At 40.6% G+C, this 72089-nt stretch overlaps 1 long non-coding RNA gene and 2 other non-coding genes across 3 annotated transcripts; 1 reads left to right on the top strand and 2 right to left on the bottom strand.

Annotated features, from left to right (window-relative positions):
* Positions 1 to 47797: 47797 nt before the first annotated feature.
* LOC131349730 (uncharacterized) lies at positions 47798 to 48610 on the top strand. The gene is made up of 4 exons (XR_009204097.1): positions 47798 to 47838; positions 47962 to 48042; positions 48181 to 48279; positions 48381 to 48610. It is a non-coding gene; the product is annotated as an uncharacterized LOC131349730 (long non-coding RNA).
* A 6567-nt stretch (positions 48611 to 55177) lies between these two features.
* Positions 55178 to 55259, bottom strand: trnas-gcu (transfer RNA serine (anticodon GCU)). Its single transcript has one exon. It is a non-coding gene; the product is annotated as a tRNA-Ser (tRNA).
* Positions 55260 to 55558: 299 nt separating this feature from the next.
* On the bottom strand, positions 55559 to 55631 carry trnaf-gaa (transfer RNA phenylalanine (anticodon GAA)). The gene has a single exon. It is a non-coding gene; the product is annotated as a tRNA-Phe (tRNA).
* Between the last annotated feature and the right edge of the window lie 16458 nt (positions 55632 to 72089).

Genomic DNA, 72089 nt, shown 5'->3' with positions numbered 1-72089 from the left:
TTCTTTCGAAAGCGGTAGAGCTTTTTCCTTAAGTGCATAGACAGAAGGCATGGGAGCCTTACACCACTCAAATCCCACGCTACCCGAGGGCGCCGGTGGGGTTACGCGTGTGTGGTAAGAAGATGACCAAGTCATTCGGCCAGACAAGGAGGAAGCCTGGCACGGGCACTACAAATGATCTGCCGTGCGACTAACACGCCTTCCACTTCACCAGCTCTACAGGAGACATCTAACCATTCCCAAGGAAGGAGGAAGCTCGGCCTTGGCTTGCGGCCGGTCACTGACCTTGAATGGTCTCGGTTTATGGCCCCGTGGTCAACCGCCACCCCTGTAGCCGTGAGCGGAAGGAACGCTTCTGCTTAAAGAAGAATAAGAAATGTGTTTGAATCCACATTTTCTAAAGGTGACTATATTATTATTACTATTATTTTTTAAATTATTTTTTAACCAGTCTGCTCTGATAAAAATATTCAGCCTGATCTACCTAATAAAAATAATTATGTAGTTCAAGTAAGACTAGTCTTTGTATTTATTACTTAATTTTCTATATGTAAGAAATACTTCTTGCTCTTAATTTCTGCATTTCCTTAGTCATTGTTTTGGGTTTGCTCTACTTAACTTTGAAAGTTTTAAAAGTGTATTTTTTATTGAAACTTAAACCAAATTTTTTTTAAAGCTTCCATATTACTTAACTTTGAGTGGACCCTACTTTGTTTTTCTAAATGTACTAGTCACATTTGAAAGTTACATTTACTCCCATTTTCTGGTCAGGAACTAGGCATTTCCTATGCATTACAGGTAAAATATGAATTGTGTAATTATGCATTTTGAAATGCAACTTCACCCAGCACAAGAATAAAAGGAAGGAGATTTTTTATTATATGCACACACTCATGAACAGTCAGTTCTTCCAAAATGCACTTGGTCCTGAATTTACACAACATGAAATAAAGTAAATACCAGATTTAACAAAACAACAACAACCACAGAGTAGTGCGACATGCATTGGGAGAACCTGAGAAAATGCTGTTTAACATGAACAACTGTAAAACAGGGAGCTTACTGTGACTACCTTCACTGACATCTGTATGGCTTTTAGGTTTGCAAGCTGACCTTGAGACTATGTACCTTAGAGGAAATGTTTTGTTCACATCCTGATTTTAGCACAGGGTTCTCAATCGTGGAGATCAAGGACCCCTGCCCTGCCCACTACAGATGACATAAACCAGGAGTCTTCAGTGAATCAGAAGCATGAAGACACCATCTGAGTCTCACTTCCACCATGAGAGTGAAGTGGGGAAAGACAACGTGAACAGGTATACAGAGCACTGATTAAATACAGTATATATTTATGACCCAGGTTTAGGATCTAGATGATAATATGTGTGGATGGGAGTATTCTACCTAATCTGGGGCATGAAGAGCTAATTGTGAGTGTTAGAGGAGCTAAACACGCAGCGCTAGCATGAGCATGTGAACTGAGTGCGCCATAGATTGGAAGGAAAACGGAACATCCACCAAAATATCCCCTTCTCAAATTTCAGACTCATCACCTGTCAACTTACTTCACATCCAGTACAGTAGGTGGCGATAATGATCCTAAGGAGTTATTCGCCATTAAACAAGAAGAAGAAGAAGCAGCTCGACTCTCTGCTTGTCTGTCCATCAGTACCCAAAAATAAAAAAAGAAAAATATATATATTTAGCTGCACCCCGAAACTGGAATGCCCGCAAACCACACATCAAGATAATAATTGAACTAACAAGTCAACACCAACAGAAAGTTTCAGTCAGCAGGACCAAGCTAGCTATTGGCATTAGCGATTAGCATTAGCTGCTAGAGCTAACGCGATTGGCGCATAGAATATGTCATTTATTCATTAGCAATGTTACAAAAAGGCACCAAAGCGCGTGACATTAGACATCATTCTCACAAACTCCCGACTGGTTTTCATGACAAGTATCTAGACAACAATATCAAGTGTGGTGTCATTTCTTGTTAGCATATTAGCCACAGTTACGAGCATGTGAACATGCTATACACTCACCGGGCTTTCGGCAAGAAAAGTAGCCCAATATCTCGTACGGCTTCCAATAAGTTGTGGTTAATTCATTTTAATTCACAACCAATTATTTTTCCAATACCACTTATAAATTATTTGTACCAATCACAGGCTTAGTAATGGCACAGACCAAGCTAGCGATTAGCATTAGCGATTAGCTGCTAACGCGATTGGCGCATAAAATATGACATTTAGTCATTAGCAATGTTACAAAAAGGCACCAAAGCGCGTGACATTAGACATCATTCTCACAAACTCCCGACTGGTTTTCATGACAAGTATCTAGACAACAATTTTATAATATATATAATAATTATAATAATATTAATCCTCAATATTCTTAAATGGAGGCTTGTGCTCTAGTCATCTCTTAATTTTGGGCAAACAAAATTTACATTAGTCCACCCTCACAGGTTTTTTTTTATTAACATTTCACATGCTGAAAGTCTGAATTTGTCAAATGTCAGATTCATTCAATCACCGCAAAACAAAAGACTTGAAGAAACCAACTCGGGTAAAACAACAAATTCTGTGACCACATTAATAATCTGGGATTTTTCTTCAACTGCACTGTTTCCTATTTAAAATATAGAAAATAAACAATAGTTGATTCTGTACTCTTTCTAGGTGTCTATTTAAAGGTCAGATTTTCCTCATGTCTGATCTTTTTTACTGAAGCATGTGTTCAAGTGACACACTGATGCATTTGATCTAAAATGACTTGTAAGGTTTTGCATAAACTTGTGGTGTCCATGCAGCTCACATGCACACACTCATTTAAAGCAAAAAAGGCAACATGCTAAATGCTAGAAACTCAGAAAGCATAAATTTCAAAGATTTGACTTCAAGTTGTTGTCAAATAATATAATCTGTAAAACAAATTAATGTATTAAATAAAAAAAAAATGGCATTTGGACCCCACTATATATATTATGGCCTTAGCAAGGCTATAAAGTGTCCACCTTTTATATATTTCTTTTCTGTTTTGTACATCCCTTATTTTGAAGGCTAGTGTATTAATTTAAGTGTGTTCATTTTTGACAGAAATGGCCTCAATGTGTCTTAAAATGTCCTTGTTTTGTCTGTGCAGGCAACATTTATAACTGATTCCAGGTGTTTTGAGGAAATGCATCTCAAGCTCTGACATACTGCTGTGGCTAAAATTGATTTTTAAGACACTAATGTACATGGAAGTTGCTGGACAAAGCTCAGTCTGATGGTGTGCTTTTAGATCATTTGTGGCATATCTTGCTTCTTGTCATAGATAAATGTGAACTGTCTGAAAATGGAAAAATCGTGTTGGCAGTAGGACTAAAAGGCAACTGTAAGCAAACATTTTGATCAGTGGAGTTGAAATAAAGCTTATCTAACAGTTAGAACAGCTGTCCTGTGTTGTAATTATTTTATTGTTCATATTCTTATTATTAACATGAGTTAATCATAGTGGACTTTATACTGGACAATGGCAGCACACAGAGCGCTTACTCTAAATAAATTATGTTTATTATTATTTTTGTATGATATGGTGATGGAGTTCTAATTGAAACACTACAAACTAAAATATTTATGCTGTATTATTGGAGTACATGCCCACAAAATAAACAGCACACAGGTGATATTTCAGGAGTTTGGTGTCTGTAAACAGCTGTCTGTAGTTTTAACTCAGATCAGATCAAATCACTTTATTGTCACATCACCATCCACACATGTAGAAGTGAGTGAAATTCTTGAGTACAGCTCCAGACATTGCAGTAGAATATGTAATGTACAAATTTAAATACTTCTATATATAGTCTGTAATCAGCCTGTACAGTCTAAATTGCAATCTAAACATATACTTGGATAAACAGTATGGTAATGACATATGATACATTATTATAGAGTATACACAGTAGACATGGCACAGTATATTACAGTGTGATCATGTATAACAGTGCAGTGTGTGTTACAGTGTGATCATGTATAACAGTGCAGTGTGTGTTACAGTGTGATCATGTATAACAGTGCAGTGTTACAGTGTGATCATGTATAACAGTGCAGTGTGTGTTACAGTGTGATCATGTATAACAGTGCAGTGTGTTACAGTGTGATCATGTATAACAGTGCAGTGTGTGTTACAGTGTGATCATGTATAACAGTGCAGTGTGTGTTACAGTGTGATCATGTATAACAGTGCAGTGTGTGTTACAGTGTGATCATGTATAACAGTGCAGTGTGTGTTACAGTGTGATCATGTATAACAGTGCAGTGTGTTAGTGTGATCATGTATAACAGTGCAGTGTGTGTTACAGTGTGATCATGTATAACAGTGCAGTGTGTGTTACAGTGTGATCATGTATAACAGTGCAGTGTGTGTTACAGTGTGATCATGTATAACAGTGCAGTGTGTGTTACAGTGTGATCATGTATAACAGTGCAGTGTGTTACAGTGTGATCATGTATAACAGTGCAGTGTGTGTTACAGTGTGATCATGTATAACAGTGCAGTGTGTGTTACAGTGTGTCGGAACTCAGAGCCCCCTCCGAGTGGACATATCACAGGGTGGAATTTTGTTTGTATCTATTGCTCTTAGCTTTCCCAATAACCTCCACAATCTATAAAACTCAGCCGAAATAAAAGAGATCTCGGTCAACAGATGAGAAGAAGCAGGTTTCTTTATTTAGTCATGCAGTCAACAACATGCATATCTGAAGAGAGCAGCTGGTCTCTCCCACCCCGAAAAAGTCCCCTCTACTTATACCCCAGGCGCCCCGAGGCGCCTCCTTTTATCTAATTTAAATATTTCCAGCAATTTCCCATTATATTCAGTGTATGGCTACTTTAGTCCCTCCTTTCTTAGTTTACATACGTTTCCCAGTTCCCATTATTTTCACATTTGTCCCGATACCGCCCCTAAATTGATACCATCCTCCCCTTGATGATGTCAATTTTCCTCCTCTCCAGTTCCCCTTATTTTTAGGCTAAGTCACCAATTTTTAGAAAAAATTGGCGCTTACTTATAGGCGCCACTTCCTTATTGACTTCATTTGACTGTCACCTCTTAAAGGTGCTTCCTCGGCTCATCCCGACCCCGCGCGCCGCCCTCCACAACAATGTGTAAGTACCTTGCTCTCTTCCTCTATGTCATGATGACTTTTCCCTCTACCTTCTTGATCTAAGTTTTATTTACTAATTTTAAACTAAGCTGTGCCATTAAGCTGCCTCATATCCTTTTCTCTTTTCATCACTGTTGGTTGCTAATATTCCAATGCTATTGTCTCCTCTACCTGCCTATCACTGTCATGTCACAGTGACCTGGCCTACTTCCCACACTGTGTTCCTCCTGCCTTAGTACACGCTCTCTTTTGCTGACTACATAGTCACACAATATGCACTTCACTCATCTTCACTCATTTCCCATTATTTTTTCTAGCTCAGTCAGCCCGCCGCGCTATCTTCCGGAGAAGTCCCAGGGGTGCTCTGCGACGCTATCGCCAGTATCAGCTATCCTGTATGGCCATTGAACTTACTGGTTTCCTGGAGCACCTATCTGAATCCCCTATTCCTGAGTCTCCTTACCTCACTCACCATATCGTGAGAGATACCGTCTGTCTTGATCAGAGCACCCAATTTCACCCCACAACCTGTGATCAGTCTACTCAGACCTTCTACTGGCATTGGACACGCACCACCTCTCAAGGCGTCCAGACTGAGGATTTCCCTGTTGAGATTTCCTCTAATGATTCTTCCTCTGACTCCTCTTCATTTCCTAATTCCCCTGACATTCCCCAACTTTCTCCTGAATTTGTGCCTATGCCTTACAGTGTTCATGATATTCCTCAGTCTTCTCCTGACTATTCGTTTCAATGTTTCAATAAATCTCTCCTCTTTTCTGTTCCTTCAGTCCCAGTGTGGTTATTACGCTAGCATGCTGCCATTAATAATTCTGCATGTTCATTATAAAGACTATGAGGCTATATCTGATTATTATAGCTATTATTAATCAGAGTTAACTACTTACTACGTAATAAATGGCTAAATTATTCTTGATAGATACACACTACTCTTTAGGCAGAATATTGCTAAGTCAGAGCTTAGAGCATTGAGTACATTAGCACTTAAGCTACTTTTAAGGCTAGGTATATAATTCAAAGCTGGGTATATTATATTTTCTCCTACATCACTCTCCACTTTGAGACTCTTGAGTCTCACAATCAGCTTGTACATGTCTTAGTTCCACTACTCTGTGTTCTTATCCCCCATTGTATGTACATCATCTTGCGACATTACACACATGGTATTCATGCACAATGTCCTTTTAGATGAGGCACAATTTCTTCTGACCCAGGCACTTTGCGTGCCGTAGAGGGTACGATGGTGCCCCCGGGAGAGGTTCCCAGCACTTCACCAGGTAGCTCATCACTACACGTTCCAATGTGTCACGTGGACACTATCTATGTCGGGTAGACATCAAAACTGTCAAGTAGACATCAGAAACATCTATGACCATGAAAATTCTAAGTTCCACATTATTAGATTCTTTTCTGTATTTCTAACGCATCAAGTACGCTTTTATATCACTGTTCTAACATCCTCCACCTAGTTAACCCCTATTCTATTGTCCTTTTCCACATCATATTATTCTGTCTATTTTCTTACTATACCCGATGTATTCAATACATTCTTTTTTGTTTTTTTCCTATACACCCGATGTATTCAATACATTCTTTTTTTGTTTTGTTTTTTTCTATATAATCCATATAATCCATATACCCCACATCACTCCCCCTATTTACTCACTATGTTTCTTCTCAAGGTGAACCAGGAGTGGGCGAAAAACCCACGTTTGTGCGACAGCCTGTTTTGCCAGGATCACCACACACATACAGACATACGTTTATGACATTCTGCACACAGAGAACACACAATTCATCAGGTCCAGTCAGCACTTACGCTGTCACCGATCAGTTCCACCACCAATAATGGTGTTTGTATAACGCCGAAATCCACTTTGGCAAGGGCGCGCGTATGCGCGAGCGTGCCCGCAGTGCATCCCAAACGTCGGTGTGCATTTTCATGCCAGTACCTAGTCCTTTACAGGCCACCACTTCTGAGTCTTTATCCTTCCATGCATAAAAGAAGTGAGGCATGGGCTTGAGGTTGTCCAAGTGTCTGCGTTGTCCTTTGGAATGTGAGGTCCACAGAAAGTAGCCACAGAAATGCACAGTCACTACTTGTACCATAGTAGACTGGACAACATTACGCGTGACGAGGAATCCATGCGCCCGGGGACTCCCGTACACAGAAGCCAAAGATATGGGACGCCGAAGCAAATATGTGTCCACGATTAGAGACAGATTGCAGGGAAGCTCACAACGTGTCGAGTACTTCTCGACCAACCACTTATCTTCCTCATAGTAGAAGTCGGCCTGTGTGAGCAGCCGCTCAATGGGACGTGCCGCTTCCATGCTGAAGGTCCACTCCGGGTCCGTACAACATGCGTGGAAGACCTTCCACCGTGCCTGTGGATCCCGAGACTCATGCAGGGCTTCTAAGGCTGCCATCATATTACAGCAGGCCACACACTGGAGATTCTGCCATTCCAGATAGCCTTGCCCTCGTGAATCAAGTTTTAGTTGCCCGCACGGAAGAGATGTTTGGTTAGGGCGATGGTAGCGCCTGCACTGAAAGACTGCACCTGGGCTCTGTGATGCTGCCATGAATCCTGCACACAACATTTATATACACAACAAAGAGGAGAGACAACAGAGAGGAAAAGACGCACAAGAAACAACACATACCAACACCTTTAACTTTCTTTAACAGTAGTACGTCATATTGTCCAGCAGGGGACAGTCAGCCTCCTGCCTTTGTTTTCCATCTTCTCCATTGTCCTCTGCTGTGCCCATAAAGACGAGGTCGCTCATGTCCTGCATGTAGAGCTGCATATACTGTCCGAAAAGAAAGCGCACAATCTTGTCCAATAGGGCACGTAAACATGGTATTCCACAACAAGCGATGAGAGCAACTACCAATAACACTATTAAAATGGTTGTCTCGATGCGCGTGAGTCCGGCCAACCAATCAGAGGAAAACAGCCAGTCAAGCCAGTCTGGGTCTGAGGAAGCATTATTAGAGACCATTTCGTCCCGAGCCGCTTTCATCTGTGATAGCAGCGTGTCCAGTGGGTCTGCAGGGCCCGTATGCAACGGAATAATGGTACAACAATCAGATCCTATCATGTCACATACTCCCTGATCGGGTCCGCGCATCATGTCTATGGCGAAACGATTCTGTACAGTCATAAGGGTCGTTGCATGGAGCTGTTCTGATACCAATTTTAATGCCTCAATGGTATGATTAATAAACCGTTGCTGGTTATACCAAATGTAATTAACCCATGCCGTGTTCCGATGTACCTGTAATGCTGGAAGCAAGATGTTCCAAGCTGTAGACGAGCCTCTTCAAAGGGCTAAATGTTTGCTAGGAATTCCAACTGGTATCCCTTCCCAATTTATATAAATATTCGTGTCCGGACCCCATTTTGGGAGTATTGAGGAGTTTGTGACCTGTAAGTACTTTTTTCGATATGAGCCTGGAAGACCAGTACGGGTAAAAATGCTTCTAGCAACTGTATTTGTGAGTTCACGCTTGGGGCGGCGTAAATGTGCAGGTTCAAACATGGATGCGAGGTATGAGTCATTAAGGGCGATTACCGAGAGTCGTCCTTCCAGTACCACTGGGGCACATAGCCCATGCCATAATCTGGGTAGAATTTGTAGGACTTCCGTACCTCCACAATACCAAAAGATGTCCGCAACGGGTAATGTTCCCAGACGCAGGCTTGGGATCTTCAGTTGGACCACCATATCGGGTTCACAGCCGTACTCTGACACATTACAGGTTGGCATTACATTAACTATAGGGTGTGCTGCCTCCATTATTTTATCACACGATGCTTTTGGTAGATCCCCTACATATTCCGTACCTCTAGAACGGACACACAGTGGAAACAATTCAAGAGGATGAGAACGTATGCGTATACTATCAGTAGCCTGTGGCAACGGGATGAAAAGTGCAGGAGGAACTTAATTTACGCATCCAGTCTGCACCGTGAGTTCTGGCTACAGAGCCTAGCAGACATACTGCAGGGCACAAATAGCTTTCATTATATGGGGGGTTAGCACATTCTTGGATTCCCCTCGTGGGCATCACAAGCAGGGGGCTATGCAGGCGGTTATGGCACACCATACATGTGCTGTTGGTAACAGTCTTGCGTGCTGCATCATGTAGCCATTGGCGGTACAGGTTCTGTGGAGATTCAGCGCCGTTTGTACTGTTATACTGCGTGATTTTCGTGATGCTAACGTAATCTATTGCATCTTGCACGTTCTGGTGAAGTGTTCCTACAGTCAAATCACACAGTGACCCGGTGCTACAGTCTTTAGGAATCTTTACCCCAAAGTCAATCCCTGCCTGGCGGATTTCTGTGTAGGGGTGCCCCGTGGGCACAAACACACGAGCCTTGTAGTCGTCTAGCAGGACGGTTCTCTGAAGATTACGTTTAGAGGTAGCATTCCCAAAGATACTGTAATACCAGAGCGGGTGAATCACTCTGCAGTACGCCTCTTTTGGTTTTCCTGCTATAATTACACTGCTTGTTGGACTGCTTGCATTGTGACGACTATGGGGTGACTTAATACGTACCTCAGCTGTCACTGTATAATTTATCGCCGAATTATTCTCCGCCCACTCAATAGGATCCACATTTATTGGTGGATCGGGTCCCATGTACTCAAAGGAGTACATGACGAACACCCCTTCATTCTTCGGTATCATGTTTGCCTTTAAAGCATGTCCTATCAGTCCTATTGCACATTTCAGATGATCCTGAACCGCGGTCTGAGCCTTCTCTTTTGTAAGATCCAGTGTACGCTGTTGTCCTCGATACACTGTACGGCCTCCAATGGATGCCTCACCATACCCTACGTTTCTTCTGTACCGTGAATTAACCTGTTTTTCAGAGTGCTGTCGTGTCCCGTGGGTCAGTGTGGGGAGTGATTCATTAACTAGTTTTGTCTGAGTTACGTTTATCAGTGTCATATTTACCAACGTTGTAGTTGTGTGACCAACTGCCGCGAGCATCCAAACTATCCCCAGGTATACACTAATTAGTACTGCCACTATAGCGCAGTGGCGCAGTTTCAGCGTTTGTTCGCGGCCTGCTACCAGGACCTTCATTCTGACTCTTCTGTACTGTCCTGGGCTATATCTGCTAAATTCAGTGTTGTTAGATCTGATGCATCAAATGCTTGGGACGGTTTATGCCCTGATGGACCTGGTCTGGGCTCGCCTGAGAAATCTTCTATCGTTTCAGGCTCCCTTAAAAATTGGTGCACTATTGCTCCTCAGTAATCGGGCCTGACTCTATGGTCTGGAACTCCGCCTTCTGCTGTGCTTTCTTTCCTTTTCCCCGTGTATTGTATGCTGGTGCTTCTGGATGTTCTACGTCTTCTGGGTCAGTGTCTTCCTCCGAGTGAGCGAGCTGCACCAGTTTTGGGCGCGAGTCTTTCCACTTTGGTCCTTTCCCTGCCGCTCTACAACAATGATTCAAATGATACCAATGTTCTCTTCCTTCAACCTTGACCGCCATTGGCGTTGCCAACACTACCTTGAATGGTCCCTCTCTCCTTGGTTGGCTCCAATGCTTTCTTTTGAACACTTTGATATACATGTGGTCTCCTGGCTCCACCTGATGAAGCTCCTCCTTCTCTACTCTCACACCATGCGTGGCTTCGCAGACCTGTGAATACAGAGTTCTATGTATTTGGGTTAGGTGTCTTACATAGCTTGACATTTCGCCCTCTAGCTGTTCCAGCGACGGGCCCTTGTAAGGCCCCCAAATGAAGGCTACTGGCATTGGCCGTCCTGTAAGCATTTCATGTGGTGTGAAGTGAGTGTTTCTGTTGGTTTGAGAACACATTTTCATCAGTGCTAACGGTAATGCTTGTACCCAATTTAGCTTTGTGCTCGCACAGATCTTAGCTATTTTCTCTTTCAGTGCTCCATTAGCTCTTTCTACAATCCCCTGAGACCGTGGGTGATACACGCAACCTAGACGGTGTTTCAGGCATAGGGCCGCTGCCATAGCTTTCATTACTTCATTCACAAAGTGGGGACCATTGTCTGAGCTTAGCTGATCTGGAATGCCAAAGCGAGGGATCACGTCCCTACACAGGAACTTAACCACCGTCTTAGCATCATTTTTGGCCGTAGCCTGTGCCTCTACCCATCGGCTGAACCGATCTATCACTACCAGAATATACCTCTTTCCTTCCTTTCTTTCTGTAGTTCCCATATCCACAAAGTCTATCACTAGGTGTCTAAATGGTCCCATGGGTTCTGGTATGTGGCTGATGGGTGCCGTGAAATGTTTTCTGACATTGCGTACTGCACAAAGCTCACACGATCGCAGGAATTTGTCCACCATACTCGCTAAGTATGGAGACCACCAGTTCTCTCGAATTGTTTCAATAATTTTCCTGCGATCACAATGATCTATTCCGTGTGCTTCTTTGATCAGCATTGGAAGAAAACTTAGTGGGGCCACAAACACTCCATCACAACTTCTCCATGTCCTAGACTGGGGATCTAATACCGCTCCCCGTTTCTTCCATAATTCTCTCTCCTCTGCTGATGCAGACTCTTGGAAAGCCCTGACATCAGCCATTGTGACCTGCATCTGCCCTTCATCATCTGGCTCTCCTGTTTGCATCATCACCGTAACACTTGTTTCACCTACTGCTGCCTTTTTAGCCGCCTCGTCAGCTACTGCATTTCCTCTGCTGACCCATTCTCCATCTGACTTATGAGCTCTACATTTTACGATTGCCAATTCTTTAGGGAGCATCATTGCCCCTAACAGCTCTGAAATCGCCGGCCCATGTACAATGGCTGATCCATCTGCTCTCTGGAAACCTCTTTGTGCCCAGATTGGTCCAAACACGTGGCACACTCCATAAGCATAGGCCGAATCAATGTATATTGTACATGTTTTGCCTGCCCCCAGTTTGCAGGCTGCTGTTAGTGCTTTTATTTCTGCCAATTGGGCAGAGCAGGGTTGTGGCACTGCCACAGTCACTACTGTGTTAAATACTCCTTCTTGGTCATCATATTGGACTACTGAATAGCCAGCTTTGTTTCCTTCATTACTACGATAGCATGATCCATCCACAAAGAGGATACATTGAGCACCAGGCAGTGGTTGTGCTTCTAAGTCTGACCTAGCTTTTAGGTATTTTTCTGTCACTTCAGCGCACTCATGTGGGGCTCCGTCTTCTGGGAGCCCCAGCCTATCTGCAAGATTTATTGTGTGGCATTTCTCAATTGTTAGTTCAGGAGCTGACAGAATGACATCATAACCTGTTTTTCGAGCATTGGTTATCACAAATTTTTGACTAGTCAGCAGTGCATGCAAGGCATGGGATGTATACAGGGTCACTGGATGCCCCATTGTGATTGATGATGCCTTTTGATAGGCAAATGCCGCAGCTGCTAATCCTCGATAGCATGGTGGCATGCCCTTCTCCACACTATCGAGTGCCATGCTAAAGTATGCTACTGGTCTTTTCCCCATGCCTTCTTGTTCCTGTGCTAACACTGCTGAGGCAAACCCTTTTCTTTCAGACACATACAAATAGAATGGTTTACCATAGTCTGGACATGCCAATGCAGGTGCAGATGACAATGCAGTCTTTAGCATATCAAATGCCGCTTTTGCTTCCTCTGTCCATGTTAACGTGGCACTAGACTTTGTTTGGTCTGCTGCTTTCACAATATCCCTAAGTGGCTGCATTTTCATTGCAAAATCACAAATCCACGGTCTGCTAAAACCCGCCAATCCCAAGAAGGATAGCATCTGTTGGACAGTTTGAGGTCTGGGAGCTTTTCGGATTGCTTCTACGTGTTCTGGTGAGATTTTTCGTGTAGTGCCTTCGAGCACTCTACCTAAGTATTCTACCTTTTGCTGGCAGAATTGCAACTTTTCTTTACTTACTTTATGTCCGTTTAGGGCCAGAGTTTTTAAAACTTGCACTGAATCTTGTACGCATTGCTCTTTGGCTTGACTGCAGATCAGCAGATCATCCACATATTGCAATATTGTGCTGGACACATCCAAATTAGTCAAATCTCGGGCTAGAACTTGGTTGAAAACTGATGGGCTTTCACAATAGCCTTGTGGCAGTCTGGTGTATGTATACTGCTGTCCCCCATAGGTAAAAGCAAACAGGAACTGTGAATCTGGATGTAATGGAACACTAAAGAATGCTGAGCACAGATCAATTACTGTGTACCATTTTGTTCCTTCTGGAATGTTAGACAAAAGTGTGTGTGGATCTGGAACTACAGGATTTTCCGCTATCACCACTCGATTTACCGGTCGTAGATCATGGACTAGTCTCCATTTGTCTGAGTTTGGTTTTCTGACCGGAAAGATGGGGGTGTTGCACTGACTTTTTGTTAAGACCAAAACTCCTGCTTGCGTCAGTCCCTCAATCGTTGGTTTTATCCCTTCTATTGCTTCTTTTGACAAGGGATACTGTTTCTGATATGGCAATCGTGCTCCTGGTTTAAGTTGTATCTTAACTAAACCTGCCGACTTTACCAGTCCGACATCTGTTTGATGTTTGGTCCATAGCTGGTCAGGTATTTGTGCTAGTGCTTCCTCCCTTTCTTTCTCTGTGATCTCCTGCTCTTCAGCCCATTGGGGCAATTGTTTCATCTTGTTCTTCTCTATCCTCAAATTCTCAGCTCTGCTTATTAGTACAGTCTGTGGCCTTACCTCATCTATTGCTATCTGCTCTATTTTAAGGAACTTTCTATCTGAGGACACACTGACTCCCTGTCCTATCTGTTTCCACTGCATCCTCTGACTTGCCTCCCTCACCATTGATCCTAATTCTTTTGATTCAAAACCTTGCCCAATCAGCAGGGAGACATGAGGAGCAGCATCAGGAATCTGGTACCACTGCTCGAGTTGTAACGGCAGTTGAACTGATGCAGCTACCCCTTGCAGTCCTACAATTACGTTTATAGTCTTCAGAGTGTATTGTGTTTTTGCAATTCGTTCGTCCCACATGGCCTCGTATTCTTCATTTTGTCCTTCTTCATCATACATCATTGTGCAGTGCCATGGTTCTCGGCTTTCTTGACAGTCTGGTCTCATTTTGATCAGCCAGGATTTCCACTGTTTGTACAGATCCCTTATTCCACTGCACATGTCGTTTATTTCCAACCAATATACCTTGTCCATTGTACTTAGTTCAAGTTTCGTTTCCATCATGACATACTGCTGAACTAAATGCTCTGGGAGTTCTACCCATACTCCTCTTTCTCCGCAATGTATCTTAGCTCCTAACTTACAGAGCACATCTCTTCCAAGTAGATTTGCTGGAGTTTCTGGGGAGAACAGTAATGGTGCCTGCACTGTCACTCCTTGTATGTTCAGCTCTTGAGGCTCAGTAAAGCGTAAAGTCTGTGTTTTCCCTGAGAAGCCTACTGTTTTCACTGCTTTACTGGAGAGGGGGAGCTTTGAGCCTTCTTTGCCTATGCTTGTAAATGTTGCCCCTGTGTCAATTAAAAATGATGATCGAATTTGTCTACCCACTATCACTGAGACAGTGGGTTCTTGAGCGGGGTGCAGAGAGGTGGTGTACTGCACCAGCTCCCCCTCTAGCTTCTCTGGGCCTCCTCACATATTTCCCGGGGGTGGCCCCATGGGGCCTGCTCCCGAGTTCACTCCTTGGGGCTGTTGATTAGGCCCCATCCAGGGTCCCCTCCAATTTCCTGGACCTTGCCATCCTTGATTTTGCTGTGCACCTCCCCTCGGAGGCGCCATTTCCTGCTGATAGGCATATGGGCAGTCTCGTTTCAGGTGACTGGGATCTTGACATACCCAACATCCTCTTCCTCCTTGGTTCATTGGAGTTCTTCCTCTCAAAGGTTGCTGAAATGCTCCTCCTCCTCGACCACGTCCCCGTCCCTGAGCCCATCCTCGATTCTGGGGTGGGTATTGTTGAACTGGGGGGTACATTACCAGCGGTGGAGGTGCATAGTAAGCAGGCTGCAGTTGTTGCGAGGGAATCACTGGCATAGTTTGCGCCATGGCTGCTGGCTGTGGCACTGGAGGTGCAGGCTGAGCCGCTAGGGGTGCTGCTGGCTGTGGCACTGGAGGTGCAGGCTGAGCCGCTAGGGGTGCTGCTGGCTGTGCCACCAGCACCGCTGCCTGCTTTGCTACATTTTTCTCCTCCTTTTTCTTTTCCATGTTTTCCTGTTTGTTGCGGGCTAACTCACTTAGTTGAGCCTTGTGGAGCTGCATCACCAGGCTTTCAGCTGCTTTCCTTGCTTCTCTTTCTCTCCGCCTGTGCAGCTCCACATAATGTATTACATTAGCCTCGAAGGTGGGCCACGCCATTGCAGCCAGTCCCACTACTGTGTCCAGTTGGTCCTGGACTTCCACTGGAAGAGCCTTCTTTACCATCATACGAAACAGGGTTTGGCTTGCTGCTGTTTCATCCCATGCTCCTCCCATCTCTTCTCTCCATGCCTTCTGTAGTTTTAATACAAATTCTGCTACACTCTCATTCTCTTCCAATTTGATCTTTTCCACTCTTCCTGGATCAGCCCGTGTTGGGTATGCACTCCGCAGGCCTTCCAGATTTGGTTACGGTGAGTCCCAAATGGGCTTGGATCATATTTCTGCCCCTCTGCTTCTCTTCTTAGGTCCACATTGTGAAAAATTTCAATCATCTTGGCCTTCCCCAATGACTGAGACAATATTGCTTTGACATCTCCCAGTGCCAGTACCTGTCCCATCGTTCAAACCGTGTGATCCATTTTTGAGCTCCTTCACAAACACTTGGCAGTCTGCCAATTAATCCTGTCAGGTCCATGAATGACCATGGGACATAAGCCACATCGTTCCCTTTTATTATTACTGGCATCTGGGATGCCTCCACCTGCTGCTCTTCCTTGTTTTCTGGGGATCCTTCCCCTGCTCCTTGGTTCCGTGCAGACCTTAATTCCATAGTCAAAGGGAGTATTGCTTTCCTTGTCCTTCCTTTTTCTTCTCCTCTCACCTGGTCTTGCAGTTCTCTCAACGTCTGCCTGGCTTCCTCCACCTTTTGTTCCAGATTACAGCGTGCTTCTTTTATTTCTTTCTTGAGGTGGGCCAGTTCGCTTTCATTTTTCTTCATTTTTATCTGACTTATCGCAGACAACTCCCCTTGTGAGTGCTCTAATCCATGCACCCTCTGCATTATTTGGCCACGCAGGACTTTATCCTTTGACGCATCTATTTCCATCTTTTCCAGTTTCTTCCTTGTATCTTCCAGTTCTTCTTCTATGTGTGCTTGTGTCTGCCCCCTCAGCTCTTCCATTGTTAAGCGACTGTCTTTCATTCTTTCTTCCATTCTCTCCATCCGTTCACTTATTTCACGGAATCCGCCATCTCTTTTCCCTTTTGTTGTTGGCGTTAGTTTCACTTTCCCTATTATGTGATACTCTTCTTCTTCCATTTCCGTTTCGATTACTTCCTCCTCTCTGTACTCGCCCTGCTTTCCTTTTTGAGGTGTGGGGTAGAACCCCTCCTTCTGCATGATTTCCACTTCCTCGCCTCCTTCATCTGGGGCAGTATCACTTGTTGTTTCATCATCATTTTCCCATTCACCCGGGTTGTCCCTCTGTAGAGACTCGCTCTCTTCGCTATTCGCTCTCGATGGCGGGCCTCTTATCCAAGTATCTCTGGGTGCGGGCGTGCTTGTCTTGTCTTCCAATCCTAACCACTCCATTTTTCCTTTGTATTTTCCCTTTTCTAGATTCATCTGATACTCTCTCCACATGTCCGCTCCTGTCCCCGTTCTTCTATATGACGCTGGATCCCACGCCAGACTTTCCTTACTTCCTTCCAGACTTCCGTCCTTTTCGGATCCCTCTGGCCTAAAATGGGTCTGCTCCTGCTCTCGTTTCAAGCACTGCATGGCTGCTGCATTCTCTCCTCCTCTTTCATCTTCATTCTGTGTATATATTACTTTGCCTTCAAACTGTCCTTCCATTATCTCCAGTCTCACTGTCCGTGGTTGTCCTTCTTTTAATAGGACGGGATAGATTCCTGCTGTTCGTGCTGGGGGCACTTCTCTGTATGGGGGTGGTTTCTCCTGCTCCACAAGCTCCTCTGCTGGTGGGGCTGTAGCCCTTTCTCTCTTTTCATTTATAAGTGCTCTCTGCCGTTCCCCTTCCACCTGGAACCAATCCACAATTTCCTTCTTTCTGTCAGTCTTGTCCCTACTTTCTTTTTTTATTTCTCCCCAGCACTCTAGTCTTTCCTTCATCTTTTCACACCTTCCATTATTAAATGTGCCTTCTAATGGCCACTGCAACTCCCCACGTGTCCGGTCACTCCATTTTTTCATATACTTTTTAATTTCTTTCTCTACTTCTCTGTGCCTTAGTATAATCACCCCTACGGGTGTGGTTGGTGTCTCCTCTCTACTCATGACACACCCTTGTCTGGCCCTATGGGCTTCACTTCTATGACCCAAGTTACTATTTAGAGGTGTCCAGGTCACCCTCGCATAGATTTTTCTTACAGTCACGCTTGGCCTTACTGGGTTTTTTCTGGATTGTTCTTCAAATATATTTCTTTTATCAATCAAAAGTGCTGTTCCCAGACCTCTCTCCCACAGTACTACCCTGGGTTCAATTGTAATAATGACCTTTAGCCCCGAACAATAATTGCTCTGTATTGGTCTAGCTCCAAACACTTCTACCACGGGCTCTTCTTCCTCCCCGTATGGATCATTAATGAAATCATACACTGAAATCACTACCTCGGCCTCTCGGGGTTCAAGAGCTGCCAGTAACGCACGCAATATTGGGCCCAAAACACGAGGTCTCCAGAGTTTCTTAAGCTGTTCTACCCAATTTATTTCAGGAAACTGGTGACGCAATGCGGTCAACCTATCAAACGCCGTCAATGCCCACAGTTTATCACAAATCTGCTGTTCTGTCTGTCTCCTTTCAACCCCGTCTCTGTCTTTAAGTTCTTTCGTCCCAAAAATGTGTTCTCAGTCCCTTTGTTTCTATTGCCAAATCTGCCATACACCGCGCTCACTGCTATTCTCTCTACCCTTTTTAAAAACCCATTTTTTTTTTTGTTGTTTTTTTTTCCCCAACTCAACTCTTCTTCTGTGTAAAGGGCTTTCCCCTGTGTCTATGTGTGTGTGTGTGTGTGTGTGTGTGTGTCTATATCTGCGCTGCTTCTGTGAGTGTGTGTGTGCTGGGTTACTTACCCCTCCTCTCTTTCCTTTTTACAGCTCCTGCTTACAACAGTATTTATACTAGCAGATCTATATAACAGTACCGTTAATCACCTATCCCTCCATGCCACTACTCCAACTCACGCTTCTATTTTTCCTAACACAATTCCTAAACACACACACCTGCTGCCAGCAGCAATCCTTCCTTTCTTAACAACACATTCCCAACATCGGCACATCACCTCATTTCACACTAACATATCACATTAACACTTTAACACATTTCCTCGAGTCCAACTCTGCGTTCCTGAAAACTAACTATACTGTCCTCCGCAGTGACTCACCGACATCCCTACCATGCAGACCTGTTTTCCATATACAACAGCGGTATCTAGGGACAAATATTCCACCTGCGCAGGAATTTTCTCATACTCCACCTGCCTCAACCGGCAGGAATTTTTTTCTTCACTTGTGCCACCTGCTTTAGCCCACAGGAATTTTCTTGCACACACTTATTCACTTATAAAACCTTATCACTTCATAAGCCCAAAAAACAAAAAAACACCTCTCCGCTCGTTCTCATCTGTCTTCACCACCCTCTAATTCTTGGCGTGAGGCCAACTGCCTTCACCCTTCCCAGGGCCACTCTACTCAGGCTACAGATATAGATTAACACAGACTTTGAATATAACAGGTGTCTGCTTACCTTTCGTTTTGATGCCGGCAATCTGCAGCCCGTAGTAGTTGGGTCCTAGCTCAGGTTTTCAGACTCACGTCAGCCTTCCCACGCAAGCTCCCGGGTTTTGGCACCAATAAATATGTCGGAACTCAGAGCCCCCTCCGAGTGGACATATCACAGGGTGGAATTTTGTTTGTATCTATTGCTCTTAGCTTTCCCAATAACCTCCACAATCTATAAAACTCAGCCGAAATAAGAGAGATCTCGGTCAACAGATGAGAAGAAGCAGGTTTCTTTATTCAGTCATGCAGTCAACAACATGCATATCTGAAGAGAGCAGCTGGTCTCTCCCACCCCGAAAAAGTCCCCTCTACTTATACCCCAGGCGCCCCGAGGCGCCTCCTTTTCTCTAATTTAAATATTTCCAGCAATTTCCCATTATATTCAGTGTATGGCTACTTTAGTCCCTCCTTTCTTAGTTTACATACGTTTCCCAGTTCCCATTATTTTCACATTTGTCCCGATACCGCCCCTAAATTGATACCATCCTCCCCTTGATGATGTCAATTTTCCTCCTCTCCAGTTCCCCTTATTTTTAGGCTAAGTCACCAATTTTTAGAAAAAATTGGCGCTTACTTATAGGCGCCACTTCCTTATTGACTTCATTTGACTGTCACCTCTTAAAGGTGCTTCCTCGGCTCATCCCGACCCCGCGCGCCGCCCTCCACAACAATGTGTAAGTACCTTGCTCTCTTCCTCTATGTCATGATGACTTTTCCCTCTACCTTCTTGATCTAAGTTTTATTTACTAATTTTAAACTAAGCTGTGCCATTAAGCTGCCTCATATCCTTTTCTCTTTTCATCACTGTTGGTTGCTAATATTCCAATGCTATTGTCTCCTCTACCTGCCTATCACTGTCATGTCACAGTGACCTGGCCTACTTCCCACACTGTGTTCCTCCTGCCTTAGTACACGCTCTCTTTTGCTGACTACATAGTCACACAATATGCACTTCACTCATCTTCACTCATTTCCCATTATTTTTCCTAGCTCAGTCAGCCTGCCGCGCTATCTTCTGGAGAAGTCCCAGGGGTGCTCTGCGACGCTATCGCCAGTATCAGCTATCCTGTTTGGCCATTGAACTTACTGGTTTCCTGGAGCACCTATCTGAATCCCCTATTCCTGAGTCTCCTTACCTCGCTCACCATATCGTGAGAGATACCGTCTGTCTTGATCAGAGCACCCAATTTCACCCCACAACCTGTGATCAGTCTACTCAGACCTTCTACTGGCATTGGACACGCACCACCTCTCAAGGCGTCCAGACTGAGGATTTCCCTGTTGAGATTTCCTCTAATGATTCTTCCTCTGACTCCTCTTCATTTCCTAATTCCCCTGACATTCCCCAACTTTCTCCTGAATTTGTGCCTATGCCTTACAGTGTTCATGATATTCCTCAGTCTTCTCCTGACTATTCGCCCCCAACTTCTCCCACTGATTACTCTCCAACTTCTCCTCAGGATCCCGAGATTCCGTCTTCTACAACTGACCCTCCGGTCCCACTGATCCCATTGGATAGGCTGGCTGACTGAGTTGTAACTCCTAATGTTTCAATAAATCTCTCCTCTTTTCTGTTCCTTCAGTCCCAGTGTGGTTATTACGCTAGCATGCTGCCATTAATAATTCTGCATGTTCATTATAAGGACTATGAGGCTATATCTGATTATTATAGCTATTATTAATCAGAGTTAACTACTTACTACATAATAAATGGCTAAATTATTCTTGATAGATACACACTACTCTTTAGGCAGAATATTGTTAAGTCAGAGCTTAGAGCATTGAGTACATTAGCACTTAAGCTACTTTTAAGGCTAGGTATATAATTCAAAGCTGGGTATATTATATTTTCTCCGACAAGTGTTATCATGTATAACAGTGCAGTGTGTGTTACAGTGTGATCATGTATAACAGTGCAGTGTGTGTTACAGTGTGATCATGTATAACAGTGCAGTGTGTGTTACAGTGTGATCATGTATACTAGTGCAGTGTGTGTTACAGTGTGATCATGTATAACAGTGCAGTGTGTGTTACAGTGTGATCATGTATAACAGTGCAGTGTGTGTTAGTGTGATCATGTATAACAGTGCAGTGTGTGTTAGTGTGATCATGTATAACAGTGCAGTGTGTGTTACAGTGTGATCATGTATAACAGTGCAGTGTGTGTTACAGTGTGATCATGTATAACAGTGCAGTGTGTGTTACAGTGTGATCATGTATAACAGTGCAGTGTGTTACAGTGTGATCATGTATAACAGTGCAGTGTGTGTTACAGTGTGATCATGTATAACAGTGCACAGGTATAAATGTGATTCACAGGATGAATGTCATGTCATATGCACAGACAGTGTAAAATGCACAGTGTGTTCACAGCCTGTGCATATGATTGCAACAGAGCATAGAAATAGAAATCACATTCATTTAACTAACTTTATGTGTGTAATAATCGGGAGACTTCGCTGGAAGCGGGGACCAAACCCAGATCTCTGTGATAGTCGCGAACTCCCGCACACAGTGTAAGTGAATTCAGGGAAGAGATGCTAAAGAACTACGCAGAGACAGTGATTAAATAGCAGAACTCTTCAAAATTTAATGAGATGAACAGGGAGTATTTATACAGAAGAAAGGTATAATCTTCATTATTATCTATAGGTAAACAAAAGACGTCAGCAGAATCAGACGTGGTGGTTGACCTGTTCACTGGCAATTTTGCGAGTTTACTACGACAAGGCCTATCTAAGATACAGAAGACTGTCACTGAGTGTCTGTGTTCAGCACATGTTGTCCAAACAGAACAGAAAGAACTTCTAGGACAAAACAAAGAATATCACGGTAATAAGATGAGGTCATGAACAAATGGTGACACACCCTCAGCCAAGGGCCGCAGTCAGCCCAAGACAGACCGTGCCGAGATATAGAATATATCAATGCCCTCTTAGGTCCAAACAGGACCTGTGCACGTTCCTAGGGAGCATCAAAACAGTCTTACTGCCAACTGGGCCATCCCACAGCCCCAACCTCACACTAATTACCCTTTAAGGCCACACATGACAGAGGTTAGAGTGTGGTCCTGTCCAGCAGAAAGCAAGATGTACTTCATTGTACTGATTGGAACTGCTACATACGTATCGTGTTAACTAGGGCATCTACAGATTTATTTGACTGCAAACAAACAGTAGCATTTACATTTACAAGATTTATCAGATACTTTTATCCAGAGCAACTCACATTTACACAGCTGAGCAGTTAAGGGGTAAAGGGCTTTCAAGTGAGCAAAAGGGTGAAGCAAGTGAGCACAAGGCTGAAGGCAGGAAGTGATGAAGGAGTCTTCTTATAGGTTGCATGGAGTCAGCTGACCAGGCAGGGCGTGGCACCAAGTAGACTGGGGGAACCAATTAGGCTTCTTCCTAGACAGAAGACACAAACATCTCCCTAAACAAAAGAAAACACAGAAGTAATACCAAGAGTAGGGAGGAAACCAGAGTAAACCCACACTAGCACAGGGAGAACATGCAAACTCCACACAGAATGACCCCTGCCTGTTTAAACCCAGGATGTGAATCCAGGATCTTCTTGTTGTGAGGTAACAGTGCTAACCACTAGGCCACCGTACTGCCCCCAGCTTTCACCTTTGCTTTTTGCATTGGTAATTGAACCCTTAGCAATTGCCATTCATACTGAACAATTGGGAGAGCTGGTACAGTTCACAAAATCTCAGAATGATTTTGCTCGCTGGTCAGCTCTCCCCATTTCTCTGGCTGGTCGTTTAAACTCAGTAAAGATGAACATTTTGCCTAGATTTCTGTATTTATTTCAGTGTGTTCCAATTTTTATATCTAAAACTTTCTTTAAGACTTTAAAACAACACATCTCATCTTTTATTTGGAACAAATGACCAGCCGCGGGGAAATACTTTTAAAACCAAATTGCCATCTCAAAACTAATTTCCCAACTTTTCGAATCTTCCACAAAAAATCCCATCTAGATCAAATTCTTGAAGTACCTTTAGATAAAGGTTGTTTCCAACACATTAACATATATTTTGCACTTAAAAAAAAAAAAGTACTTGAGTACTTTGTACAGCGGGTCAAATTGACCCGAAGATAACAGGAGGGTTAAATGATTGGAGTTTGCCAAATACTTTGATTTAACTGTTTTTAGAGAAACAATAATCAGAAAGAAGACATTCTTAAAAAAGAGAGATTTGATTTGAAACCTGAACTGCTATCAGGGCCATGCTGAACACCTTCTGACCAATCCAAATCAAGTATAAATTTTAATGTCAATACTGCACATAATTATCAAATAAAAGTCTATCCAGCTGTTATGCAAAAGTCTGTAATAATGTTTCTCTTAAGCGTTTTAATTAAAATCCATATTGTGGTGTAATTTATACACATTGATTTGTCCATCATGACTTTTGGATGCTTTGTTATGTCCATTTTATGATGAAAAATGAATATAAACTGATATCTACTGGTTTCCTGTCAGGGTTGTGGACTGTTTTCTGGCCACTAGAGGCCCCCACTGCCTTTTTGTTGGTTTCCAGTCTCTGTCATTATGTCTAATAGGTGTCCCCTGTGCTTTGTTTAGGTTTGTGTATTTAAGTCACAGGGACCTTCAAAGATGATGAAAATACTCAGATCTGTGCCTCAGCAGAATCTTGCCTCTTAGGTCTACAAGCTATGGCGTGTTTTTGCTATGACTGTTAATGATGTTTTAGAAAAATCTCAAGTGTGATCAGTGGAAATCACATGTACCTAAGCTATAATTTTAGCACCACAGATAATTAACTTTCTTTAATTAACTTACCTACTTAAATGTGTTATTCCAAAACCTCATGAAAACCTGTTTATGAGTTCAATCCATTTTAGAGTATGAATGTTATAAAATGAGTGAAAAATCAAGGGGTCTGTTTACTTTCTGAATGCACTGTACCTTTTCATTATAATGGTAAGACAGTCATTGACAGCTGCAGAATGCTCAATAATCCTCCAACATCCAATCACCATTTAAAACTTGACACTCGAGGCCACAACACAATGATGGGCATCAAATTCCACCGAGTCTGAACAATGCATCAGGCAGAAAAGTCACTGTTTATTCCACATGCCATTTATGATACAGATGAGTTTAACAGGAAGCTAAAGAAATTAGTTCATTCATTCATTCATTCATTCATTCACTTTATACATAACAATTAAGTCACTTGTATATATGTAAATGTATTAGTGTACATGTCTGCTTTATTCATTGCACTAAAACAACCATTTGATGAAAAAATGGATATGATTTTATACATTTTTTTTATTATATTACTTTCATGCAAATGTCACAGTACTCTGAACACCTATAGTGCTAAAGGCAGCTACAAGCTATTCATCCATTCATCAACTAATGTTTAGCTTGATTTATCACCAGTCTTCTATCATGTCTTCTTTTACATTTAGTTCAATCTACAAGCAACAACAACAACACTCTATTCACCTTTAGAGTTTAAGATACTGGGAACTCTTTATATACAATTGTCCTGATGTGAAGGAAAACTCACACGAACCAGTGAGTTAAATGCTTAGCTAGCCAGGCTGCAAATATAAACATGCAAAATAATAAGACACAGACCGCACAACATTTCAGTCACAACCTTACAAGGAGCATATTCTCAGCAGCTACTAATGAACTAATAGAGGTGTAGATGACATTTATAGGTACTGATATTCATACCTCTGGAGGAAACAAGGCACTGCTCATCATCTGGCCGGTTGCAACCCCTAATAACACAGTGGGATGTTTGTACATAGCAGGGACTGGGAGGAGGAATGAAGAGAAACGTGAAACAGTTACAAAACATATAAGTTACACTCATACAGTATGTGAAAAACTATACTTTTTGTTATGGTGTTTTTTGGAGAATTTATTTAATTTCAGAATAAGGGAGTAACCTATCAAAAAAACAAGGAAACAAACAGTTTTGAATACTTTCTACAATATATCAATGTCCCATTTTATATACATATTACAGATGCAGCTCCACAATACATGTTTTTTCCCATTCAAGATCGGATGCTTCCCAGATGGGGAGAGTAAGCATGAGATTTGTGTGGAGTTCTTTTCACATTTCTCCTCTCTCTCTTCTGTCTTCACAGTAACCTTTGCACTCATTCACTCTAACACTAATTTAGGGACACAAATAGCAGAGACCATGGATATGACAAAGCAAGCCTATTATGTCAAACCATAATAAAACAACTCACCTTGAAGAAGCCTGTTTGAAGTTACATTACCCTCCATTAGAATTTAGCTTGCATTTAGAAGGATGTACTGTTATGGCTAGCTCAGCAGTGAGAGACCTGGGCGTAATATTAGACAGCAACTTGTCCTTTGAAAATCATATTTCCACTATTACTAAAACAGCCTTTAAAATGCAGCCTTTCAAATGCACATTATCATCTAGTCCTGCTAATATTACGAATGCTAATTCCTTTCCACCTGTTCCTTTTTTTACCCATCCCGAGGCATCTGGAGATTGTGCCAGCTCCAGTAGACAGAGGCCAACCCTGCGAGGATCCTGAGGCATCCAGAGATGGACCAACCTCAGCTGGATTCTGCTTCGTGAGGATTTGGGTATATCAAAGCAACGCTGCCAGCCCTATGTGGACTTTGAGGACGACAACAACCTCCTAATTAATACACACTAACATTCTACATCACACTGTAGACTGTACATAACTGCAGAAAGGACATTGTTCATATCACACTCTTCGGTGATTAGAATAATTTATAATCACACTCTCCGGTGTCACCCAAATGAGGATGGGTTCCCTTTAGAGTCTGGTTCCTCCCAAGGTTTCTTCCTCATACCATCTAAGGGAGTTTTTCCTTGCCACATGTCGCCATAGGCTTACTCACTAGGGATGATTTTGTCTAACATCTAGGACTTTTTACACTATGTTTTTTGTTTCTTATGTTCTGTAAATCTGCTTTGAGACAATGTTCATTGTTAAAAGTGCTATACAAAAAAAATGAATTGAACAAGCAATAAATTATAGAGCCATTATTTGAAATAATTATTCATCCCTTATTTGTGAATCAAGCATGTGACTTAAATACACAAACCTAAACAAAGCACAGGTGACACCTATTAGACATAATGACAGAGACTGGAAACCAACAAAAAGGCAGTGGGGGTCTCTAGTGGCCAGAAAACAGTCCACAACCCTGACAGGAAACCAGTAGATATCTTACCTGTATATTTCAGTCTAGTTGTGTTGATATTTATCATGATCAGAAAATGACAGATGATTTTCAAACTCTTTTGCTGTTTCATCATAAAATGGACATAATAAAGCGTCCAATAGTCATGATGTACAAACCCATGTGTATAAATCACACCAAAATATAGATTTTAATTAAAACGCTTAAGAGAAACATTATTATAGACTTCTGCATAACAGCTGGATAGACTTTTATTTGAGAATTATGTGCAGTATTGACATTAAAATTTATACTTTTTAAATGCAGTGATGTAAAGAAATACTGAATACATAGAACTACTGTAATGCTGAAACTTTCTGTAAGGAGAATGTTTAACATATACTGAAGGAGATTCCAATAACACTATGTAACTTTCATTCCTTTATTTCAGTCATTTTCTGTTTTTTTTTCTTTTGCTGAACCTGTTTATTGAACTTTTATAATAATGAAAAGAATAATGATACAAGAGAATAGAAACACGATAGATAGATAGATAGATAGATAGATAGACAGACAGACAGACAGACAGACAGACAGACAGACAGATAGATAGATAGATAGATAGACTTTATTGATCCCATGAGTGATATACTGTATATATATATAAACAGTAACAATCATTTTTGGAAAGTTCTAGCAACCACAGCTACCAGTGTTTTTCACCACAGATGGACCAGTTTGTTTTTAATAATGCATAATCTAAAATAAAAATAATGCATAATGTAAAACAAAATCTGTGTGAAAGAAAAAAAGAAGTGTTGTGGATAATTATTAAGAGTTGTAAGGAAATGCAAACTTGTTATCCAAACCCTGGTGTCTATCTGACCACAGCATCTCTCTGACAGCTTTTCCTCCATATTTAGAGCTGATGCTGCTTTGAACTCTGAAGTTTCTTCCTCATGGTGCATTAGTTCCTAAGTCTCATCTATGAACTAATCACTTGATCACCTTTGTGAATTAACTTGAACATGTACAATTAAAATCATATCTTGTGCTTCACTTGTTATCAGTTTATTTGACATTACAACAACACCAGATCATTAGTTATACAGATTTAACAGGTTTAGACTGTTGGCTAGAAAGTATTTGCTTGTGAGAGAAAAACAGTGTAATTACTTCTGAACACCAAGGTTCCAGCTGAGGGAGAATTTCTACAGTGTAATTATATGAGAAATAAATGAGAAATGCTTATGACGTGTTATAAAAAAAAAAGAAGACACTTGAGACACGAGTATTGAACAAATAAATAATTTATTAACTATTTAGAACTATTTACAAGCAATGATGAACTATAAACTTTTTACAGATAATATATTTTATACCACAACGAAATGCCCGAATCTAATTGAAATAAGGTGTGCATAATTTTAAAATATTTTAGTATGATTCCTTACTTAGCATTATTTTAGCAGCATTTATTATATGTTAAGATTAATATTAATTATTTCCATAATAAAAGTGCATTCACAGGGATGTGTATGCCAGACATAATCAGAGACTATGAATGAATTTAAAAACTGATTATCGTTTAATAAAGTGTTGTGACAATTTTTTATGAAATGCTTATTTAACATTAATGTTTAATAAATAAAACATTGCTATCATTGGCAAATCGCTGTGGTATAAATATCTTAATAATCTCTAAACTTGCTAGTGGGGGTGTTTAGGGGGTTTAGAAGGGGAAGAGAAGGGGAAGGTTTGGGGGGTGGGAGTACACTACATTTGTATAACTTAAAAAAATCTTAATCTTAAAAATGTAATATTTACATATTTACAGCAATGCATAATTTAACACCAAATTTAACACCAATAAACACCAAACACCAAAACAACAGAACAATAAAAAAACAACATTAATAATCTAAAAATTCTAAACATTTAACAAAATCAAAATACATATGAAAAATACAAAAACCAGCAGACATTTTATTTTAACTAGATGCCATGACTACTTCAATGATGCCACAGTTATATCATTAAAATGGTTTACATTTATAGATTATACTAGGGATAAGACTAATGCTGAAATCTAGGGGTGAAATACTTACCACACATACTTACCACAGATACATACCTTACATCATGAATACGAGGTGATGAATATGAGGTGAAGACTGAGCTTTTTAAAGTTACATCTCACTCACATAAAACCTTACAAACCTACTGGGGACTAGGACGTCCCTCCCGATGAAATCCACATCCCCATCAGGTTCCACACGCTGCCGTCTACTCAGAGGGGCTTCTTGATAGCCATCCTCTTCGTCCCGCCTCCTCCTTATGCCCCGGCGTCGGAAAGGAGTCATCATTGTGGCAGGAACATAGCCCCTATCATCCACAATGTTGTTGAGGCTGATTTCATAATAAGGCAGCAAATGATATCTTGTCAAGGGTAAGGTCCTGACAAGGGATGGGGTCCTGAGAGGGGATGGGCTCCTCACAGGGGGTGGGATCCTGACAGGGGATGGGCTCCTCACAGGGGGTGGGGTCCTGACAGGGGATGGGCTCCTCACAGGGGGTGGGGTCCTCACAGGGGGTGGGGTCCTGGGAGGGGATGGGGTCCTGGGAGGGGGTGGGGTCCTGGGAGGGGATGGGCTCCTCACAGGGGGTGGGGTCCTGGGAGGGGATGGATTTCTCACAGGGGATGGGCTCCTCACAGGGGGTGGGGTCCTGAGAGGGGATGGGCTCCTCACAGGGGATGGGGTCCTGACAGGGGATGGGCTCCTCACAGGGGATGGGGTCCTGACAGGGGATGGGGTCCATATAGGAGAGAGGCCTCTCATCGGTGGGGATGGACTTCTATCAATGGACGGGTTCCTTGTCGAAACCTCATATTCACCACCATCTCCAGCTTCATTCTGCTGAGCAGGCCGGCTGTCATCGTCCTCGTAATCGCTGAGCTCTCTGTTGTAGTTGAGCTCATCTTGCGGAAACACAAACGTCTCCCTCCGACTCCCTGTGTCAAAGAAGATGAACAGACAATGCAACACATCTATTAACATCTCATAAAAGAAAGCAGAAACCTTCATTTTAATAGCACTGTGTATGTTTTATAAAGCAGGAAAGCCTCACTATCAAAACAAGAAGTATTTACACAAGTTATATTACTGTAATCTTCCTGTAAAAGTGCATTAAAAACTCAGTATTTACATTTAAGCTGCATTTATAGGTGTTATACGGGGCTCTTCCAGTATCACGGCTTCACTGTTAGTCACACTGGGCATTTATTTCAATGCTTAAAAATATCGTGTCTCCTCTCAAAAATTCGCCCTTTATCATAAATTACACTACTCCTAACTATTTTATTCACGACAGCTAGAAACAAAGCCTTGCTGAACAGAACTGAAACAAACAGCTTGATATTTTTGCCTAAGCTGCACTCTACATTGCCACACTAGCTCCATTTATTTGTACCGATTGGTTTTGTTCAGCTAGCTGCCTTTCCTCACAGCCCCTTTCTCTCTCCGCTTTAACAACTCGACAAACACGGACAATGAAAAATCCTTAAAATAATATGTTACTTCATGTTATTATAAGCATTTTAACTCATTCTATTCACTCCATCAAAAAAACAAACTATGAACACTGAAAAACAATTACTTAGCTACATGCTAACTAGCCGTCTAGCTAATGTTTACTAACACTCCTCGACTTGACTTAGTAAACTTTAGCAAACGTTAAATAAACATTGGGACTTTTATGAAAAGCTGATGTTAACATATCTGAAAACATGAACACTGTTTTCTTCTTCCCTGCTCGTTTCACTGGAGTCTGCCGCTTTGTCCGCTAGCTTTAGCATACTGATCGTGTCCGTAAAACGATTAGCCAAATAAAGATTAGCCGAACAGAATTTCTCAAACCATCTAATCATATAAAACGATATTCCTGATTGCGGTTTTTTGTAATAACGCGGTGTTTAAAAGACTTTATACTTAAGTGAAAAAGAGGAAACTCAGTAACTCACCGTTCCAGGGGTCGTACAGTCCGCTCCATCCGGGCTCGGGATCCACATCCTGGTGCTGAGGCTCGGCTCCTCCCCCGAAGTTCATCATCGCTGCGCTGTAGAGTCGGTGTAGGAGTCAAATCCAGTAGTGGAGTAAAGAGAAATCCGAAAGGTGTGAAGCAAAAATGCCAAAAGATAATCCAAATCTTGCGACCTTCAGAACCGCAACACTTTAGGATTTAAAAGTAAACACTCCACAGAAACTAGATCACGTGACGCTGCAGCGTGACAAGCGCATGCGCAGACCTCCGTGATTCCCCTCACTCATACTGACGAATAGATATATAAATAAAAAAAGGTGTTTCTAAATGTCTGAGCTTTTTTTCTTGTTTTTATTTTTACACATGCACACATATTGTATGAGTTTTGAATAGTAAAGTATATATATATATATATATATATATATATATATATATATATATATATATATATATATATATATATATATATATATATATAAACTGATATATGCCATAACATTATGACCACTTGCCTAATATTGTGTTGGTCCCCCTTTTGCTGCCAAATTTGCCCTGCAGCCCTGCACCATAGAGGTGTGGTCTCCACTAGATCCCTATATGTATGTAGTTTTTATATATATAATGACAGATGAAGTGAATAATTATCTGAACTGATTATCTTATCATGGCACCTCTTTGTGGGTGGGATATATATTAGACAGTAAGTGAACATTTTGTCCTCAAAGTTGATGTGTTAGATGCAGAAAAATGGGCGAGTGTAGGCATTTGGGCAACTTGACAAGGGCCAAATTGTGACAGCTAAACGACTGGATCAGAGAATCTCCAAAACCGCAGCTCTTGTGGGGGTGTTCCAGGTCTGCAGTGGTCAGTATCTAAAGTGGTCCAAGGAAGGAACAGTGGGGAACAGACAGGGTCATGGGCAGCCAAGGCTCATTGATGCACATGAGGAACGAAGGCTGGCCCATCTGATCTGATCCCAAAGACAAGCTACTGTTGCTCACCTTGCTGAAGTTAATGCTGGTTCTGATAGAAAGGTGTCAGTGGATGACGGGTCAGGGCTGTTTCAGCAGGTGGTCACAATGAACCATAATTTGCTCCTTCCTAATTTTTTTTCCACATTTGTCACACTTAAATGATTCAGCTCATCAAGCAAATTATTTTTTATACAAGGATAACCCAAGTAAATACAAAATGCAGTTTTTAAATTATATCATTTCTTAAGGGAAAAAAGCTGTCCAAACCTGCCTGGTTTGCCTATGTAAAAAAGTAATTTCCCCCACACTAATAACTGGCTATGCCACCTTCAGCAGCAACAACTGCAATCGAGCATAAATGATAACTGGCAAGGAGTCTTTCACATCACTGTAGAGAAAATTTGGTCAACTCTTCTTTGGAGAATTGTTTTAAAGAAAACCAATCAGACCCTACTGTATGTCTACATGCAGCCATAAGCCAAGGATGCCATACTGCTCTCTGCATCACACACTCATGCAGAAACACTCTCATTACTCTGTACTTAAATACACAAACCTAAACAAAGCACAGGTGACACCTATTAGACATAATGACAGAGACTGAAAACCAACAAAAAGGCAGTGGGGGTCTCTAGTGGCCAGAAAAAGTCACAACCCTGACAGGAAACCAGTAGATATCTTACCTGTATATTTCAGTCTAGTTGTGTTGATATTTAACATGATCAGAAAATGACAGATGATTTTCAAAGTCTTTTGCTGTTTCATTATAAAATGGACATAATAAAGCCTCCAAAAGTCATGATGGACAAATCAATGTGTATAAATTACACCAAAATATGGATTTTAATTAAAACGCTTAAGAGAAACATTATTACAGACTTTTGCATAACAGCTGGATAGACTTTTATTTGATAATTATGTGCAGTATTGACATTAAAATTTATACTTGATTTGGATTGGTCAGAAGGTGTTCAGCATGGCCCTGATAGCAGTTCAGGTTTCAAATCAAATCTCTCTTTTTTAAGAATGACCTCTGTCTGATTATTGTTTCTCTAAAAACTCCAATCATTTAACCCTCCTGTTATCTTCGGGTCAATTTGATCCGCTGTAAAAAGTACTCAAGTACTTTTTTTTTTTTAAGTGCAAAATATATGTTAATGTGTTGGAATCAAACTTTATCTAAAGGTACTTCAAGAATTTGATCTAGATGGGATTTTTTGCGGAAGGTTCGAAAAGTTGGGAAATTAGTTTTGAGATAGCAATTTGGTTTTAAAAGTATTTCCCCGCAGATTCTGGCTGGTCATTTGTTCCAAATAAAAGATGAGATGTGTTGTTTTAAAGTCTTAAAGAAACTTTTAGATATAAAAATTGGAACACACTAAAATAAATACAGAAATCTAGGCAAAATGTTCATCTTTACTGAGTTTAAACGACCAGCCAGAGAAATGGGGAGAGCTGACCAGCGAGCAAAATCATTCTGAGATTTTGTGAACTGTACCAGCTCTCCCAATTGTTCAGTATGAATGGCAATTGCTAAGGGTTCAATTACCAATGCAAAAAGCAAAGGTGAAAGTGGGCAGCCCTGTCTTGTGCCACGTTTCAAGGGGAAATAAGAGGAAGATACTCCATTTGTCCAAACTGAGGAGACTGGGAAGGAATATAAAATTTTAATCCAGGAAATGAATGTGTTGCCAAAACCAAATTTCTGTAGCACATAAAAAAATGTAATCCCAATCCACATGATCTACATGATCATGTTTGTGTCAGTTTCTTCCTCCTCCCTGCTCCCCAAAACATGCAATCAGGTGAACTGGCTACATGCAATCATGTTCACTTCAAGAGAGAGAAAAGAGAGGTTTAAAATCATTTCTATAATCTACTATTTAAAACAGTCCAGGCTGGTGGAGGTGGTGCAACGGTGTGGGAAATGTTTCTATGGCAAATTGGGCCTGCTGGGCTGCTTAAATGCCACAGCCTCAGAAAGTTATTAGTGTATTAGTGCCGATCTTTAAGAATAAGGGTGACGTGCAGAGTTGCAGCAACTATAGGGGGATAAAGTTGATGAGCCATACAATGAAGCTATGGGAAAGAGTAGTGGAAGCTAGGTTAAGGAAGGTAGTGGAAATTTGTGAGCAGCAGTATGGCTTCATGCCCAGAAAGAGCACAACAGATGCAATTTTTGCTCTGAGAATGTTGATGGAGAAGTATAGGGATGGTCAGAGAGAGTTGCACTGTGTGTTTGTAGACTTGGAGAAAGCGTATGACAGGGTGCCAAGAGAAGAGCTGTGGTACTGTATGAGGAAGCCAGGAGTAGCAGAGAAGTATGTCAGAGTGGTGCAGGACATGTATGAGAGGAGCAGGACAGTGGTGAGGTGTGCTGTAGGGCAGACAGAGGATTTCAAAGTGGAGGTGGGACTGCATCAGGGATCGGCTCTGAGCCCCTTCCTGTTTGCTATGGTGATGGACCAGTTATCAGAGGAGGTCAGACGGGAGTCTCCTTGGACAATGATGTTTGCAGATGACATTGTGATCTCTAGTGAGAGCAGGGAGCAGGTGGAGGAAAACCTGGAGAGGTGGAGGTTTGCGCTGGAGAGAAGAGGAATGAAACTTGGTCGTAGTAAGACTGAGTACATGTGTGTGAATGAAAGGGAGGGAAGTGGAACAGTAAGATTACAGGGTGAAGAGGTGAAGAAGGTACAGGAGTTTAGGTACTTGGGGTCAACAGTCCAGAGTAATGGAGAGTGTGGGAAAGAGGTAAAGAAGCGAGTGCAGGCAGGTTGGAATGGGTGGAGAAAGGTGTCGGGAGTTCTGTGTGATAGAAAAATATCAGCGAGAATCAAGGGGAAGGTGTAGAGGACAGTGGTGAGACCGGCCATGCTGTACGGTTTAGAGACAGTATCACTGAGGAAGAGACAGGAGTCAGAGCTGGAGGTAGCAGAGCTGAAGATGTTGAGGTTCTCTTTGGGAGTGACACGGTTGGACAGGATTAGGAATGAGTACATCAGAGGGACAGCTCATGTTGGAGGTTTGGGGGACAAAGTTAGTGAGGACAGATTAAGATGGTTTGGACATGTTCAGAGGAGGGAGAGTGAGTATATTGGTAGGAGAACGTTGGACATGGAGCTGCCAGGCAGGAGGAAAAGAGGAAGGCCAAAGAGGAGGTATATGGATGTAATAAATGAGGATATGAAGCTAGTGGGTGCAAGTGTTGGGGATGCAGAAGATAGGGATAGGTGGAGAGAGATGATTGGCTGTGGCGACCCCTGAAGGGAAAAGCCTTTGGCTCTGTTGTGCATTAATCACTAAAGTTAAAAGTAAAAGGTAATGTAAGAATGGAGTATTTAAAACCTTTTATATTCTTATACACAAATGCCTGACAAGATTTCGTATCTTGCAGTGCCTTCTGCTGCCCTCTCCATACCACCTGAGTTCTTTCAGAGAGAACTTGCATCTACCAAGCAACAGGTGGAGGAGAAAAGACTGCAGAAACGTAAGAGGCCTGAAGCTCACCATCAGCTGAGAAGATCATCAGCGTCTCTCTTCCCTCTATTATGGACATGTACTCCACATGCTGCATCCGTAAAGCAAACAGCATTGTGGACGACCCCACACACCCCTCACACACACTCTTCACCCTTCTGCCATCCGGAAAGAGGTACTGAAGCATTCAGACCCACACAACCAGACTGTTGAACAACACACACACACACATATTTCTTGTTCACATGTACACGTCACTTTAATATTTGTATCTCTTTGCACTCACGGTCAAACACTATTCTTTTGCGTCAGCGTTATGTGTCTTGTTTGTCTGCACTGTCTTGTCTTGTCATCCTGTGCACTTATGTTGTATGTTTAGTTTCTAAAGAATGCACCTTGTAGTATAGTTGTATACTTGTAGTATAGGACCTCTGGTTCAGGAGGAACGTTGTTTCATTTCACCGTGTACTGCATCAGCTATATATGGTAATAAAGCTTCTTTGACTTTTGACCATGTCGGACGCCCGTGTAGGTTTTGTAAGATGGAACTAAAGCAGGGTCCGAACAGTCCACATATACACTACCAGTCAAAAGTTTGGACACTCCTTCTAATTCCATGGTCTTTCCTGATATTTATTTCTTTCTACATTGTAAAACAATGCTGAAGGTGGCCGAAATCCACAATAATGTCCTTTGAACAGTTGCTATTGAGACATGTCTGCTACTGATGCTCTGTAAAGCCTTCATAACGGCTCTAATCTGAGGTGCTGTTAATTGGTGATTTCTGAGGCTGGTAACTCTAAATGAACTTCTCCTCTGCAGCAGAGGTAAGTTTTGGTCTTGCTTTACTGGGATGGTCTTCATGTAAGCCAGTTTCATCATGGTGCTTGACGGGTTTTGCAAATGCACTTGACAATACTGTTCTTGCAAGAACTATTCCAGAACACCTGACCTTCGTGTCTTAAAATAACAACTGACTGTTTTTTGTTGTCGTTACATATGGATTACTTAAGTCTATGTGTGTTATTTCATAGTTTTGAAATCTCCAGTATTGTTCTAGGATGTAGAACGAAAACAAAAACGAAAGACTCGAACCCGAAGACTCGAAAGGTGAACTAATCTTTTCTGTTTACTGATCTTATGCGATGTTGTGCATGCGCGGTGAACACAATATGAACAAATCACTCCCCGAGACGACTCGATGTTCTCGAGTCATGGGAAAGATTCGTTCAAAATGAACGACACATCGCTAGTCTTAAGCAAGTGAGAAGATGGGCGATTCCACACAGCTACATGTAATCCATATCAATGTATACGTTAGTTAGATGCCCTTATTGTCCAAGGAATCAGGTATAATATGTCTAAAATGGTTGTTAAATGATCCCAGTTGTTTTGTGTAGGTGTGGAGGACATGGTGCTTTCTAGAGGAGCAAAGTGCTGGGGTTGTGCTTACAGAGACTGAGTGGATGCTGTGACCACAGGCACAGTTTAGGACACACACTGACCCAAACTCCCCATCCTGAGTCTTTGGAAGAGATCTGTATTTATTAGTTTTAAACTATGTGCAGCAAATTGTGGAAAAAATGTGTTTTAATTACATTTATAGCATCATTTTGCAATGCATTTAACCCTAAATCCTTCTGCAGCTTTTATGGTGGCATGCAACTCCATAATGATGTTGATCTGTCTCTAACACACAGACATAAATAAAGAGTCTAGAAATCATTTCTAATTTAAAGAGTTGTTTTGAGCTTGACTCTGACATGAAGCCATTGTTAATATGAATAAACAGCTCTCTCTCTCTCTCTCTCTCTCTCTGGCCTTAATATGAAACAGTAACACTCACCGCTTTAATAAAACTTTATTTTCTTTCTTTCTTTTTTTCAACATAGGACAGAACTAGCAGTAACAGCCCTTGACACAGAATTACAAAAACTTAAAAAAACTTATTATAAATGATAAAACTACTGCAATGGGCAGAAACAGAAGTGCAGAGTCAAATACTTTAAAAACATTATGCAAAAAAAACAAACCAACAACTGTATTTTATATATCAAACATGTAGATCTTGTATAAGCAAGAACACTGCTGTAATGGCAGCCCTGAACATTCAGACTAAAGCTTTTATCTTTCCTGGTTTCTGGAATGGCCATGTCCTGATTAGTGCATGTGTCCGTCTCTGATCCTGCAGCCCCTGACCCTGTATCTGATTGACCTGATCCTGTATCTGACTGATCTGAGCCTGTATCTGACCCTGTATCTAACTGACCTGAGCGTGTATCTGACGCTGTATCTGACTGACCTGAGCGTGTATCTGACGCTGTATCTGACTGACCTGAGCGTGTATCTGACGCTGTATCTGACTGACCTGAGCCTGTATCTGACCCTGTATCTGACTGACCTGAGCCTGTATCTGATCCTGTATCTGACTGACCTGAGCGTGTATCTGACGCTGTATCTGACTGACCTGAGCGTGTATCTGACGCTGTATCTGACTGACCTGAGCCTGTATCTGACCCTGTATCTGACTGACCTGACCCTATATCTGACTGATCTGAGCCTGTATCTGATTGACCGGACCCTATATCTGACTGATCTGAGCCTGTATCTGACTGACCTGAGCCTGTATCTGAGCCTGTATCTGATTGACCTGAGCCTGTATCTGACCCTGTATCTGATTGACCTGAGCCTGTATCTGACTGACCTGAGCCAGTATCTGACCCTGTATCTGACTGACCTGAGCCTGTATTTGACCCTGTATCTGGCTGACCTGAACCTGTGGACATGGTGATACAGGACTCTGATTAAGAGTCTGGGTTAATACAGAGATCAGAGTAAACACAAAGTGAATGACATTACTTTAAAGCTCTACATTTCATCATGATGAAACTGAACACATGAGCTTAGTGCTGTTAGCGCACTACTCTACTGTTTGAGCAACAATAATGTTATGCTATGATGCTAATGATTGTACAATGATACACTTGTCCAGTTCATTAAAATACTCTTTAGCATAATAACAGGAAGTTTGACACGATACTACAATAGACACACATTTAAGAAACGGATTAATTAAATCTTCTCACTTGATTAAGACAGGTTCAAACACTAACCGGCAGAGTAGCGCGTCAGTGACGTCACTTTGCTGTGATAGGGCAGTAGGTTGAGCAGTGGACCAATGGGGACTTTTATCCCGCCCCCTAATCTGCATAAAACTCTACGCGTGATTTTTGGAATAACAAACACTAGCATGCTGGAAAGAACAAACTAGCATCCTTGTGATTCACGTGTTTTATTTATTTTTACGAGTACGATATTTATGGTGCGGATCTGACGCTATATAAAACATTCAGGGCTGGATTAAACTCTTTCCGGTCTCGAGACCTATTGAAAAGGATTAGCCCTAGCCACGCCCCTGGTTACCATGGAAATGTTCTGACATTACAGAATCAGAACAGTGACGTGGGACTGCTGAAGGGTTGATCATTTCTACTTTGGAGACGGTTCACACTTTCAGACTGAGGTAAGAGAGATTTTTTGTGTCTTCAAACTGACAAGTGTTTAAAATTCTAATTTAATGATCTAAACGAAAACATTATCCATTTAGTCAAAGTAGCTCTTAAAGGAAAACAGGTTGGAGAGTCCTGTTCTATAAAGTTCTGCTGTTGTTGTGTAGATTTGTAGCAGTTCAGTGAAGATGATGGCAACAAAGGTGATGAGAAAACACGTTAAGGTTTTTGTTCTAGTTCTCCTTTTTTATTATCGTCCTTTTAACACGTAGTTTCTCCCTAATACTAATTTAGCTAACATTAGCTAGTTCAGGCTAGCTACACACGAGCTAGTAGCAGAGACTGCGCCTTGTGCACTAGAAATGTACAGATTTCTGCTTCCTAAAGATACTGTGACAGACACTAATGTTAGTGGATCGATCCCTGATTCTCGTCCGGCACCAAGACCGTGCTTCTGCTTCCCATGTAGGGTTTTAGTCCGGCATATGCCATGAGAAAGACGGTGTATTTCTGACAGAGGGGTTACTGACCGGACAGCGGCACGAGCACGAGACCGTGAGCTGCAAAAGTACGTGCCGTGTCCGGTGTGCACATGCATGACCTTTAGCAAGAGTTTGTCCAAAAAAGCTGGAGATTAATGATCTGATCAAATCTATTAGTTCAGAAAGCTCCTGTATTGATTGGGTGTACTTCTGTCATGTTGTTGTAGTTTGTACATTTAGACTTCACAACCTTTAGTTCTGATCAGTTTTAATAGCAGCGATTATTAGTTAATAATTACTTAATTGATTATTAGTCTCTAGTTAGGGGTTTATTCACTGCTATTCAGGTGTTATTTACCAGCTGTGACTGAGGGCATGTGACTGACGGCGTGTGACTGACGTCATGTGACTGAGGGCGTGTTAGGACATGTGACTGAGGGCGTGTGACTGACGTCATGTGACTGAGGGCGTGTTAGGACATGTGACTGAGGGCGTGTGACTGACGTCATGTGACTGAGGGCGTGTTAGGACATGTTTCTACTTTGGAGACGACCACAGAGATCTGGGTTTGGTCCCTGCTTCCAGCGAAGTCTCCCGATTATTACACACACAATGTTAGTTAAATGAATGTGATTTCTATTTCTATGCTCTGTTGCAATCATATGCACAGGCTGTGAACACACTGTGCATTGTACACTGTCTGTGCATATGACATGACATTCATCCTGTGAATCACATTTATACCTGTGCACTGTTATACATGATCACACTGTAACACACACTGCACTGTTATACATGATCACACTGTAACACACTGCACTGTTATACATGATCACACTGTAACACACACTGCACAGTTATACATGATCACACTAACACACACTGCACTGTTATACATGATCACACTAACACACACTGCACTGTTATACATGATCACACTGTGACACACACTGCACTGTTATACATGATCACACTGTAACACACTGCTCTGTTATACATGATCACACTGTAACACACACTGCACTGTTATACATGATCACACTGTAACACACACTGCACTGTTATACATGATCACACTGTAACACACTGCACTGTTATACATGATCACACTGTAACACACACTGCACAGTTATACATGATCACACTAACACACACTGCACTGTTATACATGATCACACACTAACACACTGCACTGTTATACATGATCACACTGTGACACACACTGCACTGTTATACATGATCACACTGTAACACACTGCTCTGTTATACATGATCACACTGTAACACACACTGCACTGTTATACATGATCACACTGTAACACACACTGCACTGTTATACATGATCACACTGTAACACACACTGCACTGTTATACATGATCACACTGTAACACACACTGCACTGTTATACATGATCACACTGTAACACACACTGCACTGTTATACATGATCACACTGTAACACACACTGCACTGTTATACATGATCACACTGTAACACACACTGCACTGTTATACATGATCACACTGTAACACACACTGCACTGTTATACATGATCACACTGTAACACACACTGCACTGTTATACATGATCACACTGTGACACACACTGCACTGTTATACATGATCACACTGTAACACACTGCACTGTTATACAGGATCACACTGTAACACACACTGCACTGTTATACATAATCACACTGTAACACACACTGCACTGTTATACATGATCACACACTAACACACTGCACTGTTATACATGATCACACACTAACACACTGCACTGTTATACATGATCACACTGTAACACACACTGCACTGTTATACATAATCACACTGTAACACACACTGCACTGTTATACATGATCACACTAACACACACTGCACTGTTATACATGATCACACTGTAACACACTGCACTGTTATACATGATCACACTGTAACACACACTGCACTGTTATACATGATCACACTGTAACATACACTGCACTGTTATACATGATCACACTGTGACACACACTGCACTGTTATACATGATCACACTGTAACACACACTGCACTGTTATACATGATCACACTGTAACACACTGCTCTGTTATACATGATCACACTGTAACACACTGCTCTGTTATACATGATCACACTGTAACACACTGCACTGTTATACATGATCACACTGTGACACACACTGCACTGTTATACATGATCACACTGTGACACACACTGCACTGTTATACATGATCACACTGTAACACACACTGCATTGTTATACATGATCACACTGTGACACACACTGCACTGTTATACATGATCACACTGTGACACACACTGCACTGTTATACATGATCACACTAACACACACTGCACTGTTATACATGATCACACTGTAACACACTGCACTGTTATACATGATCACACTAACACACACTGCACTGTTATACATGATCACACTGTAACACACTGCACCGTTATACATGATCACACTGTAACACACACTGCACTGTTATACATGATCACACTAACACACACTGCACTGTTATACATGATCACACTAACACACACTGCACTGTTATACATGATCACACGGTAACACACTGCACTGTTATACATGATCACACTGTAACACACACTGCACTGTTATACATGATCACACTGTAACACACTGCACTGTTATACATGATCACACTGTAACACACACTGCACTGTTATACATAATCACACTGTAACACACACTGCACTGTTATACATGATCACACTGTAACACACACTGCACTGTAATACATGATCACACTGTAACACACACTGCACTGTTATACATGATCACACTGTGACACACACTGCACTGTTATACATGATCACACTGTAACACACACTGCACTGTTATACATGATCACACTGTAACACACACTGCACTGTTATACATGATCACACTGTAACACACACTGCACTGTTATACATGATCACACTGTAACACACACTGCACTGTTATACATGATCACACTGTAACACACACTGCACTGTTATACATGATCACACTGTAATATACTGTGCCATGTCTACTGTGTATACTCTATAATAATGTATCATATGTCATTACCATACTGTTTATCCAAGTATATGTTTAGATTGCAATTTAGACTGTACAGGCTGATTACAGACTATATATAGAAGTATTTAAATTTGTACATTACATATTCTACTGCAATGTCTGGAGCTGTACTCAAGAATTTCACTCACTTCTACATGTGTGGATGGTGATGTGACAATAAAGTGATTTGATCTGATCTGAGTTAAAACTACAGACAGCTGTTTACAGACACCAAACTCCTGAAATATCACCTGTGTGCTGTTTATTTTGTGGGCATGTACTCCAATAATACAGCATAAATATTTTAGTTTGTAGTGTTTCAATTAGAACTCCATCACCATATCATACAAAAATAATAATAAACATAATTTATTTAGAGTAAGCGCTCTGTGTGCTGCCATTGTCCAGTATAAAGTCCACTATGATTAACTCATGTTAATAATAAGAATATGAACAATAAAATAATTACAACACAGGACAGCTGTTCTAACTGTTAGATAAGCTTTATTTCAACTCCACTGATCAAAATGTTTGCTTACAGTTGCCTTTTAGTCCTACTGCCAACACGATTTTTCCATTTTCAGACAGTTCACATTTATCTATGACAAGAAGCAAGATATGCCACAAATGATCTAAAAGCACACCATCAGACTGAGCTTTGTCCAGCAACTTCCATGTACATTAGTGTCTTAAAAATCAATTTTAGCCACAGCAGTATGTCAGAGCTTGAGATGCATTTCCTCAAATCACCTGGAATCAGTTATAAATGTTGCCTGCACAGACAAAACAAGGACATTTTAAGACACATTGAGGCCATTTCTGTCAAAAATGAACACACTTAAATTAATACACTAGCCTTCAAAATAAGGGATGTACAAAACAGAAAAGAAATATATAAAAGGTGGACACTTTATAGCCTTGCTAAGGCCATAATAAAATATACAGTGGGGTCCAAATGTCTGAGACCACTAGTAAAAATGCTTCTTTTTTGCATTTTTTTTCTAATTTAATACATTAATTTGTATTACAGATCATATTATTTGACAACAATTTGAAGTCAAATCTTTGAAATTTATGCAAGATGCCTTTCTGAGTTTCTAGCATTTAGCATGTTGCCTTTTTTGCTTTAAATGAGTGTGTGCATGTGAGCTGCATGGACACCACAAGTTTATGCAAAACCTTACAAGTCATTTTAGATCAAATGCATCAGTGTGTCACTTGAACACATGCTTCAGTAAAAAAGATCAGACATGAGGAAAATCTGACCTTTAAATAGACACCTAGAAAGAGTACAGAATCTTAAATTAACTATTATTTATTTTCTACATTTTAAATAGGAAAAAGTGCAGTTGAAGAAAAATCCCAGATTATTCATGTGGTCCCAGAATTTGTTGTTTTACCCGAGTTGGTTTCTTCAAGTCTTTTGTTTTGCGGTGATTGAATGAATCTGACATTTGACAAATTCAGACTTTCAGCATGTGAAATGTTAATAAAAACCTGTGAGGGTGGACTAATGCAAATTTTGTTTGTCCAAAATTAAGAGATGACTAGAGCACAAGCCTCCATTCAAGAATATTGAGGATTAATATTATTATAATTATTATATATATTATAAAATTGTCGTCTAGATACTTGTCATGAAAACCAGTCGGGAGTTTGTGAGAATGATGTCTAATGTCACGCGCTTTGGTGCCTTTTTGTAACATTGCTAATGAATAAATGGCATATTTTATACGCCAATCGCGTTAGCAGCTAATCGCTAATGCTAATCGCTAGCTTGGTCTGTGCCATTACTAAGCCTGTGATTGGTACAAATAATTGATAAGTGGTATTGGAAAAAGAATTGGTTGTGAATTAAAATGAATTAACCACAACTTATTGGAAGCCGTACGAGATATTGGGCTACTTTTCTTGCCGAAAGCCCGGTGAGTGTATAGCATGTTCAACTTTAGCTCGTAGCTGTGGCTAATATGCTAACAAGAAATGACACCACACTTGATATTGTTGTCTAGATACTTGTCATGAAAACCAGTCGGGAGTTTGTGAGAATGATGTCTAATGTCACGCGCTTTGATGCCTTTTTGTAACATTGCTAATGAATAAATGACATATTCTATGCGCCAATCGCGTTAGCTCTAGCAGCTAATGCTAATCGCTAATGCCAATCGCTAGCTTGGTCCTGCTGACTGAAACTTTCTGTTGGTGTTGACTTGTTAGTTCAATTATTATCTTGATGTGTGGTTTGCGGGCATTCCAGTTTCGGGGTGCAGCTAAATATATATTTTTCTTTTTTTACTTTTGGGTACTGATGGACAGACAAGCAGAGAGTCGAGCTGCTTCTTCTTCTTCTTGTTTAATGGTGAATAACTCCTTAGGATCATTATCGCCACCTACTGTACTGGATGTGAAGTAAGTTGACATAGGTGATGAGTCTGAAATTTGAGAAGGGGATATTTTGGTGGATGTTCCGTTTTCCTTCCAATCTATGGCGCACTCAGTTCACATGCTCATGCTAGCGCTGCGTGTTTAGCTCCTCTAACACTCACAATTAGCTCTTCATGCCCCAGATTAGGTAGAATACATATATATAGGTAGGTAGATAGGTAGAATATATATATATAGTGCTTAATTTGTAATTGAATAATTTCGAACAAAACCAGCAGTCTCTCACCGCTGTGACCGACACCAACCACACAACTTAAGTTTTCCCGAACATGACGTCACTAAACTGTGGTAGCTAATTATAAACATTAACTTCTTCTTTCGGCTTTACCCTTCAGGGGTCGCCACAGCCAATCATCTCTCTCCACCTATCCCTATCTTCTGCATCCTCAACACTTACACCCACTAGCTTCATATCCTCATTTATTACATCCATATACCTCCTCTTTGGCCTTCCTCTTTTCCTCCTGCCTGGCAGCTCCATGTCCAACATTCTCCTACCAATATACTCACTCTCCCTCCTCTGGACATGGCCCAACCATCTTTACCTGGCCTCTCTAACTTTGTCCCCAAATGTCCAACATGAGCTGTCCCTCTGATGTACTCATTCCTAATCCTGTCCAACTTTGTCACTCCCAAAGAGCATGAAGCCATACTGCTGCTCACAAATTTCCACTACCTTCCTTAACCTAGCTTCCACTACTCTTTCCCATAGATCCTTGTATGGCTCATCAACTTTATCCCCCTATAGTTGCTGCAACTCTGCACATCACCCTTATTCTTAAAGATCGGCACTAATACCCTTCTCCATTCCTCAGGCATCTTCTCACTCTCTAAAACCCTGTTAAACAACAGTAACAAAGTTAAAATTCCACTGCCGCCTCTCCTAGACACTTCCAGACCTCCACCGGGATGTCGTCAGGACCAACTGCCTTTCCACTTTTCATCCTCTTCAAAGCATTCCTGACTTCATCCTTTCTAATCTTATCTACTTTCTGTTACACAGAGTTCACCCCTTCAACTCTTTGTTCCCTCTCATTTTCCTCATTCATCAGCTCTTCAAAGTACTCCTTCCATCTCCTCCATACACTCTCCTCACTTGTGAGCACCTTTCCATCTCTATCCTTAATAACTCTAACTTGCTGCACATGCTCCCATCTCGGATCCTCTGCCTAGCTAACCTGTACAAGTCCTTCTCTCCATCTCTAGTGTCTAACCTAGTGTACAACTCGTCATATGCCTTCTGCTTGGCCTTAAACACCTCCCTCTTCACTTTGCGCTGTAACTCCTTGTATTCCTGTCTATTCTCTTCAGTCCTGTCCATGTCCCACTTCTTCTTGGCTAACCTCTTCCTCTGAATACTATCCTGAACTTCCTCATTCCACCACCAAGTCTCCTTATCTTCCTTCCTCCTTCCAGATGACACACCCAGCACCTTTCTTCCTGTCTCCCTGATCACTTCTGCTGTAGTTTCCCAGTCATCTGGCAGCACTACCTGACCACCCAGAGCCTGCCTCAACTTCTGTCTAAATTCCTCACAACATTCCTCCTTTTTCAGCTTCCACCACTTGGTTTTCTTCTCTGTCTCTATCTTTGACCTCTTCTTACAGACCTTCAAAGTCGTCCTACACACCACCATCCTATGCTGTCTGGCTACACTCTCTCCCACTACCACTTTACAGTCACTAATCTCTTTCAGATTGCCTCTTCTACATAGGATGTAGTCTACCTGTGTGCTCCTACCTCCACTCTTGTAAGTCACTCTATGCTCCTCCCTCTTCTGAAAATAAGTGTTAACCACAGCCATGTCCATCCTCCTAGCAAAGTCCACTACCATCTGTCCTCCAAGGTTCCTTTCCTTAACTCCAAACTTGCCCATCACCTCCTCATCACCTGTGTTCCCCTCACCAACATGTCCATTAAAATCTGCTCCTATCACCACTCTCTCACCCGTGGGAATAGTCTCTATCACCTCATCTAATTCACTCCAGAATCTCTCTTTCTCCTCTAACTCACAACCTACCTGTGGGGCATAACCACTAACAACATTCAGCATCACCCCTTCAATCTCTAACTTCAGACTCATCACCCTGTCTGACACTCTCTTCACCTCCAGAACATTCCTCACAAACTCCTCCTTCAGGATCACACCTACCCCATTTCTCTTACTATCCATACCATAAAATCCTGCTCCTATACTACGAGCCTTGCTACCCTTCCACCTGGTCTCCTGTACACACAGTATATCCACCTTCCTTCTGTCCATCATATCAGCCAGATCTCTACCTTTCCCTGTCATAGTGCCAACATTCAGAGTTCCTATTCTCAGTCCTACACTCTTACCTTTCCTCTTCTCTCTCTGTCTGCACACTCTCCTCCCTCCTCTACTTCTTCGACCAACAGTAGCCCAATTTCCACCAGCACCCTGTAGGTCAATGGCGCTGATGGCGGTCGTTGTTAACCTGGTTTTACACTAAATCATACTTTGCCTTGTGATTCTCCAGCTAGAGCGCTAACAGACTTTAGCCAATTTTTACCGATTTAAATGACACTGTAATAGTTGGACTAATCATATCTACAGCTTATCATATTCTCAAGCTCTAGAGAACCTGTCTATTTGTTGTAATTATTACAAAATTAATTGGTAAATATAATATAAATATAATGTTTAGCCTAATGTTAGTTAAGCTGCTAGCGAACTTGGCTGTTGGTTTAAATGACACTAAAATCCTGAACCAAGTTGATGAGCTTGAACAAGGAGAATTTCATTTATTTCTACAATATAATATTCATTATTAAAAAGTGAAAAATTAAAAAGTGACTTAACAACCCTGACTACTGGTTTTACACTAAATCATGTTTAGACTACTGATTAATCAGCTCTCCTAAAGAGCTTGGTTACAGGTGTATGTTATCTACCTATAGAACTTCACTAATCATTTTATTTACACAATATCATAGTGAGTATAAAGCTAGTTAGCTTGATGAACTCAGTTTTAATAATTACACAGTATAATATTTGTATAGATTTGGGTGGTGGACAGGGGCAGGAGGTTTTAGAGAGTTACATCTCTTCTTTCTTAGCTGCCATCTTTCAGAAAGAGGGGTGACTGACATCGGCCTGAAGGTGCCCGCTCTCCGTGAGGCATTCGCTGTGAGTAAAACCTTTCTTCAGCTGCTGTTATTGCGCAGGTAAAGTCCACTCTTCTTTAATGTATATTGTGTGCTGTCTTATATTCAGACTCTGCTTGCCAGCATCCACAACCAGGACTTCTTGTTCGTGGTGGGAAAAAGGATTGTCATGCGACTGGCAGCAGCTAACAACCAGGTGACTTCAGAATGATGAAAGACTGTTTGATTTTTGTGATGAAAATCCTTTCAGTTACTCAGTCATAGCCAAAGTTAGTTACAGAGATTTTTTTGTTTGTTTGAACAGGATGTAGTTGGTGTGCTGTTGGCCTACGAGGCCCTGATTCGATTCCTGAGGACGTCTTCTAATCAGGAATCGATTAAAGCAGAGCTCAGCTCCTGTGTAAGCTAATAAACGCCTGTGTGAAATGGCAGATGTTTAAACATAACCAATTTTGCTAATAAAGAAAACAGGAGTCCAATATGTAAAGCTAATTTATTTTTGTAATTTTTCTGCTCTGTGCAGGATCACCACTACAACTTCCTGGATGTTTTTTATGAGCTGATTCTCTTCGGCTGCTTTATAAATGGCTCAAAACCTCAGCCAGTAAGTGTCTTATCAGGAGATTTCTAGGCAATGTTTGAGTTTCAGAACATGGTCTATTTGATCCCCTTTTCCTTTTTTCCATATTTTTAAAACCTGATAAGACATGGCATTAATGAAGCTTGTCTTTCTTTCCAAAAGTTTAAGGGAGGATTCTTGGAGCGCCTGCTTGCGCTCTTCAGCATGTGGGACGTGGACGTGTGGGAGCCTGCAGCAGAGCTGTACTTCACAGTGCTTATTGTAAGTGTTGAATATCTTCTGATGCCACGATACACAAATTCTCGGGATTGTATCTTAAACTCAGTGACACTATGTTGGATGTGTGTGTCATTTGTCAATAGGATTACCTTACAGAGCTTGTTGAAGTACTGTTCACTCAGCCTCTGGAGCTGACCAGTGACCCAGCAGCCTTAGCCACCACAGTTCAGCGACTCCTCAAGCTGCACGTCCAGCTGATGATGGACATTTTGGAGGAGCTCTGAGCAATGTCTTTCCCCTTACCCACTTCATCTTTTCTTCCACTTCATTTCATGTTCTTTTCTCTCACTTCTTTTTCCTACATTGCTCAGACTCCACATTAATTAATTAAGTATGAATTAATTTTATTTCTATTTTTGATTAAATTAATATATTAAAAATCTCTTCTCCTTTTTTACAGGTTTGTACAGTGAACCCCAGGACCTGAAGAAGGGCTTAGCCCTTAAGATCATTCTTCCCTTATTAATCTATCCCTTTTTAATCAGTCCCTCTGTTCCTATCCCTCTCCCCCTATTCCCATAAGTTATTATTATAGATAATATATAGATAAATAGAATTGTTTATGAATAAACTTATTTGTATAATGATTATATACTTTACCATTTTATGATATTACCTTCATCTCGATTTATCACTTCAATGTGGAGATCCTTTCTTTTCTGCCATTGTGTTTCTGTCTTTCTGTTATATACGTAATGTCATATACACATATGCTATAATGTTATTTGTTATTTTTCCACGTTTTAGTAAACCATTTAAAAGTTGTGAAATTCTTTAAAAATGATCTGTATATGATTGAAACATTCTGTTTGTGTTTAAAGGAAAATTTTATACATATACTGATGACTAAAAATAATCAGAATGAGGCTCTAATAGGAACAAATATAAATATTTATTTAAGTAATCATAGTAATGTAAATAATAGGATAAAGCCTTCAACCCTCCCTCTGCTTAGTGCCAAGCTGTTCCCCACCCCTTCTACATGAGGTATCATGCTGACCAGAGTAGGGGTCAGTCTACTGATCATGATTTTTGACTCAGTGGTAAACACAAGTCTCTTTCTGTTCCCATCCTTTCCTGTCTTCTCCACAGCCATGTAAGTTAAATGCTCTATCTCTCTCTCACTCTCCCTCATTGCCAAAGCAGAAAAATATATACTACAAAGTATAATTCATCACCTGCTACATTAATCACACAAAATACATTGAAATGTGAATTAAATTAAATTAAATTATAGGTTTGTGTGATTTTGTGTTCAAAATGTTTGACATTGATTTTCACAGATCTAATTGGTACTGCAGCCGCACCCTCATTGCCTGACACCCCAACTTCCTGGCCTGCCCTTTAGATACACCTCTACTGTTTAGTTTGTGTAATACTTTATAATCTGTGTAATACTCTGTAATCTGTACAGATTGATTAGTTGGCATGTCATGCTAAGGAGGAGTCTTCATCTTACAGTGCAGTCCAAACCCTGAATAAATAAAACCAGGGGCAACAATCACTTCTGTATTATGTGGAAGAAACTCTTACTCAGATCATAAAAAGGAAATGTTTGTGACATGTAATCCATGTAAGTATCCATGTTTAACGTAATGGATATTCTCCAGCCAGCAGTTACTGCTCATTGAAATTAAAACAGAATCCGGAGTGGGTGGAATAATCAACCCATTTGCTCATATTTCTTAAACCACATCCATAACCAAACCAATAATTCCATCTAAAACTCTATCTATCCATCTATCTATCCATCTATCTATCCATCTATCCATCCATCTATCCATCCATCTATCCATCCATCTATCTATCCATCTATCTATCTTATTCCTTAGAATTCACCTCATCTAAAGGCAAAAGAAAAGTAATTCCCAAATGAATTGTGTATCTGTAAAAAGGTATAAGTCTTTCCTTTCCCTTTCTATACATCTTATACTAAATTAACTCAAAAGCTCTCAGATAAACACTTTTTCACTTTCTGCAATTTTCATTACAGCAGGTCTGAGGTCTTGAGGAACCATCCCACCCCCGTACCACAGTGTTGCTGTAATTATAAAAAATCTAATAATGTTTTCTATTACATTTTCTTCACTTTCAAGGGCATTTGCTCACAGCAAATGTATCCCCAAATCAAACTTAAATATAGTGCTTGGCTTCAACAGCTTTACTTTTGGCAGCAGAACGTCCAGCTGAACGATGATGGTCCATTTAACAAGCATACCTGAATGCAACATGTCTTCTAGTCTTTCAGCAGGAACTGAATTGTTAACTTTAGTAGTTGTGAATGTTGCAACCTTAAAATATACAAGCCTGACATTAAAATAAATAATGAGTTCATTAAAATAAAAGTAAAAAATGATCAGGCAGTTACAGAACCATATGTGTTTAACCCTCAGACAGATATAATGGACTCATTACATTGAGAAGGATACCAAAGAGCTGTACCACTCCCTCACTCATGCTGTTTAGGAGCCAAGGGAAGCACCAATTCTGTTTTTGGTGCTAGCCATGGACCTGATGCAGCAAACCCTTTTTGCTTTAGAAAGAGCTGAGTCCGGACTAAAATATGTTGTAGAGCTCCAAATCATGTCCCTGGTCTCCAGGGTGACACTATATGAGCTGACACAAAGTCATACTTGCAAGACCCAAAGGTTAAGGATGAAGTCCTGTTAGAGAAAGTGACTGAACACAGTAAAACACACAAGCATGATACACTGATGGACAAGGTGGACCAAGGCATCAAAGCTATATCTATCTATATCTATCTCTCATCTATCTCTCTCTCTCTCTCTCATTATATATATATATATGATATGCTATGGTGCTATGTGGTAAGGTGCTATGTGGTATAGAAGTGTACTATAGTGTTATATAGTATAGTGTAGTATAGTGTGGTAAAGTATAGCGTAGAATATTATATCGTAATATAGTGCAGTATCTATTTTATTTTATTTTATTCATATTTTATATTTATAAACAAGATCTGCTATGAACCCTCTGGTTTTGGTAGAAGTAAATGTTGCTGAGACAAAAGTGTTCAGCAATGATAGATTAAAATGCTTAAAAAACGATTAAAAAAGTTTTCATCATTATTATTTAAGTATAGTTTAGTGTTATATTGTATTGTAGTGTAGCAGTGAAGTATAGTATACTTTAATACAGTATAATAGTGGGTGTAGTATGGAATAGTGTAGTATGGTATTTTGACATAGTGTTCTAGTATATTTCTGAAATATTTATTATGCGTTAAAAGTCATTGTATATTTCTTTTATTGCTAAATTGATCTTAATTCATTTTATTTCGGCTTTGCGTATATGTTTGATTGGGGGACTACAGTAATGCTGATAAAGAAACCGCCTGCTGTAACACAAAAATTCCCTTATGGGATCAATAAAGTCTGTCCGTCCGTCTATCCATCCATCCATCTATACTCACACGAGTATCTGTCTGTCTATCCATCTATCCTCACTAGTATCTGTCCGTCTATCCGTCTATCCTCACTAGTATATTTTTATTTTATTTTTATTAGATTATAAGATTTATTAGATGATTATAGTAGTAGATTTAAATGTTCTTGGAAATAAATAAACATACACAAAGTTGATTTTGAAAATTTAATGAAAATACAAATGAGGTAAAATAAAATCAGGTCTAATATTATTTACAATAATGTCAGTGTAAGTGATTATTATTTACAATAATGTCAGTGAATAATGAAGTGAATTACAATAAAGGTTTAATATTAATAATAAGAATAAGAATAATACGAATAAGAATTAAAAATATAATAATAACAATAATATAACAATATAACAATAAGAAGAGGAATAAAAAAATAACAATAATAGTAATAATAAAAAGAAGAAGAAGAAGAATGATGGGGTTTATAAATTCTTCCTCTTATTCTTCTTCTTTCTCTTCTTGTTTCCATCTCTAAAAGTCCTCTTGAGGACAGAAGTCAGAAATTCATTTTATTTCCTGTGTTCACTGTGATGTGATGTAATGATCCATTTAAATATGAATCAATATCAGAAACATAATCATACACTATCTTTAACATGTAATATTTAGCATGCAGAATATTGTTATTGTTGTGTGTTTGCTTTTTGTTGTGTTTCGGACCTGAAGTGGAGCCGGAACTCTGATTTCTGAGACACTTGTGTCAACAGCTGTGTCCTTACGGACAGCTGTCTCCACGGCTTCCAGAGTTTCCTCTGGGGCAGCTGTCTCAGTAGCTTCCACCCTGTCATCTGAGGCCGTTGTCTCCACTGCTTCCACATGTCCCTCTGAGACCGGTGTCTCCACTACTTCCACAGTTTCCACCGAGGAAGCTGTCTCCACAGCTTCCACAGTTCCCTCTGAGGCAGCTGTCTTCACAGCTTCCTCAGAGTCCTCTGGGCCAGCTGTTTGAACAGCTTCCACATTGTCTACTGGGGCAGGGGACTCGGCGGGACGGACATTCTGTGAGGCAGCAGTGTTGACAATGTCCTCTGAAGCAGATGCCTCGGCGGTTTGGACAGTGTCCTTTGCACAAGGTGTCTCAACAGCCGGGGTGCTCCTTTCAAACCAGGGAGGCAGCACTGGTTGGAGCAGTTTTGGTGGTACATTGTGCAGTGTTGCACAATGCTCGGTGCTCTCTGCAGGCACTTTCTGTGGATGGTGTGGCCAATCTTCTTGATAAATTTTCTATTGCCCTGGTGTTGGAAACTGGGGCGTGCCTCCACTTTGGGCTCCTCTGCCTTGCGTGCCTCCACCTTGGGCTCCTCGGCCCTGTGTACCTCCACCTTGGGTTCCTCGGCCCTGTGTACCTCCACCTTGGGTTCCTCGGCCCTGCGCACCTCCACCTTGCGCTCCTCCCAAGACCTGAAGTACTCGATGGTGCTGTAACACAACAGAGAAGCTGCACTTAGAATCTAAACCCTGCTGTTAAAAGTTATGTCCTCAGCAGCGGAATTACCACCAGATGTTGACTGAAATACCCTCATAAGACCAAACATATCTCTGTTTCGACAATATAAAGAGTTCAATGCAATTAGTTTAAAAAGGAATGTAAAAAATCCTGATATTTGAACCCTGGCTGGTAAAAAGACACTAATTTACATGTGACTTACACTTGCCGGTCGTTCAGGAGTTTTCCGTTCAGCCGTTCGATGGCCAGCGCCGCCGCCTCCGCTGACTCGTACTGAACGTACCCAAAACCTTTTGATTCCACAACCTTCAGGAGAAACACAGCGTGTCAACACACAACAACACACTAATCATGAAACACAGATATTCAGCTATTCATATATATATATTCATATATAACAGCTCAAAGCTCGAACCTTGCATGACACGATCCTCCCGAACACAGAGAAAGTGTCAAACAGGGAGGTGCAGTCAATGGACCAATCAAGGTTCCTGATGAATATGTTCCCTCCCTTGATGGGCTTGGCGGTGGGTTCCCAGTTTGACCACATGACACGCATGGGTCTCTCCAGGAGGAGTTCAAAATTGAACATGTCAATGGCTCTCTCAGCTGAAGGAACAGAAATAAACCATTCATTTTTAATTAAAGTCTATTATAGTCTATATATAACTCATCCAAATATCTTTTCATATCTTTTTAGTACCATTTAAAACATGACCATATCCATATAGTAAAACTATAAAATACTACAGAAGTTACACATGTAGCCTTAAATCTGCTGCAAAAACAGGTAAGAAACAGTGTAGAAAAAAGAAAAGGTTTGTTTTACCGTCATCTCGATAGCGAAAGTTGACGTATGCGTATCCGAGAGGAGAGCCGGTCTTCCTGTCCCTGCAAATGTGGACAGATTGGACGTCTAATCTATTAGAAAGTATCACCTCTGATTCTTCAGGGTGAAGATCTTTCACAAACAGTGCAGCCATTGTATAAAAATGGCCGTTAAAAGTGGTGAAATGCTGCTAAACGCTGTAAAATGCTGCTAAATGGTGTAAAATCGCTGCTACACAAGGGTCACTGTTTCTCTGTCAATAGCTAAAGGTGGTCTGAGGATGGTTGCTATGTACGTCATCAGGTGATGTTCAGAACAGAATTCGGAATTCTACATGATGCCAATTGGTCACATGACCTCATGACATCATGTAAGCAGTTAACATTAAACAGTTAAGTTCCAAACCCCAATAATGAATCCAATTCAAAATGGCTTTTAATATTAATATAGAAACACTGTATAGGCCTGGACAGGAAAGAGGCTGAGCTGCAATTAATCCCCAAAAAAAATTCACTGACTACATTTTCAATGCATAGATATTAACCTAACGTAAACACTACTCTTTCAAGCTGCATTTAAACTTTTGCATTTAATATACATATATATATATATATATATATATAGAGAGAGAGAGAGAGAGAGAGAGATTTATTTTTTTAAATTCATGATTGGCATGGATATGGAACAGGATAATACATGAGACCATTCAGCAACGAATCTTTATAATCTTTATAATTGCGCTACCACCGTTTTGTCACAGCGGCGAGAGACTGCTGGTTTTGTTCCGGAAATTATTCATTTACTAATTAAGCACTGAGCGGGAACATGCACTAGGAGAATATTAAGAACAAAAGGCCACCCTGGCAGCGGTGGGATTTGAACCCACACCTCCAAAGAGTTGAAATGTGGATTGGCGGTCCATATCCTCCACCTCCTGTTGAAGTGGCTTGTTCATATGAACTTACAGCATGTGTGTCCAACCAGCATGGGAATGCAGCCCAAGGTTGTGAAACACTTATGCCAAGTTCACACTGCACGATTTTCAAAGTAGTCGGATCACTGTTGTTTTCACGCTGCACGACTGTCCGGGGGAGCATTCAGTTGCTGCTGTGTGGCGCATAGCGGTAAAGGGGAAACACACGCACGACGAGGGTGGGACTCGAACCCACGCGCGCAGAGCACAATGGATTAGCAGTCCATCGCCTTAACCTCTCGGCCACCTCGTCAGGTGGCAGCGCTTCCAAGGAGCCTTGTCAAAAGCAGGGGTTTTCTAATGGCATGCAGGCTAGGAGGCTACCTTTCAATGATTTGTAGGCAGGTATTGAGGCATGCGGTCACGTAAACTGAAGGGTGCAGGCTAAGCATTCAACAAGAACCTAAGAGTTCTGTAGCATACTAGTTTTTTGCTCTCGCCTCAGACCAGGGGGCTTTCAGATCTTTATCCTGCGCCATTTCCATGTTTTGCTGTTTTCAAGTCTGAGGCATAAGTTGCAGAACTGTGCTGGGGGACTACACTGCCTCCAGCTGCCGAAACCCGGGATTGAACCAGGGACCTTTAGATCTTCAGTCTAACGCTCTCCCAACTGAGCTATTTCGGCACCTCTGCCAGGGCTCTCCTGTATGTGTGAGTGAGCAGGTTTTTGTCGGCACGACTGCACACCACGTCCAGACCGGAGAGGCAAACTTCTTTTGAAAGCGGTAGAAAGCGGTACCCTTTTCCTTAAGGGCATAGACAGAAGGCATGGGAGCCTTACACCACTCAAATCCCACGCTACCCGAGGGCGCCGGTGGGGTTACGCGTGCGTGGTAAGAAGATGACCAAGTCATTCGGCCAGACAAGGAGGAAGCCTGGCACGGGCACTACAAATGGTCTGCCGTGTGACTAACACGCCTTCCACTTCACCAGCTCTACAGGAGACATCTAACCATTCCCAAGGAAGGAGGGAGCTCGGCCTTGGCTCACGGCAGGTCACTGACCTTGAATGGTCTCGGCTTAAGGCCCCGTGGTCAACCGCCACCCCTGTAGCCATGGGCGGAAGGAACGCTTCTGCTTAAAGAAGAATAAGAAATGTGTTTGAATCCACATTTTCTAAAGGTGGCTATATTATTATTACTATTATTTTTTAAATTATTTTTTAACCAGTCTGCTCTGATGAAAATATTCAGCCTGATCTACCTAATAAAAATAATTATGTAGTTCAAGTAAGACTAGTCTTTGTATTTATTACTTAATTTTCTATATGTAAGAAATACTTCTTGCTCTAAATTTCTGCATTTCCTTAGTCATTGTTTGGGGATTGCTCTACTAAACTTTGAAAGTTTTAAAAGTGTATTTTTATTGAAACTTAAACCTAATTTTTTTTAAGCTTCCATATTACTTAACTTTGAGTGGACCCTACTTTGTTTTTCTAAATGTACTAGTCACATTTGAAAGTTACATTTACTCCCATTTTCTGGTCAGGAACTAGGCATTTCCTATGCATTACAGGTAAAATATGAATTGTGTAATTATGCATTTTGAAATGCAACTTCACCCAGCACAAGAATAAAAGGAAGGAGATTTTTTATTATATGCACACACTCATGAACAGTCAGTTCTTCCAAAATGCACTTGGTCCTGAATTTACACAACATGAAATAAAGTAAATACCAGATTTAACAAAACAACAACCACAGAGTAGTGCGACATGCATTGGGAGAACCTGAGAAAATGCTGTTTAACATGAACAACTGTAAAACAGGGAGCTTACTGTGACTACCTTCACTGCCATCTGTATGGCTTTTAGGTTTGCAAGCTGACCTTGAGACTATGTACCTTAGAGGAAATGTTTTGTTCACATCCTGATTTTAGCACAGGGTTCTCAATCGTGGAGATCAAGGACCCCTGCCCTGTCCACTACAGATGACATAAACCAGGAGTCTTCAGTGAATCAGAAGCATGAAGACACCATCTGAGTCTCACTTCCACCATGAGAGTGAAGTGGGGAAAGACAACGTGAACAGGTATACAGAGCACTGATTAAATACAGTATATATTTATGACTCAGGTTTAGGATCTAGATGATAATATGTGTGGATGGGAGTATTCTACCTAATCTGGGGCATGAAGAGCTAATTGTGAGTGTTAGAGGAGCTAAACACGCAGCGCTAGCATGAGCATGTGAACTGAGTGCGCCATAGATTGGAAGGAAAACGGAACATCCACCAAAATATCCCCTTCTCAAATTTCAGACTCATCACCTATGTCAACTTACTTCACATCCAGTACAGTAGGTGGCGATAATGATCCTAAGGAGTTATTCGCCATTAAACAAGAAGAAGAAGAAGCAGCTCGACTCTCTGCTTGTCTGTCCATCAGTACCCAAAAGTAAAAAAAGAAAAATATATATATTTAGCTGCACCCCGAAACTGGAATGCCCGCAAACCACACATCAAGATAACAACTGAACTAACAAGTCAACACCAACAGAAAGTTTCGGTCAGCAGGACCAAGCTAGCGATTGGCATTAGCGATTAGCATTAGCTGCTAGAGCTAACGCGATTGGCGCATAGAATATGTCATTTATTCATTAGCAATGTTACAAAAAGGCATCAAAGCGCGTGACATTAGACATCATTCTCACAAACTCCCGACTGGTTTTCATGACAAGTATCTAGACAACAATATCAAGTGTGGTGTCATTTCTTGTTAGCATATTAGCCACAGCTACGAGCTAAAGGTGAACATGCTATACACTCACCGGGCTTTCGGCAAGAAAAGTAGCCCAATATCTCGTACGGCTTCCAATAAGTTGTGGTTAATTCATTTTAATTCACAACCAATTATTTTTCCAATACCACTTATCAATTATTTGTGCCAATCACAGGCTTAGTAATGGCACAGACCAAGCTAGCGATTAGCATTAGCGATTAGCTGCTAACGCGATTGGCGCATAAAATATGCTATTTATTCATTAGCAATGTTACAAAAAGGCACCAAAGCGCGTGACATTAGACATCATTCTCACAAACTCCCGACTGGTTTTCATGACAAGTATCTAGACGACAATTTTATAATATATATAATATTTATAATAATATTAATCCTCAATATTCTTGAATGGAGGCTTGTGCTCTAGTCATCTCTTAATTTTGCAAATTTATCAAAATTTACATTAGTCCACCCTCACAGGTTTTTTTTAACATTTCACATGCTGAAAGTCTGAATTTGTCAAATGTCAGATTCATTCAATCACCGCAAAACAAAAGACTTGAAGAAACCAACTCGGGTAAAACAACAAATTCTGGGACCACATGAATAATCTGGGATTTTTCTTCAACTGCATTTTTTCCTATTTAAAATATAGAAAGTAAACAGTAGTTAATTTAAGATTCTGTACTCTTTCTAGGTGTCTATTTAAAGGTCAGATTTTCCTCATGTCTGATCTTTTTTACTGAAGCATGTGTTCAAGTGACACACTGATGCATTTGATCTAAAATGACTTGTAAGGTTTTGCATAAACTTGTGGTGTCCATGCAGCTCACATGCACACACTCATTTAAAGCAAAAAAGGCAACATGCTAAATGCTAGAAACTCAGAAAGCATGAATTTCAAAGATTTGACTTCAAATTGTTGTCAAATAATATAATCTGTAAAACAAATTAATGTATTAAATTAGAAAAAAAATGCAAAAAAGAAGCATTTTTACTAGTGGTCTCAGACATTTGGACCCCACTATATATTTTATTATGGCCTTAGCAAGGCTATAAAGTGTCCACCTTTTATATATTTCTTTTCTGTTTTGTACATCCCTTATTTTGAAGGCTAGTGTATTAATTTAAGTGTGTTCATTTTTGACAGAAATGGCCTCAATGTGTCTTAAAATGTCCTTGTTTTGTCTGTGCAGGCAACATTTATAACTGATTCCAGGTGTTTTGAGGAAATGCATCTCAAGCTCTGACATACTGCTGTGGCTAAAATTGATTTTTAAGACACTAATGTACATGGAAGTTGCTGGACAAAGCTCAGTCTGATGGTGTGCTTTTAGATCATTTGTGGCATATCTTGCTTCTTGTCATAGATAAATGTGAACTGTCTGAAAATGGAAAAATCGTGTTGGCAGTAGGACTAAAAGGCAACTGTAAGCAAACATTTTGATCAGTGGAGTTGAAATAAAGCTTATCTAACAGTTAGAACAGCTGTCCTGTGTTGTAATTATTTTATTGCTCATATTCTTATTATTAACATGAGTTAATCATAGTGGACTTTATACTGGACAATGGCAGCACACAGAGCGCTTACTCTAAATAAATTATGTTCATTATTATTTTTGTATGATATGGTGATGGAGTTCTAATTGAAACACTACAAACTAAAATATTTATGCTGTATTATTGGAGTACATGCCCACAAAATAAACAGCACACAGGTGATATTTCAGGAGTTTGGTGTCTGTAAACAGCTGTCTGTAGTTTTAACTCAGATCAAATCAAATCACTTTATTGTCACATCACCATCCACACATGTAGAAGTGAGTGAAATTCTTGAGTACAGCTCCAGACATTGTAGTAGAATATGTAATGTACAAATTTAAATACTTCTATATATAGTCTGTAATCAGCCTGTACAGTCTAAATTGCAATCTAAACATATACTTGGATAAACAGTATGGTAATGACATATGATACATTATTATAGAGTATACACAGTAGACATGGCACAGTATATTACAGTGTGATCATGTATAACAGTGCAGTGTGTGTTACAGTGTGATCATGTATAACAGTGCAGTGTGTTACAGTGTGATCATGTATAACAGTGCAGTGTGTTAGTGTGATCATGTATAACAGTGCAGTGTGTGTTAGTGTGATCATGTATAACAGTGCAGTGTGTGTTAGTGTGATCATGTATAACAGTGCAGTGTGTGTTACAGTGTGATCATGTATAACAGTGCAGTGTGTTACAGTGTGATCATGTATAACAGTGCAGTGTGTGTTACAGTGTGATCATGTATAACAGTGCAGCGTGTGTTAGTGTGATCATGTATAACAGTGCAGTGTGTTACAGTGTGATCATGTATAACAGTGCAGTGTGTTACAGTGTGATCATGTATAACAGTGCAGTGTGTGTTAGTGTGATCATGTATAACAGTGCAGTGTGTATTACAGTGTGATCATGTATAACAGTGCAGTGTGTGTTAGTGTGATCATGTATAACAGTGCAGTGTGTGTTAGTGTGATCATGTATAACAGTGCAGTGTTACAGTGTGATCATGTATAACAGTGCAGTGTGTGTTACAGTGTGATCATGTATAACAGTGCAGTGTGTTACAGTGTGATCATGTATAACAGTGCAGTGTGTGTTACAGTGTGATCATGTATAACAGTGCAGTGTGTGTTACAGTGTGATCATGTATAACAGTGCAGTGTGTGTTACAGTGTGATCATGTATAACAGTGCAGTGTGTGTTACAGTGTGATCATGTATAACAGTGCAGTGTGTGTTACAGTGTGATCATGTATAACAGTGCAGTGTGTGTTACAGTGTGATCATGTATAACAGTGCAGCGTGTGTTAGTGTGATCATGTATAACAGTGCAGTGTGTTACAGTGTGATCATGTATAACAGTGCAGTGTGTTACAGTGTGATCATGTATAACAGTGCAGTGTGTGTTAGTGTGATCATGTATAACAGTGCAGTGTGTGTTACAGTGTGATCATGTATAACAGTGCAGTGTGTGTTAGTGTGATCATGTATAACAGTGCAGTGTGTGTTAGTGTGATCATGTATAACAGTGCAGTGTTACAGTGTGATCATGTATAACAGTGCAGTGTGTGTTACAGTGTGATCATGTATAACAGTGCAGTGTGTTACAGTGTGATCATGTATAACAGTGCAGTGTGTGTTACAGTGTGATCATGTATAACAGTGCAGTGTGTGTTACAGTGTGATCATGTATAACAGTGCAGTGTGTGTTACAGTGTGATCATGTATAACAGTGCAGTGTGTGTTACAGTGTGATCATGTATAACAGTGCAGCGTGTGTTAGTGTGATCATGTATAACAGTGCAGTGTGTGTTACAGTGTGATCATGTATAACAGTGCAGTGTGTGTTAGTGTGATCATGTATAACAGTGCAGTGTGTGTTAGTGTGATCATGTATAACAGTGCAGTGTTACAGTGTGATCATGTATAACAGTGCAGTGTGTGTTAGTGTGATCATGTATAACAGTGCAGTGTGTGTTACAGTGTGATCATGTATAACAGTGCAGTGTGTTAGTGTGATCATGTATAACAGTGCAGTGTGTGTTACAGTGTGATCATGTATAACAGTGCAGTGTGTGTTAGTGTGATCATGTATAACAGTGCAGTGTGTGTTACAGTGTGATCATGTATAACAGTGCAGTGTGTGTTACAGTGTGATCATGTATAACAGTGCAGTGTGTGTTACAGTGTGATCATGTATAACAGTGCAGCGTGTGTTAGTGTGATCATGTATAACAGTGCAGTGTGTTACAGTGTGATCATGTATAACAGTGCAGTGTGTGTTAGTGTGATCATGTATAACAGTGCAGTGTGTTACAGTGTGATCATGTATAACAGTGCAGCGTGTGTTAGTGTGATCATGTATAACAGTGCAGTGTGTTACAGTGTGATCATGTATAACAGTGCAGTGTGTGTTAGTGTGATCATGTATAACAGTGCAGTGTGTGTTACAGTGTGATCATGTATAACAGTGCAGTGTGTGTTAGTGTGATCATGTATAACAGTGCAGTGTGTGTTAGTGTGATCATGTATAACAGTGCAGTGTTACAGTGTGATCATGTATAACAGTGCAGTGTGTGTTACAGTGTGATCATGTATAACAGTGCAGTGTGTGTTACAGTGTGATCATGTATAACAGTGCAGTGTGTGTTACAGTGTGATCATGTATAACAGTGCAGCGTGTGTTAGTGTGATCATGTATAACAGTGCAGTGTGTGTTACAGTGTGATCATGTATAACAGTGCAGTGTGTGTTAGTGTGATCATGTATAACAGTGCAGTGTGTGTTAGTGTGATCATGTATAACAGTGCAGTGTTACAGTGTGATCATGTATAACAGTGCAGTGTGTGTTAGTGTGATCATGTATAACAGTGCAGTGTGTGTTACAGTGTGATCATGTATAACAGTGCAGTGTGTTAGTGTGATCATGTATAACAGTGCAGTGTGTGTTACAGTGTGATCATGTATAACAGTGCAGTGTGTGTTAGTGTGATCATGTATAACAGTGCAGTGTGTGTTACAGTGTGATCATGTATAACAGTGCAGTGTGTGTTACAGTGTGATCATGTATAACAGTGCAGTGTGTGTTACAGTGTGATCATGTATAACAGTGCAGCGTGTGTTAGTGTGATCATGTATAACAGTGCAGTGTGTTACAGTGTGATCATGTATAACAGTGCAGTGTGTGTTAGTGTGATCATGTATAACAGTGCAGTGTGTTACAGTGTGATCATGTATAACAGTGCAGCGTGTGTTAGTGTGATCATGTATAACAGTGCAGTGTGTTACAGTGTGATCATGTATAACAGTGCAGTGTGTGTTAGTGTGATCATGTATAACAGTGCAGTGTGTGTTACAGTGTGATCATGTATAACAGTGCAGTGTGTGTTAGTGTGATCATGTATAACAGTGCAGTGTGTGTTAGTGTGATCATGTATAACAGTGCAGTGTTACAGTGTGATCATGTATAACAGTGCAGTGTGTGTTACAGTGTGATCATGTATAACAGTGCAGTGTGTTACAGTGTGATCATGTATAACAGTGCAGTGTGTGTTACAGTGTGATCATGTATAACAGTGCAGTGTGTGTTACAGTGTGATCATGTATAACAGTGCAGTGTGTGTTACAGTGTGATCATGTATAACAGTGCAGTGTGTGTTACAGTGTGATCATGTATAACAGTGCAGCGTGTGTTAGTGTGATCATGTATAACAGTGCAGTGTGTTACAGTGTGATCATGTATAACAGTGCAGTGTGTGTTAGTGTGATCATGTATAACAGTGCAGTGTGTGTTACAGTGTGATCATGTATAACAGTGCAGCGTGTGTTAGTGTGATCATGTATAACAGTGCAGTGTGTGTTAGTGTGATCATGTATAACAGTGCAGTGTGTTACAGTGTGATCATGTATAACAGTGCAGTGTGTGTTAGTGTGATCATGTATAACAGTGCAGTGTGTGTTAGTGTGATCATGTATAACAGTGCAGTGTGTGTTAGTGTGATCATGTATAACAGTGCAGTGTGTGTTACAGTGTGATCATGTATAACAGTGCAGTGTGTGTTACAGTGTGATCATGTATAACAGTGCAGTGTGTGTTACAGTGTGATCATGTATAACAGTGCAGTGTGTGTTACAGTGTGATCATGTATAACAGTGCAGTGTGTGTTACAGTGTGATCATGTATAACAGTGCAGCGTGTGTTAGTGTGATCATGTATAACAGTGCAGTGTGTTACAGTGTGATCATGTATAACAGTGCAGTGTGTGTTACAGTGTGATCATGTATAACAGTGCAGCGTGTGTTAGTGTGATCATGTATAACAGTGCAGTGTGTTACAGTGTGATCATGTATAACAGTGCAGTGTGTTACAGTGTGATCATGTATAACAGTGCAGTGTGTGTTAGTGTGATCATGTATAACAGTGCAGTGTGTGTCACAGTGTGATCATGTATAACAGTGCAGTGTGTGTTAGTGTGATCATGTATAACAGTGCAGTGTGTGTTAGTGTGATCATGTATAACAGTGCAGTGTGTTACAGTGTGATCATGTATAACAGTGCAGTGTGTGTTAGTGTGATCATGTATAACAGTGCAGTGTGTGTTACAGTGTGATCATGTATAACAGTGCAGTGTGTGTTAGTGTGATCATGTATAACAGTGCAGTGTGTGTTAGTGTGATCATGTATAACAGTGCAGTGTTACAGTGTGATCATGTATAACAGTGCAGTGTGTTACAGTGTGATCATGTATAACAGTGCAGTGTGTGTTACAGTGTGATCATGTATAACAGTGCAGTGTGTGTTACAGTGTGATCATGTATAACAGTGCAGTGTGTGTTACAGTGTGATCATGTATAACAGTGCAGTGTGTGTTACAGTGTGATCATGTATAACAGTGCAGCGTGTGTTAGTGTGATCATGTATAACAGTGCAGTGTGTTACAGTGTGATCATGTATAACAGTGCAGTGTGTGTTAGTGTGATCATGTATAACAGTGCAGTGTGTGTTACAGTGTGATCATGTATAACAGTGCAGCGTGTGTTAGTGTGATCATGTATAACAGTGCAGTGTGTGTTAGTGTGATCATGTATAACAGTGCAGTGTGTTACAGTGTGATCATGTATAACAGTGCAGTGTGTGTTAGTGTGATCATGTATAACAGTGCAGTGTGTGTTAGTGTGATCATGTATAACAGTGCAGTGTGTGTTAGTGTGATCATGTATAACAGTGCAGTGTGTGTTACAGTGTGATCATGTATAACAGTGCAGTGTGTGTTAGTGTGATCATGTATAACAGTGCAGTGTGTGTTAGTGTGATCATGTATAACAGTGCAGTGTGTGTTACAGTGTGATCATGTATAACAGTGCAGTGTGTGTTAGTGTGATCATGTATAACAGTGCAGTGTGTGTTAGTGTGATCATGTATAACAGTGCAGTGTTACAGTGTGATCATGTATAACAGTGCAGTGTGTGTTAGTGTGATCATGTATAACAGTGCAGTGTGTGTTACAGTGTGATCATGTATAACAGTGCAGTGTGTGTTAGTGTGATCATGTATAACAGTGCAGTGTGTGTTACAGTGTGATCATGTATAACAGTGCAGTGTGTGTTACAGTGTGATCATGTATAACAGTGCAGTGTGTGTTACAGTGTGATCATGTATAACAGTGCAGTGTGTCACAGTGTGATCATGTATAACAGTGCAGTGTGTTACAGTGTGATCATGTATAACAGTGCAGTGTGTGTTACAGTGTGATCATGTATAACAGTGCAGTGTGTGTTAGTGTGATAATGTATAACAGTGCAGTGTGTGTTACAGTGTGATCATGTATAACAGTGCAGTGTGTGTTACAGTGTGATCATGTATAACAGTGCAGTGTGTGTTACAGTGTGATCATGTATAACAGTGCAGTGTTACAGTGTGATCATGTATAACAGTGCAGTGTGTGTTAGTGTGATCATGTATAACAGTGCAGTGTGTGTTACAGTGTGATCATGTATAACAGTGCAGTGTGTTACAGTGTGATCATGTATAACAGTGCAGTGTGTCACAGTGTGATCATGTATAACAGTGCAGTGTGTTACAGTGTGATCATGTATAACAGTGCAGTGTGTGTTACAGTGTGATCATGTATAACAGTGCAGTGTGTGTTAGTGTGATAATGTATAACAGTGCAGTGTGTGTTACAGTGTGATCATGTATAACAGTGCAGTGTGTGTTACAGTGTGATCATGTATAACAGTGCAGTGTGTGTTAGTGTGATCATGTATAACAGTGCAGTGTTACAGTGTGATCATGTATAACAGTGCAGTGTGTGTTAGTGTGATCATGTATAACAGTGCAGTGTGTGTTACAGTGTGATCATGTATAACAGTGCAGTGTGTTACAGTGTGATCATGTATAACAGTGCAGTGTGTGTTACAGTGTGATCATGTATAACAGTGCAGTGTGTGTTACAGTGTGATCATGTATAACAGTGCAGTGTGTGTTACAGTGTGATCATGTATAACAGTGCAGTGTGTCACAGTGTGATCATGTATAACAGTGCAGTGTGTTACAGTGTGATCATGTATAACAGTGCAGTGTGTGTTACAGTGTGATCATGTATAACAGTGCAGTGTGTGTTAGTGTGATAATGTATAACAGTGCAGTGTGTGTTACAGTGTGATCATGTATAACAGTGCAGTGTGTGTTACAGTGTGATCATGTATAACAGTGCAGTGTGTGTTACAGTGTGATCATGTATAACAGTGCAGTGTTACAGTGTGATCATGTATAACAGTGCAGTGTGTGTTAGTGTGATCATGTATAACAGTGCAGTGTGTGTTACAGTGTGATCATGTATAACAGTGCAGTGTGTTACAGTGTGATCATGTATAACAGTGCAGTGTGTCACAGTGTGATCATGTATAACAGTGCAGTGTGTTACAGTGTGATCATGTATAACAGTGCAGTGTGTGTTAGTGTGATCATGTATAACAGTGCAGTGTGTGTTAGTGTGATAATGTATAACAGTGCAGTGTGTGTTACAGTGTGATCATGTATAACAGTGCAGTGTGTGTTACAGTGTGATCATGTATAACAGTGCAGTGTGTGTTAGTGTGATCATGTATAACAGTGCAGTGTTACAGTGTGATCATGTATAACAGTGCAGTGTGTGTTAGTGTGATCATGTATAACAGTGCAGTGTGTGTTACAGTGTGATCATGTATAACAGTGCAGTGTTACAGTGTGATCATGTATAACAGTGCAGTGTGTGTTAGTGTGATCATGTATAACAGTGCAGTGTGTGTTACAGTGTGATCATGTATAACAGTGCAGTGTGTGTTACAGTGTGATCATGTATAACAGTGCAGTGTGTGTTACAGTGTGATCATGTATAACAGTGCAGTGTGTGTTAGTGTGATCATGTATAACAGTGCAGTGTGTGTTACAGTGTGATCATGTATAACAGTGCAGTGTGTGTTACAGTGTGATCATGTATAACAGTGCAGTGTGTTACAGTGTGATCATGTATAACAGTGCAGTGTGTTACAGTGTGATCATGTATAACAGTGCAGTGTGTGTTAGTGTGATCATGTATAACAGTGCAGTGTGTGTTACAGTGTGATCATGTATAACAGTGCAGTGTGTGTTACAGTGTGATCATGTATAACAGTGCAGTGTGTGTTACAGTGTGATCATGTATAACAGTGCAGTGTGTGTTAGTGTGATCATGTATAACAGTGCAGTGTGTGTTACAGTGTGATCATGTATAACAGTGCAGTGTGTGTTACAGTGTGATCATGTATAACAGTGCAGTGTGTTAGTTTGATCATGTATAACAGTGCAGTGTGTGTTACAGTGTGATCATGTATAACAGTGCACAGGTAGAAATGTGATTCACAGGATGAATATCATGTCATATGCACAGACAGTGTACAATGCACAGTGTGTTCACAGCCTGTAGATAGAAAATAGAACTACTGTAATGCTGAAACTTTCTGTAAGGAGAATGTTTAACATATACTGAAGGAGATTCCAATAACACTATGTAACTTTCATTCCTTTATTTCATTCATTTTCTGTTTTTTTTCCTTTTGCGGAACCTGTTTATTGAACTTTTATAATAATAAAAGAATAATGATACAAGAGAATAGAAACACGATAGATAGATAGATAGATAGATAGATAGATAGATAGATAGATAGATAGATAGATAGATAGATAGATAGATAGATAGATAGATAGATAGACTTTATTGATCCCATGAGTGATATACTGTGTATATATATATATAAACAGTAACAATCATTTTTGGAAAGTTCTAGCAACCACAGCTACCAGTGTTTTTCACCACAGATGGACCAGTTTGTTTTTAATAATGCATAATCTAAAATAAAAATAACGCATAATGTAAAACAAAATCTGTGTGAAAGAAAAAAAGAAGTGTTGTGGATAATTATTAAGAGTTGTAAGGAAATGCAAACTTGGTGTCTATCTGACCACAGCATCTCTCTGACAGCTTTTCCTCCATATTTAGAGCTGATGCTGCTTTGAACTCTGAAGTTTCTTCCTCATGGTGCGTTAGTTCCTAAGTCTCATCTATGAACTAATCACTTGATCACCTTTGTGAATTAACTTGAACATGTACAATTAAAATCATATCTTGTGCTTCACTTGTTATCAGTTTATTTGACATTACAACAACACCAGATCATTAGTTATACAGATTTAACAGGTTTAGACTGTTGGCTAGAAAGTATTTGCTTGTGAGAGAAAAACAGTGTAATTACTTCTGAACACCAAGGTTCCAGCTGAGGGAGAATTTCTACAGTGTAATTATATGAGAAATAAATGAGAAATGCTTATGATGTGTTAGAAAAAAAAAGAAGACACTTGAGACACGAGTATTGAACAAATAAATAATTTATTAACTATTTAGAACTATTTACAAGCAACGATGAACTATAAACTTATTACAGATAATATATTTTATACCACAACGAAATGCCCGAATCTAATTGAAATAAGGTGTGCATAATTTTAAAATATTTTAGTATGATTCCTTACTTAGCATTATTTTAGCAGCATTTATTATATGTTAAGATTAATATTAATTATTTCCATAATAAAAGTGCATTCACAGGGACGTGTATGCCAGACATAATCAGAGACTATGAATGAATTTAAAAACTGATTATCGTTTAATAAAGTGTTGTGACAATTTTTTATGAAATGCTTATTTAACATTAATGTTTAATAAATAAAACAAAAACAAATCGCTGTGGTATAAATATCTTAATAATCTCTAAACTTGCTGGTGGGGGTGTTTAGGGGGTTTAGAAGGGGAAGAGAGGGGGGTTTGGGGGGTGGGAGTACACTACATTTGTATAACTTAAAAAAATCTTAATCTTAAAAATGTAATATTTACATATTTACAGCAATGCATAATTTAACACCAAATTAACAACAGAACAATAAAAAAACAACATTAATAATCTAAAAATTCTAAACATTTAACAAAATCAAAATACATATGAAAAATACAAAAACCAGCAGACATTTTATTTTAACTAGATGCCATGACTACTTCAATGATGCCACAGTTATATCACTAAAATGGTTTACATTTATAGATTATACTAGGGATAAGACTAATGCTGAAATCTAGGGGTGAAATACTTACCACACATACTTACCACAGATACATACCTTACATCATGAATACGAGGTGATGAATATGAGGTGAAGACTGAGCTTTTTAAAGTTACATCTCACTCACATAAAACCTTACAAACCTACTGGGGACTAGGACATCCCTCCCGATGAAATCCACATCCCCATCAGGTTCCACACGCTGCCGTCTACTCAGAGGGGCTTCTTGATAGCCATCCTCTTCGTCCCGCCTCCTCCTTATGCCCCGGCGTCGGAAAGGAGTCATCATTGTGGCAGGAACATAGCCCCTATCATCCACAATGTTGTTGAGGCTGATTTCATAATAAGGCAGCAAATGATATCTTGTCAAGGGTAAGGTCCTGACAAGGGATGGGGTCCTGAGAGGGGATGGTCTCCTCACAGGGGATGGGCTCCTCACAGGGGGTGGGATCCTGACAAGGGATGGGCTCCTCACAGGGGGTGGGGTCCTGACAGGGGATGGGCTCCTCACAAGGGGTGGGGTCCTGACAGGGGATGGGCTCCTCACAGGGGGTGGGGTCCTGACAAGGGATGGGCTCCTCACAGGGGGTGGGGTCCTGACAGGGGATGGGCTCCTCACAGGGGGTGGGGTCCTGACAGGGGATGGGCTCCTCACAGGGGATGGGGTCCTGACAGGGGATGGGCTCCTCACAGGGGGTGGGGTCCATATAGGAGAGAGGCCTCTCATCGGTGGGGATGGACTTCTATCAATGGACGGGTTCCTCGTCGAAACCTCATATTCACCACCATCTCCAGCTTCATTCTGCTGAGCAGGCCGGCTGTCATCATCCTCGTAATCGCTGAGCTCTCTGTTGTAGTTGAGCTCATCTTGCGGAAACACAAACGTCTCCCTCCGACTCCCTGTGTCAAAGAAGATGAACAGACAATGCAACACATCTATTAACATCTCATAAAAGAAAGCAGAAACCTTCATTTTAATAGCACTGTGTATGTTTTATAAAGCAGCAAAGCCTCACTATAAAAACAAGAAGTATTTACACAAGTTATATTACTGTAATCTTCCTGTAAAAGTGCATTAAAAACTCAGTATTTACATTTAAGCTGCATTTATAGGTGTAAATAGGCTCTTCCAGTATCACGGCTTCACTGTTAGTCACACTGGGCATTTATTTCAATGCTTAAAAATATCGTGTCTCCTCTCAAAAATTCGCCCTTTATCATAAATTACACTAATCCTAACTATTTTATTCACGACAGCTAGAAACAAAGCCTTGCTGAACAGAACTGAAACAAACAGCTTGATATTTTTGCCTAAGCTGCACTCTACATTGCCACACTAGCTCCATTTATTTGTACCGATTGGTTTTGTTCAGCTAGCTGCCTTTCCTCACAGCCCCTTTCTCTCTCCGCTTTAACAACTCGACAAACACGGACAATGAAAAATCCTTAAAATAATATGTTACTTCATGTTATTATAAGCATTTTAACTCATTCTATTCACTCCATCAAAAAAACAAACTATGAACACTGAAAAACAATTACTTAGCTACATGCTAACTAGCCGTCTAGCTAATGTTTACTAACTCTCCTCGGCTTGACTTAGTAAACTTTAGCAAACGTTAAATAAACATTGGGACTTTTATGAAAAGCTGATGTTAACATATCTGAAAACATGAACACTGTTTTCTTCTTCCCTGCTCGTTTCACTGGAGTCTGCCGCTTTGTCCGCTAGCTTTAGCATACTGATCATGTCCGTAAAACGATTAGCCAAATAAAGATTAGCCGAACAGAATTTCTCAAACCATCTAATCATATAAAACGATATTCCTGATTGCGGTTTTTTGTAATAACGCGGTGTTTAAAAGACTTTATACTTAAGTGAAAAAGAGGAAACTCAGTAACTCACCGTTCCAGGGGTCGTACAGTCCGCTCCATCCGGGCTCGGGATCCACATCCTGGTGCTGAGGCTCGGCTCCTCCCCCGAAGTTCATCATCGCTGCGCTGTAGAGTCGGTGTAGGAGTCAAATCCAGTAGTGGAGTAAAGAGAAATCCGAAAGGTGTGCAGCAAAAATGCCAAAAGATAATCCAAATCTTGCGACCTTCAGAACCGCAACACTTTAGGATTTAAAAGTAAACACTCCACGGAAACTAGATCACGTGACGCTGCAGCGTGACAAGCGCATGCGCAGACCTCCGTGATTCCCCTCACTCATACTGACGAATAGATATAAAAATAAAAAAAAGGTCTGTTTCTAAATGTCTGAGCTTTTTTTCTTGTTTTTATTTTTACACATGCACACATTGTATGAGTTTTGAATAGTAAAGTATATATATATATAAACTGATATATATATATATATATAATACTGCCATAACATTATGACCACTTGCCTAATATTGTGTTGGTCCCCCTTTTGCTGCCAAATCTGCCCTGCAGCCCTGCTCCATAGAGGTGTGGTCTCCACTAGATCCCTATATGTATGTAATGTTTTTTTTTTTATATATATATATATATATATATATATATATATATATATATATATATATATATATATATATATATGTATGACAGATGAAGTGAATAATTATCTGAACTAATTATCTTGTCATCATGGCACCTCTTTGTGGGTGGGATATATATTAGACAGTAAGTGAACATTTTGTCCTGAAAGTTGATGTGTTAGATGCAGAAAAATGGGCGAGTGTAGACATTTGGGCAACTTGACAAGGGCCAAATTGTGACAGCTAAACGACTGGATCAGAGAATCTCCAAAACCGCAGCTCTTGTGGGGGTGTTCCAGGTCTGCAGTGGTCAGTATCTAAAGTGGTCCAAGGAAGGAACAGTGGGGAACAGACAGGGTCATGGGCAGCCAAGGCTCATTGATGCACATGAGGAGCGAAGGCTGGCCCATCTGATCCCATCCTAAAGACGAGCTACTGTTGCTCACCTTGCTGAAGTTAATGCTGGTTCTGATAGAAAGGTGTCAGTGGATGACAGGTCAGGGCTGTTTCAGCAGGTGGTCACAATGAACCATAATTTGCTCCTTCCTAATTTTTTTTCCCCACATTTGTCACACTTAAATGATTCAGCTCATCAAGCAAATTATTTTTTATACAAGGATAACCCAAGTAAATACAAAATACAGTTTTTAAATTATATCATTTCTTAAGGGAAAA

This window comes from Hemibagrus wyckioides, unplaced genomic scaffold (assembly GCF_019097595.1).
Source record: "Hemibagrus wyckioides isolate EC202008001 unplaced genomic scaffold, SWU_Hwy_1.0 Contig10, whole genome shotgun sequence".
Taxonomy (NCBI): Eukaryota; Metazoa; Chordata; class Actinopteri; order Siluriformes; family Bagridae; genus Hemibagrus; species Hemibagrus wyckioides.
This window is presented reverse-complemented; position numbering and strand designations above follow the sequence as displayed.